Genomic DNA, 72,089 nt, shown 5'->3' with positions numbered 1-72,089 from the left:
TGTTATCTGAAGTTCATTGACTATCTGACTAGGTATTATGCATTATTGTCCTTTTGAGCACATACTCAATAAAAGCTTTTGTTGGCCTGATAGAATTGCATTTGGTGTGATATTTTGAAAAGTAGTCTAGCTGTTAGTTGTTACAGCAACTTATGGTTTTAATACCTAGAATATGTGAAGGATTTGCTCAAATCTGTAAGCGAAAGGTAACCTTTATACCAAAATAGTGGCAAAGTCATGAGAGGGAAGTTCACAAAAGAGATAATATAGATATTGAATATCTTATGAGGAAGTGGCCAACCTTATTAATCTTCAGGAAAATGTAAATAAAAACCATATTGGAGAATACTTAATTGGCAAAAGTTAGAAGATAGAATGACACTAGGTTTGCCAGGGATGAAAAACAAAGAGAACTCTCATGTGATGCAGTATAATGGGGTTCAAATTTTGATAAAAAAAAGTCTCTATAAAAAACTTTTAGTATGTAATACATTTGAACATGTACATACTCTGGATCCTTGTGTTCAAAGATATCCTCATTTGTAATAACATTGAAGCAATGCAACAAGCTTTCAAAAATCAATTAAATAGATAAATTGTGGTATATCATACAATAAGACTACATTTGTTGTTTAGTTGCTAAGTCATGTCTTACTCTTTTTTGACCCCATGGCTGTAGTGGGCCCACTTGGCTCCTCTGTCCATGGGGTTTTCCAGGCAAGAATACTGGAGTGGGTTGCCATTTCTTTCTCCAGGGTCTTCCCGACCCAGGGATTGAACCTGTGTCTCCTGCACTGGAAGGCAAATTCTTTACAACTGAGCAACCAGGGAAGCCCCAGTAAGACTATATACAATAAGCATAATTAGATCCCAAACCATAAAGTTGAATGAAAATAGCAAAGTAAGTGTATATGTATATATTTGATTTCATTAGTTGATATGTTGGTTATGTGTGTATTTACAGTTGATAGAAAATCAAACACATGATTAAATCAGAACTCAGGACAGTGGTTATTTTCTCTTGGTGGCAGGCATAAAGGAGAAACATTGCCAGGATGCGAAATCTGGGCATCTTCTAAGATACAGATATAAGTTCTCTTAAGTTGTTTGGTAGGTTCATGGGTGCTGTTTTATTATTATTTCTTAAACTTTTCATGAACATTATTGTATCTTTAATACTTTTGCAACATTTTATTTAAAAAGTATAAAAGAAAAGCATAGAAAATAATTCAAAAATATATATGTACCAATATGAGCTTCACTGAACTATAGAAATTAATTTTAAATTGCTTCCAACATCTAATTCTCTTTTCAGGGAGATGAGAATGGAGATAGTTAGATGATTGCATGTAGGCTTTCTCCCTCACCTTCCAAAATCCTGCTCATCCTGATGGATTACCTACAGCACCTTCCTTCTTGTGGAAACTGGAATAATCAGCTTATTTCCTTTGAATAGCAGTTCATCATTTTCATTGATTTTCTTTCTGAGACTGAAATATTCTTTATTTTCTTATGTCACTACTCTTTTCTCTTCAAGCTATCCATTTCTTCTCAGGTCTTATAACCTCTGGGGGCTCACATACTCCCTCTGCTTGTCAGACTAAGGGTGAATTTCCTTCTAAAACTGCTGAGGCATTTTTTTCATCACCCTTACTATATGTGTGTATTCTATGCTGTCAATATCTGCCATAATTTGATGTAGTTGGAACTCCCTTTTTTTTTCTTGTTCCCATCTGTCATGGCAAGCAACATACACAAAGGATATATGCAATAAGCAATTTTCTTGCTGGACTGCTGTGGGCAGTGACTGGGACTTTTATTGTATGCATTTATGTTGTTAGTGCCAGAAAGATTTAAGAGAGCATGATTCTGAGAACACCAAGCCCTATAATGCACTTCTATATCTGAAGAAATAATTGGACAGTGACATGGAAATGTTACTGGCAAAAAGACTACCTTGTTTCCCACCAACCAGGTTAAACAATGCTAATGATGCCTGTAATCCACATAATTAGTATATATTACAACTTTCCTATGTGCCACTTCTGTGCTATGCTAATTATCTCAATTTATCGGTGTAGAAGCTTTGATCTGATAATGATAGGCAAAAATCCAAATTCAAGTTGAAGGAAAAAAAAAGAAGATTAAAGGGCTTTTCCCTTAATGATAACAAGAGAAAGATTATGAAAAGAGAGAAATGTGCCCATTTTGGTATTTATTGTTACCTGTAACTTATACAACTCAATTGGGAAAAAAATTATGGATGAAGACAGTGTAAACAACATCTTAATTTATTGTTCTCTCTAAGGATAATGCTTTATACTTGCTTTGATTTTTTCTTCTACTCCATCAAGGCTAGGAAGTTATCTCACATAAAAAATATAAGAATAAACATAATTTGTCACTTAGATCAGTTCACTTAGAACCAAATTCTGACCCAAAGTTTGTTATCATTTTTAAATAAGATAACTTTATTATTAATTTTTATTTAAAAAGTCAGGAAATGCATAAAATGTAGAAGAGAAAACATAAGCATGGTCAGACTATAAATGATATTATAATATATATTTATTTTCTGTGTTATAGATACATTTGGGTTCATAGTCTATCCAAATATGTATAGCCAATTACTTAATATATTTATACTGTTTAAATTAACATTTAAGTATATATACATGTATACCATATGACAGTGTAATTCTTACTATCCAATATAAGAATATTGATATAACAAAACTTTAATGTTTTCTATAGAATTATAATCTATTGTTACGAACAGTGCTGACATGAAAAATTATATGCATGATATCTGTACTCTTACTCGTAATTTTCTGAACATATTCCTAAAAGAAGAATTCCTAGAATCAATGTGTATACTCGTGGAATAGATGTATTTTTCTAACTGTGCCTTTAGAAATTTAGTATCAGTTTAAGTTCACCTTAACTTGATGGCTGTTTTCACATCCTTTACAATACTAGCTCACATTAACATTTTAACCTTGATATTCTGATAGAAACAAACAGTAGTGCTTTTACATTTTCATGAAGTCATTGTAATAATATCCAAGTTTAGCATCTGTCTTAAGTTGGGAAACCGACTCTGAGATGACTTGCAGGCAGAAAGTTTATTGGGGAGTGCCTACAGAAGCAACTGTAAGGGAGTGGGTAGAGCTGGATAGAGGGAGTGGAACTTCAAAGCTGTTGAAGGTGAGGTTATGAGATGATTGGACATGAGTTTGAGCAAGCTCCGGGAAATGGCGAAGGGCGGGAAAGCCTAGGGTGCTGCAGTCCATGGTGTCGCAGAGTCAGACACGAGTAAGTAACTGAACTGAACTATGAGATGATTCCCCAGGTTTAGGTTCTAGGATGGCCTCTCTGAGTTTTCTTGAATTAAAATATGCAGTCACACACTCAAAACATCTATGTATTCCCCTTTAGCCATAAAATATAACTTGTATATTTAGCCAAGTAAATGGTCATGGGTCCTTTTGGGAAAGGAATAGGGGAGTCCCTATCATGTACACCTGCTGAGATTTGCAGGGCTATTCCCTTCCTTGGACTGTCTTCTCCTCAGTCGATAGGTTCTAGCTAGGAGCTGGAAAATAGTCAAGGATTGTTTTTATATTGAGACTGCTGCCTTACTTTCTTGACTGTCTGTCCTTGATTTCTTTTGATTTTATAGAATGAACAGTACCCTGTTGGCTGTCCATCTCTCTTGTCCCTAAGGATGTTGATTTCTTATAATTATCCCCATAGACAGGTCAGATTCCCATGGCTATCATTCAAAATTTGCGGCTCCTTTGTAATATTTGAGTCTACCTTGCTTCTAAGAGGTTAGCGACACTGCCTGACCTATATTTTCTGGATTCTACGGTCCCCCTTTGTCAGTGAGCAAAAATCTTCACATTCAAGTTTATTTTATTCTTTTATGAATTTTGTTCAACCAAATCCCTTAACCTCTCTTAAATGACATATTTCTCTTCTGTAAAATATAAATAAAATGAATTGCTTTTTTCCAATCTCATAATCTTGTTTCCAGGGTAAAATGAAAAAAAAATAAAATGTGTGACTATATCTTATAAAACTGTAGTTCTAAACAAATGTAACATAGTCTTTTTATTTTCTCATTACAAAAGCATGCAATCTTTATGTCATAATACATCTTAAAATATCCTGTCTTAAAGTGTTGGAAAACCATTACATCATCTACCGTAACTGGATTTTTGCAAGAGTTAATAGTTATAAACTTGGATCCATTAAGAAAAAAAAAGATTTTTCCTTTTAGCCACAGGTAAAGAATATAATCCTATTAACACTGTGGGTCCAGATACCTAACCTATGAGGGGGAATCAAGGACCAAGATAGGACCCAAAGTTGCGGATGGAAAAGACAGTTTGAAAGAGCATTTCTGGGACTTGAGCAATGACTACTTTGCCTAAGGTCTCATGTTAAGAGAGGAGCATACTCCATGTCTAGGTCTAGAGTAGAGTATACTTTTGTATTTTTTGAATCAGGTCTAAATGAAAAGCACTTCTCTCTTCCTTTGCCTTAACTATTGCAGATCTTCTCCTCTAGGGTAGGACCTAATTTGGCAATTAAGTTGCTTCCCTTCAACTTCTGATTATTTTTAATTAGTGGTTTCATTATCATGGGAACCGATGGTTAATATCCCATATACCATAAGAAGAGTTTTACTGAAGCAAAGTTACATTTTCCAAAGCAAAATCTTCAATCTCATCATGATAAATCTTTAAAAAGACAGAGTTTAACAATGAGAATGCTTTTTTGGGATTCCTATTATTATTAGTCTTTCCATAAAGCAAGGTATTTTTGTTTTTGCATTTTAAATTATTAAATATTTCAATCTTTAAGCAAAATTTCAGAGAAGTATATAATGGGTAATTAAATATACCAACATATATAAACACATCACTGAGATTTGAAAGATTTTAAATGTTTACCCCATTTCCTACTGTAGTATTTAATTTTTTGGTCTTGTTATATCTTTTATTTTAGTAAATGTTATATTAATTAATTGATAATATGCAATTTATATAGTTCAAAATTTTAATATTTTCTAATATAGGCTTGACTTCTTACTATAAGGAATATTTTGACCATCTCAATTTATTGAGACTTATGAATAAATCTTTATAGTGTCTATGTCTAAGAGTCTTTCTTTATGAAATGTGAACCTCTTTTATCTCCTCAAAACTATAATTATAGCTTGAGTTGAGACTTCACCTTTATGGAGTTAAACATTGCATTTTATTGCAACCTTTTAAAACGTGAAATGTGTATCTGGAAAGCTGACAACAAATCTTTATCACAGTTTTTTAAAAATAAGTGGTTTATCTCATGTTATGTTCTTGATCCTGATGTGTTAATGATTTATTTGAGAGTTATTGAGAATCTGGCAGGAAACATCAAAATAAATGAATGGAAAAGCTGTATTAACCAACCCATTAAGATAATTAAAATAAGAGCATATGGATGAATATTTCTTTTTTCAGTTTGCATACTTATCAACATTAGAAGAGCTATTGGATAAAACTGAATATTAAATCTGGAGGTGTGAACCATCTGACAACTTGAAAATAAAAGCGTGAAATTTGGGCTCAAGCTATTGAAAATTGGAAACAAACAGAAATATGAATTTTTATTAAAATAATAATATGCAGGAAATTATGATTTCAGGAAGCAAAGAACTAAGAGCTATGCTTTAATAATGAGAAGTTATCTGAGTTTCTTTAATATGCTTACTGCATAGTCAGTCAAACGTGCCATTTCTGTAGGTGGCTAGGTTTATTTTCCCCAATGTTGTTTTATATTGAGAATCTACAGTAAAACCAAATTTTTCCTTTCTCAATCTCTTTTAAAAATAACTATTTAAATATAAAATAGTGGCAACATATTATATACTTATGTATACATATAATATAATGAATGACAATTAGAGTATAACAGTTGGTGGGAGAATGAAAATATATTATTGTTAAGTTCTTCATACTATATGTGAAGTGGTGTAATATTGCTTAAAGATAATGATAAGTAATAATGTACCCCAACAATTAAAAACAGAACAGATAGAGGTCTAGTGATTAGGATTCAGTGCTTTCACTGCTGTGACTGGGTTCAGTCCCTGGTCAAGGAACGTTCTGGTGGTGAGGCCAAAATTAAAAAAAAAAAAAAAATTGAGCAAAAGCAGTAAAAAGCAAAGAGTTATATCTAATTAGCTAACAAAGAAGATATGATGGAATCATAAAAATAATCAGAGGGAACAAAGAAATAAATGCAACAAATATACAACAGTAAGATAATAGACATAAACCAAAGCATATTAATCATAACGAAATGTAAAAGTAAGTTAAAGTGAAAGCCAGATTTTGTGAGTAGATAAAAAGTGGGACACCTATATGGTGTCTATAAGAAATACCCTTTAAGTGAAGATTCAAATGGATTAAAAAGTAAAGTGATGGACAAGGATACACAATACTAATAGTCATTAAAGGAACTGGAACACTATACAAGGTACATTTAAAAAAATTTTATTAAAGATATTTGCTGTATAATATTGTCCTGGTTTCTGCCATATATCAACATGAATCAGCCACTGGTATACATATGTCCCCTCTTTGAACCTCCCTCCTACCTCCTTACCCATCCCACAACTCTAGGTTGTCACAGAGCACTGAGTTGAGTTCCCTGTGTTACACAGCAAATTCCCACTATCTGTTTTACATACGATAATGTATATTTCCATGCTATTCTTTCAATTCATCCCACCCTCTTCCTCCCAAACCGTGTCCACATATATGTTCTCTACATCTGCGTCTCCACTGCTGCCCTCCAAATAGGTTCATCAGTACCATCTTTCTAGATTCCATACACATGTGTTTATATATAATATTTGTCTTTCCTTTTCTAACTTGCTTCACTCTGTACAATAGGCTCTAGGTTCATCCACCTCGTTAGCACTGTCTCAAATGCATTCTTTTTTTAAAGCTGAGTAACATTGCCTTGAATATATGTACCACAATTTCTGTGTCCATTCATCTGTCAGTGGACATTTAGGCTGCTTCCATGTCCTAGTGATTGTAAAAAAAAGGGCTGCAACAAACACTGGAGCATTGGGGGTACATGTATGTCTTTCAGTTATGGTTTTATCAGGGTGTATGCCCAGTAGTGGGATTGCTGGGTCTTATGGTAATTCTATTCCTAGTTTTTTAGGGAATTGCCATAGTGTTCTCCATAGTGGTTGTATCAATTTACATTCCCACCAATAGCACAAGAGGATTCCCTTTTCTCCACATCCTTTCCAGCAATTATTGTAGGTAGATTTTTTTTAATGATGTCCATTCTGACCAGTGTGAGGTGTTATCTCATTGTAGTTTTGATTTGCATTTCTCTAATAATGAGCGATATTGATCATATTTTCATGTATTTGTTGGCCATCTGTATGCGTTCTTTGGAGAAATGTCTGTTTAGGTCTTCTGTTAATTCATATGTAGCTGCAGAACCATGAATAAATAGAAATCCAGAAAGAAGCAAGTAAATGGATACAGAACAATACCAGGAAATAATATATCATAATGTAGTCTTAAGGAAGGTGCACTATGCAGTATTCTCCAATTTAAACTATAGAAAACTACAAACCTAACATATTTTAGTCCAGTTATCTTTGGCTTTGAGGACATGGAACAGATGAGGTGGAGCAGCATTCTATAGATGCCTGAGTATTGCTTTCTGCAGTAATAGAAATTTTAGGATATGGGTGGAGTTTTGTGGAGTTAAGTGCAGGATCCACAGTGATGCTGGTGCCCAGGTGTTCTTAAAGAAATTTGTTTTATATTTCTAGTATCTAGGGTATGCTAGTGGTTCCTTCATTGACTCATATTTATTTTTAGAACCCTGTTTCCAACCATTTGGAAGATTTTCCTGTGATCTTTCTCCAACTGACTTTGTTAATTCCACTGTGGCCAAAGAACATACTTGATGTGACTTGAATCCTTTTGAATTTAGCGATTCTTGTTTTATTGTCCATAGTATGTTTTGCCTTGGTAGATATTTCATGTACTCTTGAAAAGAATGTGTATTCTGTTACATTTGACTGAAGTGTTCTATAAATGTCAAATTAGGTCAAGTTACTTGCTAGTGTTCTTCATTCTTACTGATGTATTCAAGATTCTTATTGACTTTGTATGTTTTCTCTATTACTAGGAGAAATTTTCAACTAAAACTGTGAATTTGTCTACTTTCCCTCAAAATTTTTAATGTTTTTGACTCTTGTACTTGAAGTTCTGCTATTTGGCTCAAAATGTTTATAATTATGTCCAATTGCTGAAATAATTTTATTGTCGCTGTTTAATAGCCTTATTTATTCCCAGTATATTCTTTGTTTTAAGCGTTTTTCACCAAATGTGTTTTCATATTCATGGTATTAACACTGTTTCAAATTTATAGATAAAATAGATATCATTGAGTAATTTGACTTGGAAAATAAAATAAAAATAATAAAATAATTGCTATAAAAGATATAAGCTCAAATATACATTAATTTGTAGGTAATAATTTGTGAAAGAAATTATACATAAAATAAGGAGTAATTTCTCTTCAACTAAATTGGACCAAAGACAAAAGTCTTTATCTGTGATGTGCCAGAAATAAAAATCATGCTAAAAATTTTCCTACCCCATACTTGAATAAACAGGAAAAAAAACATCAAAATTAATGAATATTTCATTGGTTTTACGCTTGTTTTTTTAAAGTACAGGTTTAGACTAATGTGAGCAATGAAAAACATTTTCAGTTTTAAGCACTGATTTTAAAACATTATTAAGGAAACATCTATGAAAATGGAGGTAACAAAGTTGATGAAGAAAAAAGTGTGTAAGACAGAACTTTGCCCAAAAGGTCATGAGTTTTATGTGTAATATAGAGCATTAATTGAATTTTTACCAAGAGACATGATGGTTTCAATTATGGTGATGGCAATTGTATCCTACAGACAAGTGGAAAATAATATTCAGTAATTCCTAGATCTTCCTAAAGATGACATTTCTTGATGAAACTTATATAGAATTTGACCTTACAACTACTGTTGGATACTCTACAGGAATTCTAAATGAATACTGGCAAAGCAATTAGATGTATATTGGGTTTTATGAAATATAATAGAAGAATTAAGGTGAACAACAGCAAATTCTCAGAAGAAGCCAATCATGTTTTTTGACAGAAAATCAGCATTTTTAAGTTGCACTATCCATTCTTATTTTACATGAATGTTGCTTATAGTTAATGCTGTGAGTAAAACCTCATAACAGTTAAAAATTGATTTACAGTTCTACTTTTTTAAGTATTAAATGATTGCATGCATATAGATTTTAGAGATTTGTTAAATCTAAACCTAATTGTATATGAATATAAAATATGACATTTTATTCATATAAGAAAATCATAACAAGGAAGCAAAAGTGCATAATTGAGAAGAACATTTAATTGAACATATTAAAATACTTCTATAATAATATAATCCTGTTTTTTTCATTATAGATTGCAGATATAGTTTAAATTGAGTGGACCTTTTAAACAAACTGAGCAATAGCATGCTATTTTTCAGTTTTCTTTATATAATCTTTCAGCATTGAAAAATGGGAGAGAAAACTAAAATTAAGAAATACTAAAAAAAAAAAAAAGAAAAAGAAATACTGTTTGCACATGGCAAAACTTTCTTCAAGGGTGAGTAAGCCAGAATATAATTGATAGTGATTTTATACGATAACATTAAAATACTTTATGGAAATAATTAATAATGTGATTTTTATATATTGCTTGAACATTATATGTAAAATTCTTGATTTTAATCTTGAAATTGTTTTAAATTTTTAATGTTTTGAGTTGCTACTGACTCTGCTGGGTAAATTTTCTTTAAATTGAAATTAACTAAGAGATAAATTAATATTGATAACTGCTTTTATCTAACTAGGTAAAGAATTTGTCAAACTATATGAAAATCTTGATTATATTAGTTACTTTGCTAAAATGCAAACATTTTTGTATAGTACACATATGACTTATATAAGTACAAACAATTCATTTTTTGCTGTTCTTAGGCAATTCATTTGTGTCATCAATTTTTATCTTTGAAATTATTTCCTGAGTTAAAATTTCAGAAAAAAATGCACTTGAATACCAGACATGATATGCTTTAAGCTGCTTAATGGAACTTGGCACTAAATTTCTTAGATCAAAGTAGGTCTTAATGAAGGTAGGTTTTGGAGTAGATAGAAATTAGAAATTATCTACTCTTCCATTTAAAATATAAACTAAGTGAAAGGATTCTGGTTCCTGTATAACGAAAGACCTCAGCATTTTCCAGATAAATCCTATACTCAAGGAATATTGTCCTTTTCTGCTTTGTTAGTTATCCCTCCTCCATTTTTTATACTTATCTTTCTACCACCTTGCACTCATCTCACTTTGTTTTTCCATATCCAGGTAATTACTTAGTTTCATAATTCTGCTAACTTGCATTAAGATGTTCCTTTAAAATTGTACATTTACTTGAATATACATTTACTCTTGTATTTAAGATTTCAAGGTAATAACTTTTAGGGAAACCCAACTAGGATATCCAGCCCACTCTGTGTGATATTTGCATTTTATTTAGGGATATGCATAATACTCCCTTCAGAAGGTGGAGTCTATACTACCACATGAGCAGAGAGTACTCAATTTTTAATAACTTCCTTCGAATTTTGCTTTTTCCTGCAATACTTTCAAAGATTACCAGTATGCTTTAGGAATGAGACAATATTAGTGTTTTTACCAATAAGTGTTAAACTATCTTTGCATTCCTTTGTCACTCTTCCATACTTTAATTTCCGTATTTAAACATAGGTAAGCTTCTGAAGGGCTCAGTTGAAAAGAATCTTCCTGACAATGTAGGAGATGCAAGTGATGCTGGTTCGATTCCTGGGTTAGGATGATCCCCTGAAGGAGGAAATGGCAACCCAATCCAGTATTCCTGCCTGGAGAATCCTATGGACAGAGAAGCTTAGTGGGCTACAGGCTCTAGGATCACAAAGAGTCAGACACGACTGGAGCAACTTTGCACGCACTCACACAAATTTCTAAAACTACATAGAAGGCAAGATATCTAAACCTGGGTTTTCTCATTTATGTTATAAATGAGAATAATAGCACCTACATTGCTGTTTCTGTGGTGAGGATTAAATGGAATTTCAACTCCAGTCATGTAGTAGAGTTCCTGACTTAGAACAAATATTTAATACATTTTAGTTGTTATTATTAGACAGTGACTCTAAGTATAGACAATGATCTATATTGTCTGTTAGATTGGCCATTTGGAGATTGATCACCAATTTATATGTCAAATACCCTTCCGAATAAATAGGTCATTACAGTGAATTGTGCCAAAAAAGCAGTTGGTTGAGTGTGAAACTTAACAAATAATACCATTGATAAATTGTTCGGCTCTTTTTATGAGTTAAAAGTAGACTCTAGCCATTTTAGTTACTTTAGTCTCTACAACCCACATGCAATTGCTTCCTTGGTGACACAGATGGTAGAAATCTGCCTGCAGTGTGAGAGTCCAGGGTTCGATCCTTGGGTTGGGAAGATCCCCTGGAGAAGGGAATGGCTACCTACTCTAGTATTCTTGCCTGGAGAATTCCATGGACAGAGAAACCTGGTGGCCTATAGTCCACAGGATCAGAAAGATTCAGGCATGACTGAGTGACTAACACTTTCACATTTGTTCATCCACATGCATTTATAAAGTGAATAACATAGAAAACAAACATCTGACTTTAAAATACTACAACTCAAATATTGCTCATTGTTTACAAATTTTTAATTTATCACTTTAATGCTTTTTTAAAATTTTATGTCAAACTCATTTTTACTTATTTTTCTGGTGGATGAGTTTTCATTTGTCCCATTTTTGAGCCAAATCTTTCAAGGCTGCATCATGTGAAATTCTTAATTTCAGTCTTGGTTTCTATAAGGCCTTAATTGTTTCTTGGATAACATTTTATTATTCCACTTACACAAGCATATTAGAATTTCAGAAAAATCTACACATATGGTGTTTATGAAAATATTTTATTGGGATCTTGGGATTTCATGAAAATTGTTTTTTAATTTATTTTGAAAATTAACAAATATACACAAAGTAAAGAAAATAAAATAATCAAATTTTGTATTCAATGTACAGCTATAACAGCCAATTGTCATTTTGTTGTTTTTTTTCCAAAGAATACATTTTAAAAATTATATATCACATAAATATAAATATGGCTCAGGTGAGATACTAACAAAATTCTCATTAATGTGTCATTCTCATTTCTATTAAGATTTCTGTAAAAATTAATTGCATAGTATTGTGATGAGCTGACCATTGAAGCAAAATAACACAAACCTAATGTTTATACTATGGCCTTGTCTAACTGTGAATCATATAGTGATACTCATATAAAATAACATGATTCTCATTCTCTTTCAATTTTCCTATTTGATCAGATATCAATAGAAGTGTCTCTTAGATGTGGTTGCTCATATCCATTCAAGTGTAGTCTTATAATAAATAAGTATGGATTAAGGTATGGGTTAAATTTGATATAGTTCTTCCTGGTGGCTTTCCAACAGCTGTTTTGATTTGATTACTGCAAACAAATAGTTAATGTTCATGTATGTTAATCAACTTAGATAACTGGCACTGACCCTTGCTAATATTGGACTTCCCAGGTGGCACTAGTAGTAAAGAACATGCCTGACAATGCAGGACATAAGATATGAGGGTTCAATCCCTGAGTCAGGAATATAACCTAGAGGAGGGCATGACAACCCACTCCAGTATTCTTGCTTGAAGAATCCCATGGACAGAGGTGCCTTGCAGGTTATAACCCACAGGGTTGCAGAGAGTCAGACATGACTGAAGTGACTTAGCACACAAGCACTTGCTAATTTTGGTCTGTCATAACAGTAAATAGCAGTCCAATTTCCTCAGGAAACCATGCCTTTTCCCTTCTAGCTTATGTCTGGAACTGTAAGTTTTTAAACTTGGGTCCACATAATCTCTGGTAGTAATTTTGATGTCTAATGGCAATAAACACATAAATTCATTTGATTTTCTAAGAAAGGAATCCTTATGAAAAGTCAGAGCAATTATCACTCCATAAGCAACTTCAAAGTAAATGAAACTACAGGAAACTAGGGGAAATGAAACTGTTTAAAACCAAATATACGTGAAGATTTCCCCCCGAGATTGGAAATAAGGCAAAAGTATTCTTCTCACTACTCCTTTACTAGAAGTTTTAGCCAGTGCAATGAGGGAAGGAAAAAGCAATTTAAAAGGCATACATATTGTTTGTTCTCAGACACAAAATATCTGTAGAAAACCCCAAGGAAGCTAAAGCCAAATATGTACTTTACAAGAGTACAATAGGATGGCATATTCACAAAAGAAAAAGTATAATGTCATAAGCTATCAAAAAATGGAAATTAAAACCACAGTAAGATACTACTGCACACCTTCTAAAAGGGATAAAATAAAAAATATTGAGCACACTAAGGACTGATTAGAGTATGGAGTATATGCAACTCTTTTGTTTATGAGAAAGCAGTATGCTTCAGTTACACAATGAAAGTGAAAGTCTCTCAGTCATGTCTGACTCTTTGTGACCCCATGGGCTATACAATCCAGGAATTCTCCAGGCCAGAATATTGGAGTGGGTAGCTTTGCCCTTCTCCAGGGGATCTTCCCAATCCAGGGATCAAACCCAGGTCTCCCATATTGCAAGCAGATTCTTTACCAGCTGAGCCACAATGGAAGCCCAAGAATACTGGAGTGGGTAGCCTATCCCTTCTCCAGCAGATCTTCCCAACACAGGAATCAAACCAGGGTCTCTTGCATTGCAGGTGGATTCTTTTCCAACTGAGCTATGACACAGTAGTTTCTTACAACTACTCAGTGATTCAATAATCAATAATCAATTCAATAATCCAATAATCCTTCATCCTGTGTGTTTATCCAAGAGTGAAAACTGATTACACTAATGATCCAATAACCAATAATCAATCCAATAATCCAATAATCCTTAATCTTGTGTGTTTATCCAAGAGACATGAAAACTGATATACATTGATGATGATGGCAGATCTATACAAAATTGCCCAATAGGAAATTAATTCACCTTCAGTTCACTGTCAATAGATGAATGGATAAACTGTGGTACACCTGTACAGTAAAAGGAACAAACTATTGATAGACACATTACCATTTAGATGGATCTCAAGGTCTTTCTTTAGAGTGATAACTACCAGTCTCAAAAGTTTATATACTTCAAGGTTCCATTCTCAGTTCAGTTCAGTCACTCAGCCATGTCTGACTCTTTGCAACCCAATGGACCACAGCACGCCAGGACTCCCTGTCCATCACCAACTCCCGGAGTTTACTCAAACTCATGTCCTGTAAGTTGGTGATGCCATCCAACCATCTCATCCTCTGTTGTCCCCTTTTCCTCCCACCTTCAACCCTTCCCAGCATCAGGGTCTTTTCCGATGAGTCAGTTCTTTGCATCAGGTGGCCAAAGTATTGGAGTTTCAGCTTCAGCATCAGTCCTTCCAATGAATATTCAGGACTGATCTCCTTTAGGATGGACTGGTTGGATCTCCTTGCAGTCCAAGTGACTCTCAAGAATCTTCTCCAACACCACAGTTCAAAAGCATCAATTCTTTGGCACTCACCTTTCTTTATGGTCCAATTCTCACATCCAGGATTACCAGGATGCTGAAATCAAGATGAGGGACTTACATGTCTAGAACTGTGAATTTCCCTGAAATCAAGATTAAACTACATGATCTGATTATCTTAACATATCAAGATTGATTTCCTGTATAAGAACTTCTAGTAGCTAAGTTTTAAGAAGCCATCTGGGTCTGTTATTCAGTATCATAAAGTACATATTTACTTCATCACTATCATCACTGTCTTCACTCAATAGACACGATCACTCAAAAGTCAAATATTCAGTAATTCATAAAATATTCAGTAGATTCATAAAAATCTTGATTTCTTATGGACAAATGATAAAAATCATATTTTATAAAGTTAGACAAATTTTTGTGTGTATATTTGTTTTGATATAGATCTTTACGGTAAATGTTTTGTCTCTCATCTGTAAAAATAAGTTATAAAATGAAATTTTAAGAGTATACAATTTCATAGTTACAAGAGTGACTGGAAATGACTTTATTAATTTATTATTTATATTCATCTTCATATCTGAATCTCATTATTTATTGTTGATGAAAATTGATATTTGAAATAAGTGAAAAGACTCTGTAGCTATTATGAAAATTTCACTTGGAACTAATTTAAATGCATTAGTTTTATAAATGTTCAGAACTTTAAATAAAAGGGCATGTTTGTATTCCTGGAAAGATTTTTCAAAAATAAATTCCTAGTGAAAATTTTATATATATAGGTATAAAAAAAAGGATCTTATTTGTGATTAGGTGTAAGGTATCTTTATTGCCAGTATTCCTGCTAATTTAATTTATATTTTAGAATGTAAAATTACTTTGTTTTCTTTTTTTTTTTTTATTTTATTTTATTTTTTTTTTATTTTATAAATTTATTTATTTTAGTTGGGGGCTAATTACTTTACAATATTGTAATAGTTTTTGCCATACATTGACATGAATCAGCCATGGGTTTACATGTGTTCCCCTTCCTGGACCCCCCACCCACCTCCCTCCCCATCCCATCCTTCTGGATCATCCCATTGCCCCGGCCCTGAGCCCTTGTCACGTGCATCGAACATGGAATGGTGCTCTGTTTCACATATGACAATACACATGTCTCAATGCCATTCTCCCAGAACGTCCCACCCTCACCTTCTCCCTCAGAGTCCATAAAATTGTTCCATGCATCTGTGTCTCTTATTCTGTCTCGCATATAGGGTTATTGTTACCATCTTTCAAATTCCATATATATGCATTAGTATACTGTATTGTTGTTTTTCTTTCTGGCTTACTTCACTCTGTATAATGGGCTCCAGTTTCATCCATCTCAGTAGAACCGATTCAGCGGAATTCTACCAAAAATTTAGAGAAGAGCTAACACCTATCCTACTCAAACTCTTCCAGAAAATTGCAGAAGATGGTAAACTTCCAAACTCATTCTATGAGGCCACCATCACCCTAATTCCAAAACCAGACAAAGATGTCACAAAAAAGGAAAACTACAGGCCAATATCACTGATGAACATAGATGCAAAAATCCTTAATAAAATTCTAGCAAACAGAATCCAACATCATATTAAAAAGATCATACATCATGACCAAGTGGGCTTTATCCCAGGAATGCAAGGTTTTTTTAACATCCGCAAATCAATCAATGTAATACACCACATTAACAAATTGAAAGAAAAAAAACATATGGTTATCTCAATAGATGCAGAAAAAGCCTTTGACAAAATTCAGGATCCATTTATGATTAAAACCCTCCAGAAAGCAGGAATAGAAGGAACATATCTCAACATAATAAAAGCTATATATGACAAACCCACAGCAAACATTATCCTCAATGGTGAAAAATTGAAAGCATTTCCCCTAAAGTCAGGAACAAGGCAAGGATGCCCACTTTCACCACTACTATTCAACATAGTTTTGGAAGTTTTGGCCACAGCAATCAGAGCTGAAAAAGAAATAAAAGGAATACAGATAGGAAAAGAAGAAGTAAAACTCTCACTGTTTGCAGATGACATGATCCTCTACATAGAAAACCCTAAAGACTCTACTAGAAAATTACTAGAGTTGATCAATGAATATAGTAAAGTTGCAGGATATAAAATTAACACACAGAAATCCCTTGCATTCCTATACTCCAATAATGAGAAAACAGAAAGAGAAATTAAGGAAACAATACCATTCACCATTGTTTTCTTTTTTTTAAAGAGTAACATTTATATTTTTCTTTTGCAAAAGTAACATGGAGTATTGTAGGAAATTTGTGAAACAAAAATTAAATATCATAAAATAAAGCTGTTAAAAATTGCTCATTCAGTTACCTACAGAAGACATCAGTTCAAATTTAGGTTTTATTCTTAGAGTTTTTTAGAAACAAAGTAATTTCTTATTTGATAATATGCCTGCGTGCTCAGAAATAGCCATTAGCCAAAGTGGTTTCATCAGTTATTTAGAAGCTCAATTCAAAACTATTTGATTTAGTTTAGTCAGAATGGTTGAGATGGTATTAGTGAAAACTTACAGAAAGCAGGGGACTTGTCTTTTAAAACTTGTTTGTTAGGATTGATTACTCCTTTTAAGAGGACGTATTTTTTGTATCATGTATATTCATGTATGTGTACATAATTAACTTAGATGGTATAATTTTCTGTTGGATGAGATGGTTTTGTTGTTTAGTCATTAAGTTGTGCCTGGCTCTTTGCGACCCCATATACTATAGCCCACCAGGCTCCTCTGTTCATGGGATATCCTAAGCAAGAATACTGGAGTGGGTTGCTATTTCCTTCTCCAGGGAATCTTCCCTACTCAGGGATCAAACCCATGTCTCCTGCATATCCTGCATTTCAGGTGGATTCCTTACTGCTGAGCCACCAGGGAAGCCCACTAGGTGAGAAGTGTTTCTATTAATTAATTGTTCAATGCTAGTAATGACTAGATTCCATGAAAATTCACATGGTGGGACTGTTTCCTTTGTGATAGAACCTAAATGCTTTGTATCTTAGCCAGTCAGCTTTTGTGGTTTGCCAGTAATCTTGGAAGTTAAAAAGGTGGATCCAAAACAAATCATTTGGTTGACTAGTTGTATTAATAAGAGAATGATAGTTCATTTAATGTAATTGCATATATTTGTGAATGTAGAACTATTAACCTCAAAGGGAGTTCAACTTGCTGGAAGGAAAGATTTTTGAATAATGCAATTTGTTGTTGACCTTTTTGCATAACTAGTAAACTTAAAAGCTTTATAAATCTAGTCTCTTAGGAATTTCATTTGACTATTTGGAGTGAGAATTGAGGATTGTAACTTCTGAAGAGAAAGTGTATTTTGGAAAGTTATTTTTATTTTGTTTTCTTATAAATAACCTAAATTTTTTAGTTCACCACTTCCACCACAATAGGCTGTAAGAACTATAAGAAACAGGAAGATTTGGAGAATGGAGGAAGTTCAGTGGCATCTTGGGGTTAAACTTAATGAATATTTATGTAAAATAATGCATCTGGGATAGTGAAGAAAGCACTGGATGCAGCACAAGTCTATCGAAAATGAACAGAGGAGAGAAAATAGTAAATTGCAACATAAGAGACATACAGGAAGGAAAGAAAATCAAATAAGACTATTCAAAGCTGATTTCCTTGGCAAGTTTCTTATTTAAAGGGTGAAAATTAGATATGTTTTCTACAGTCTATATCATACTAAAACCTAGAAGACTGTTAAATTCTAGGTTCTATATACTGTTAAGTATTATTCAAAATCTGCTATGGTAAGTTTTGAAAACAATTAATAGGCTCTAAAAATTAGTGTATCTCAGCATTGGCTTCCCATTAATCACATGGGGAGATTTTGAAATTCCAGTGCCCAAGCCACACCCCAGTCTCTAAGGAACCCTTCCATGTAGAATCAGTCTTTGGTATTTTTTAAAGTTCTCCACATGAATCCAGTATATGATCACATTTGCAATAACGTCACTAAAGCAGTAATTCTCAAAGTGTGGTACTCAGACTTCCTACATTAGAATCACCTCAGATGTTAATAAATAAATTTCTGGACTGAGTCTCAAATCTTAAATGTTTTGAATCAGAATGTGATGATGAGCTGGAATCAGCATTTTTAACAAGCAGACATTTCTATTTATAAGATAAATATATATATGTATACACACACACATATATATGTAGACAAATAAAATGATGATAAAATGAATTGAGTAAATTCAATAAGTTGAATCTTCTTCTTAAAGAAATTGATCTTTTATTCTTGAGGAAAATATACAATTATATTAAACTTAAAAGCTTTTGCACAACAAAGGAAACTATAAGCAAGGTGAAAAGACAGCCTTCAGAATGAGAGACAATAATAGCAAATGAAGCAACTGACAAAGAATTAATCTCAAAAATATATAAACAACTCCTGCAGCTCAATTCCAGAAAAATAAACGACCTAATCGAAAAATGGGCCAAAGAACTAAACAGACATTTCTCTAGAGAAGACATACAGATGGCTAACAAACACATGAAAAGATGCTCAACATCACTCATTATCAGAGAAAGGCAAATCAAAACCGCAGTGAGGTACCATTTCACGCCAGTCAGAATGGCTGCTATCCAAAAGTCTACAAGCAATAAATGCTGGAGAGGCTGTGGAGAAAAGGAAACCCTCTTACACTGTTGGTGGGAATGCAAACCAGTACAGCCACTATGGAGAACAGTGTGGAGATTCCTCAAAACACTGGAAATAGAACTGCCATATGACCCAGCAATCCCACTGCTGGACATACACACCGAGGAAACCAGAATTGAAAGAGACACGTGTACCCCAGTGTTCATCGCAGCACTGTTTATAATAGCCAGGACATGGAAGCAACCTAGATGTCCATCAGCAGACGAATGGATAAGGAAGCTGTGGTACATATACACAATGGAATATTACTCAGCCATTAAAAAGAATACATTTGAATCAGTTCTAATGAAGTGGATGAAATTGGAGCCCATTATACAGAGTGAAGTAAGCCAGAAAGAAAAAACACCAATACAATATACTAACGCATATATGTGGAATTTAGAAAGATGGTAATGATAACCCTATATGCGAGACAGCAAAAGAGACACAGATGTATAGAACAGTCATTTGGACTCTGTGGGAGAAGGCAAGGGTGGGATGATCTGAGAGAATAGCAATGAAACGTATATTATCGTATGTGAAACAGATCACCAGTCCAGGTTCGATGCATGAGAGAAGTGCTCAGGGCTGGTGCACTGGAATGACCCAGAGGGATGGGATGGGGAGGGAGGTGGGAGGAGGGTTCAGGATGGGGAACACATGTAAACCCATGGCTGATTCATATCAATATATGGCAAAAACCACTACAATATTGTAAAGTAATTAGCCTCCAACTAAAATAAATAAATTAAAAAAAAGAAAAAAAAATTATCTTAGTAAGTAAGAAATGTTTAATTAAAACACCTTTTCACAAATGTTACTAATATATATTTACATCATTTTATTTTCACAAACTTCTGTAAGGTGGAGCTATAGAAGTTTGTGAAAATAACTTCCCAGGTGGTGCTAGTGGTAAAGAACCCACCTGCCAATGCAGGAGATATAAGAGACTCAGGTTTGATCTCTGAGTTGGGAGAGATCCCCTGGAGAAGGAAAGGGCAACCCACTCCAGTATTCTTGCCTGGAGAATCCCATGGACAGAGGAGTCTGGCCAGCTATGGTCCATGGGGTCACAAAGAGTCAGACACAACTGAAGCAACTTAGCACATAGCACACTTACGGTAGGTCCAAGCAACAATTAAGTTCAGAGAAATAACTATCATGTACAATACTACAGACCTAGATTGTAGTAATGCAATCAAGATCTGAATTTCTGCCCTTAAATCTGAATCCTGTGATTTATTCCATCCGATGATTCTCGTAAGCTTCCCTCTCTCTGGTCACCATGTCTGAGCATCTTCTTTATTTCTTCCCTATAATCTACATTTACTGGTCTTAGTGAAAATCATTTGCCCTGTCAGAACCCCACGGTCTTCTTTTCAGTCTTCCAACTTGCTATCTGTAATCAATATCATTGTCCATTTTATTGTTTCTGGTAACCACCTGAGTTCATGTTAAAGAGAAACAGAGCTATGAAAGATCTCAAATATCCTGTTTTACCAGCTGTTTATTTCCCAGCTGCTGAATTTACAGAAATTTGATTTCTGTGACTTAAATCATCATTTAAGTTACAATCATGGTTAAAATTTAGGCTTTATCATTATTGAAAATTCAGTGATCATTGTTTTCTTTTCCCCACAATACATGATAAAGTCTTTGAATGAAAAACTATAATCAGTCTTTTGTATTATTTTTTTATAATAGCTAGAATAATGCCTGTTTTATAGGACAATGAAAATAATTATTGGGTGATGCCTAGGTTTTTAAAAAATGTCCATCCCTTAAAGATTTCTTATTCCATTCCTTCTGTTTTTGTAATATTTCTGTTGTGGTTTTTTGTTACTCAGCAGTCACGTCCCATTTTCTTTAATTCTTGATTCTGGTTCTGGCTTCAGTTAATTTCCTAACCTGCCTAGACTTCCTGGTTTACCTATTCAACATTTTTAACCAGCACTACCTTGTTTACTCATTAACTTGCCATCATTCTTTCAACAACCATAACCATAAGAATCATAAGGAAAGTAGCATAATTAGAACTGAATTGAAACAATTCAATTAGAACAAATTGGAATGATTTTAAAAGGCCATTTGAAGAGATTTATGAACATATGATGTTAAAATATAAGGTTTGATTTGATAGGCTTTGTATATGTATGTTTGGGAAATTGATACATATTAGTAAAAGATATTGTGATTTTCAGTTTATTGGGAATTTGTGAAAATCCTATAATATTAAGCCTTTGTATTTAGCAGCAATTTTACTCTATGGAGAAACAGCCTATATATGCTAGAGGAAGCATAAAGTTGGTCATATTGACAAGTGTTTTAGCCAATATTAGTCTGCCTCAATATCTGGAGGATGATAAAGATGCTTCTGGTTTACAGTTCCTTCCTAGAGTGTATTTTTCAAATTTAAGATGAGAGATTAATGTAGGGAGAGTGTGTAACCCATGTCCGCTGGCATTGTCTCCATGAAAATAGAAGGATACAGAGAACATGAGTTAGCATTTAAAGCACTCAATAATCAACACATGCAGTTTTTCATGCATTATCAAAATGATTCGACTTTGAATAGCAGTTCTTCAGGTTTCCAGTCTCTAATTTCCTTCCTTCACTGCTCAGGAGTCTTAGTGATGCTGGGATATTAGCTAGTTTTAGATTTGGAAATAGAAATAAAGTCAAGCACTTAAGGCCATCAGGCTGCTGCCTATGCAGCATTTAAGGCCCAGGCTCACTGGCTTGCTCTGCATTTTTGCTCTGTTCACTATATATCCTTAGGCCCAGTCACTTAAAGTAAATAGGCCACATAGCATCTAAGAAAATGCTTATAGCTCTTATATCCCTCGACACTACCCAACACTGGGAAAATAAAAGTTTGGCCCCAATAATAGAGACTATGATCCCTACAATTAAAATGAAATTGGATTAGCCACTTCTTATGGGCCAGCATCTTCCATATGTCAAGTTATGCATTCATATTTCTATCTAGAATGTTTGGAGGGAGAAAGATGCCACTTTTCCATGGCTTCTGGGTGGCAGTACTGCTGGTTTTGCTGTTTCTCTCTCTCCTAGTACACTAATGTTACTCATATCACTACTAATGTTATTCCCATGCTCCTGTCTGATGTTACAGTAATGAGTTTTCTACTCCTCAGTGGTCATGAGATCACTGACTGTGCACCACCTCCTTCACTGGGCACCACAGTTCTTTTTGCTCCCAAAGAAAAGGAAACTGTTTCCCCTAGCGCTTTCTGCCATTCTACATAGTCTTACTACTGATGACATGCTTTCAAACCACTTTCTCATAACCTTCCTAAATTATTTTCTTTTTAGTGGTTCCTTTTTTGAGAAAATTGCTCCTGATTTTTCACAGCTTAGGATGTAGGGGAAGTTAGTGGAAACTTGTCTTATAACCAGAATTATTTTTGATAACCATCCCAACCTCGATATATGATTACCCTGCTTTGGTTCTTCTTTATCTCAGGGGAGGTTTTCTGTTTTCTTAGTGCACCTTTCTCTACAATTGACTAATCTTTTTGGAATAGTATTTTACTCACCAGTTTAGATGAAGAGAATTGTCCTTGGTTTCCAGGAAATGTAATACCTTTACACTTTATTTCCTAAGGGATCAAGGTGTCCAGATACAAGGAGGATTTCTTAGACTTCCCTTTTTCATCCCCCAAATGTTCATTCGTCTTGTCCTGTACTCCAGCCACTATAGCAGTTACATGGCATCAAAAAACAAAGCAGACACACTCAAAACCACTGTCTGTGCTTTTATTCTAGATGCTTATAGAAGATTTTTCCATAGTTCTCAGGCAGTTATTTAAAGCATGCCCTATTAATCTTAAATACAGGGAGAAAGGAAACCAAGTTGGAGACAGTAAGCTAGAGGCACATGCTGGTAACAAGTAGGTACATGATCCATGGAAGATAACTCTCATGCTTTTGTGTGAGAGATAAATTTTGATTCTGATAAAAGTACATCTTTTTAACTGAAAAAATTTTAATGTTTCACCAAAATTCATGAGAAATAATACTTGAGGCTGTCAGGATAAATTGTAGAGGGCTTAGAAATGGACAAAGGAGACTATAGGACATTCTGATCCTTTGAATGACTTTCTGTTGTCCACTTCATTTTAAACTATTTAAGAGTAGAGGGTAAAAAAAAAAGAGTAGAGGGTAAATTGTGGAAAACTGAGGGCAATGCAAATGATTCTTGACCATAGCAAGGAAAATGAATTTTGTCCAGTACACAATATTAATCTCTGTGAGTCAAATTCTCATTTGAACTAGTTTCGGCAACCTGTTAGTTTTCTTATTAGTTCACTGAAGAAAATCTTTGACTAGTTTCTTTTTATATTTGTACAAGAGTCATGATTTCACTTCTTCATAGTTTGCTAGACTTATAAATTAAGTTTGATTCCTATATGTATAGGCCCTTTAGACTGCTTTGAAACCACTGTGCTTCATAAAAAAAAAGATGATGACTACTTGCACAGTGATGAACAACTGTATGAAAACTAAAGAAAAAACAAATCATTGAAAAAATTGAGTGTAGATAGTTTGTTCTTGAAACATTGAGTGTTAACTCTTTATAAAGCTTCTTATAAACACCACAGGTAAATTGTGTGTATTTTTCAAACCAATTTTTTTTAGTTATGGCTCTCACAGTCTACATAATTGATCACTTTTCAAAAAGGTATTTGGGAACTTTAATAGATACTTTGATTTAATGATATGTTACCAGTTAAAAAATTTTTTATAGTATAATCAACTTACATGATGGTTATTTTTATTGTTATTTTTTAATTACTAAGAAGCATGTTTTCATTGTAGCATAGGCAATAATGAAATTTTTAAAGAAGGGAATAAGTTTCTCAACCAGATATAGACAAAGTAATTATTTTAAATATTTTGGTTTCTGTACTGCTCTCGTAGTATACATATGTTTGTATCTGACATTTTTATTTAAAATTTTACTGTATATATTTCTCTGTATACAGTTAAAACTTTGAAAATATAATTTTTAAGGATAACATGATACTCTAATTTATGAACATGTTAAAATTTAATCATTCCTCCTTTGTAAATATTTTGAGTATTTCCATAAGTATTGTTATGATAAAAGTCTGTGATGAACATCTTACTCTAAGATCACTGATGATTTTTCAGGATATTTCTTGGACATTGTAGAATTGCCATCTCAAAGGATTTTTGCATCTTTTAGGCTCTTCATATGAACTTTCAAATTATTTTGAGAAGGAGTATACCAGTTTACCGTCCTAGCAGAGAATGCCTGTCTTATAAACCTAAGCTGAATTTTTAAAGATAATTAGTGTTTTCTATATACACAGAAACCCACATGCATGCATACACATTAGCAGTTATCTTGGTGATCAACAGGTTACTATTTAGAATAAAATTCTAATTAATATGCTCATAGTGCATTGATTTGTATTTCCTGACATTGTGCTGTTTTTAAAAAACATTTAGGCATGGAAGAAATTGGCAAAGCTAAGCTAGTATAAAACAAAGTTTTCAAAATGCACATAGCTGACCCTAACCTTAATTCTTAGTTATTATCTTCTTAACTCATCTTAGGTAAACATTTCTAAGTTCTGGGTAAGCCTTGTCTTTCCTGTAAATGTCACTTAATACATAAAATATTTTTAGTCTTGGCCAGTTATAAGATGAAATATGCTACATATAATTCTTAAAGTGCTGGCTGTTTCATATCTACATGCCTAAATCATTTTATTATCCGCTTAATAGCAGAACAAATTAGTCATCCTCTCTGATTCTGGTGTACATTATGCTGAGACATGCCCACCCTAATATGCTTTCTGATAAAGTAAATGCTCACCCTGTCAGAGCACAAATCTTATTTGGGCTCCAGAAAAGTCAAGGGAGAGAGAGCTGAGTCTGCAGTAGGATTGCTTACTCGAGGAGAACTGAGATTTATTAACCAACTTCATTAAATATATGGAAGACCCCAGCTCTCAAGGTTAGCAAATTAGAATTCAAACATGAAACCTCTGTATGAAATGAAACAGGTAGGAAAAACAAGAAAGATAGATCTTTGCATTTTACAAAGCAGGAGAGGTAAGCTTATATTAAAGTAACTGTCTAGCTAGCTAGATGGAAAGGTATGCTTTTCAGTTATTTGCTTGGTTCAGTTATTTGCTTGGTTCAGGCATCTGTGACTATAAGATAAATAACAACACTAATTAAATATCAGAGAGATATATGGTTGTCAATAAATATGAAATGAAGTCTCAGCCCAAGTTGCATATTGGTTTATTTATAAATAAATATAATTATTTAGAATTTGTATTTTAAAGTAAAAGTTAACATCCCTGATTTTTGTATGTGAAGCATGTATCTACACAATGCTAAATAAGTTTCAATTTGGAATAAAATTATTCATGCTACATTTCAATGTAATGGAAATGAACAGACATTTATAGAAATTGTTTTTGATATTTTGGAAAGAGTTTCAGTCAAGAAGTTAAATAGTAATGATGTAGGTAGCTGCAATGATCTGTTTTATGTTTTGTTCTATTTAATGATTTATTTTTGCTCTTTTCCAAGTCTACTATCTTATATTGTTTATACCTATGAGTCAAGTTTTTCATAGTTTTGGAGAAAACAGATTGTATTCTGTCATCTAAAAACACTATTATTTTCTGCCCTCTCTTCTGTCATTTAATACTATAATTTGGGTATATAAGAATCATTATGTTGGCAGCTTACAGTATTCGTTTACTTTTGACCTGAAAAAAATGACTGAAATGGAGAGAGAACAAGATAACTGGAATAAGTAGAGAGAATATCAGCATTGTAGGTTTTCATATTGATAGATGGAGTTTCTGAAGCTAAGGGAAGTGAGGCAATATTTCTAAAGGAACTACGATATCAGAAAATCCTTGAATTCTGAATCTGTTTTCTTTCATTATTATTATTTTTTTTAATCAAGAAAGCAGGTGGGGAAACCAGTTCAGTCTCTCAGTCGTGTCTGACTCTTTGTGACCCCATGAACCGCAGCATGCCAGGCCTCCCTGTGCATCACCAATTCCCAGAGTTTACCCAAACTCATGTCCATTGAGTCGGTGATGTCATCTAACCATCTCATCCTCTGTCATCCCCTTCTCTTCCTGCCCTCAATCTTTCCCAACATCAGAATCTTTTCCAGTGAGTCAGTTCTTCACATCAGGTGGCCAGAGTATTGGAGTTTCAGCTTCAGCATCATCCCTTCCAATGAATATTCAGGACTGATCTCCTTTAGGATGGACTGGTTGGATCTTCTAGCAGTCTAAGGGACTCTCAAGAGTCTTCTCCAACACCACAGTTCAAAGGCATCAATTTTTCTGCACTCAGCTTTCTTTATAGTCCAACTCTCACATCCATACATGACTACTGGAAAAACCCATAGCCTTGACTAAACTTTGTTGGCAAAGTAATGTCTCTGCTTTTTAATATGCTGTCTAGGTTGGTCATAACTTTCCTTCCAAGGAGTAAGCATCTTTTAATTTCATGGCTGCAATCACCACCTGAACTGATTTTGGAGCCCAGAAAAATAAAGTCAGCCACTGTTTCCACTGTTACCCTATCTATTTTCCATGAGGTGATGGGACCAGATGCCATGATCTTAGTTTTCTGAATGTTGAGCTTGAAGCCAACTTTTTCACTCTCCTCTTTCACTTTTATCAAGAGGCTCTTTAGTTCTTCTTCACTTTCTGCCATAAGGGTGGTGTCATCTGCATATCTGAGGTTATTGATATTTCTCCCGGCAATCTTGACCCCAGCTTGTGCTTCATCCAGCCCAGCATTTCTCATGATGTACTCTGCATATAAGTGAAATAAGCAGGGTGACAATATACAGCCTTGACGTACTCCTTTTCCTATTTGGAACCAGTCTATCGTTCCATGTGCAGTTCTAACTGTTGCTTCCTGACCTGCATACAGGTTTCTCAAGAGGCAGGTCAGGTGGTCTGGTATTCCCATCTCTTTCAGAATTTTCCATAGTTTATTGTGATCCACACAGTCAAAGGCTTTGACATAGTCAATAAAGCAGAAATATATGTTTTTCTAGAACTCTCTTGCTTTTTTGATGATCCAGTGGATGTTAGCAATTTGATCTCTTTGTGGAATGAACCACCAAAATTTTCCATATTAAGAACCAATTGTTCTTACCATAAAGACACAGTCTGTGGTCAAATGAATTGTTTGACTTTTGACTGCCTGCTCTAAGCTGTGTTTGTTCAGTCAAAAAGCAATCTATGAAGATATCACAGACTCTATTCAGAGTTTGTCCTCAAACAAGAAGGAAAAATAAATAGTAAATCTTGAGAACTATGCTAAGGGAAAAATATGCTTCAAAAAAAGTAATCTCTGATTAAGGAATCTGGCTAAAATAAAGGATATCCCTCAACATCTCTCTAGTGTGTGTAGATCTTTTTCATTTTTTTTTTTCCTACTCAATAGATGGCTATCAGCCTGAGTCCTTCCTCTGCTTCTCTTTCAATAGAGTGATCTCATGAAAACTTTTTTCTTTTTAATCACATAAATATATCTTACCTTCTCAGAAAATCTGAAAAATATGTTCTAGATAAAAAAAAAAAAGACCCATGAGCTTAACTGAGAACTGTCTTAGTGCTGTCTCATATCCTGATGGCTCAGTTTGTAAAGAATTAGCTAATAAAGTAAGAGACTCAGGTTCTATCCCTGGGTTGGGGAGATCCCTTGGAGAAGGGAATGGCTACCCATTCCAGTATTATGCTGGGAAAATTCCGTGGACAGAGGAGCCTAGTGGGCTATAGTACCTGGGGTAGCAAAGAGTCGGACATGACTGAGCAACTAACACTCTCTTTTTTTCACTGTCATTTGTTTTAGTGATATTATGAGGGTCTTCCATAATTTAGGACCAGTCCATTCCTGTTCCCACTTTGAGATTCCCACCAGTTGCAGACTGCCACATGTTCCTTTAACGAAATGGACTTCACTCTTAAATAAAACTGCCCTGAGGAAGTACAAATGATGGTACATTTTTGGATATACCAAAACATTTTGTTTTAGATTAAAATACATTCTTAAAATGATTGCTAGCTATTCAATGTAAGTCTTATGGCTACTGTATTGATAGCAATGCTGCAGCTCCCAAATTCCCTGATCATGGGTCCCTTCATCTTCTTGCAATTTCAATTGGGGAAAAAAAGTGTATATAACATCCTAAATACTAGATTCAGAGTCAATAACACAAAGGCAGAAGATATATAAATAGTGGCAGAAAATGGTTTGCTCATAGGAGGATCTTGCCTCTTGCTGGATTCTACTCTTCTGACTTCGGTTGTGGAACTGGATTAAATCGAACGGAGTTCATACAGAATAATCAGTGTTCATTAGCCCTAAATTCTACGGTTTCCTTAGAAATGGTGTTGCAGAGAAGTTAAAAGTCTCCAAATAGTTTCTAATACTGACCCTGTTACTTAGCATTATTTGTAAGTACCTCTGAGACTTAGATTGTTCATCACTAAAAGGGAGATGATAGTTCATATTTCTTAGGGTTGTTACATTACTAATGTCTGACACATAATCATTTGTTTCATAAATGCTTATAGCTGTTGTTTCATTATTCTTGTTACCAACATGATAGCTAAGATATGTGTCCTTGAGTGACTACATTCTTGCTTACCAGTCATACCTATAAGAAAATGATACAGGCTGAAATAAAAATGGGTAAATAAATGAGCTATAAATGGGCTTTATGCTCAAATAATCCATACCCTCTTTATCGTAAACTTAATCAAATTTAAGAGGCTCCTGAAAATAAGAGGCAAAGTCTAGGTGTACTGGAACAGGTTATATTGTATTACAGAGGCCTCTCCCTTCACCTGTGGGGGAATCAAAATCTGTGACACAAGCCATAGATTCTTAACTCAGTTAAGAATGTCACAATATCTCTTTTTAGGTAGGGTTTGAAATTATAATGTCATTGAATACTAGAGCTAAAAAGGGCATTGGTGATCACCTCACTGATGTCTTAATTTTATAGATGAAAGAACTGAGACCAGGATCATAGTATGATTTGTTCAGAGTCAATCAAATGGTCAGTGGCAGAGATAAAAAATAATTCTGGTGGTCTCATAGCCAGTGTAGATATGAAAGTTTTATATCAGCAGACCTTACAAACTGTTTCAGTAAGAAGCAGCTGGAGGCACAAATGCATTTTATTATATTCTGCAAGAAAAATGAATCTGAAAATAGTTTTATTCCAAGAGGACAATATTCCACTGAAATTAGGTTCAACAACTGTCAACAATAAAATAATTCTATCAGCTATTTAAAGTACAATTATTGCTGTGAAGTACTTGGTAGTCTAAGGATGTTTTTATATCACACCAAAACATCTGGACACTTCAATCAACCAGACATATTTACATTTTATAGACAGAACCCAAGAGATAGAGCAAATTTAGAATTTGTGGGGTTTTTTAGCCACAGGATTAAGTGTGGCGTAAATGTGTGAAACAAGCCTACTTGTAACAGAGAGAGTACTCAGTTAAAAATGGATTTGCTTATCACTACTCTGATCTATTATTTATCTAGTATTTGTTTCAAGTTTTAATTCCTAGAAGGCAAACTTATTTCCATCTTCTGGAGGTCCTATACTGGGAGGGATAAGAGGGGGATGAGATACAGAAATGTAATCTTTATATTTTGTCAGTAAAGATATATTACTTAAATTTGCCAGGAGAGCATAACTTGTTATTTTTCTACTAATATTGTGCTAGGTTTTAGGATGTAATTCTAGACAAGTAGCCTGCTTCTAAAGAAACAGTCATCTTTCAAGAAATGAAACCAGAAATCCTTTACTTTTTGTCTTCCAGTACAATTCTCATACATTCTTTAAAAGGTAAAGGTTACTTCCTCTAATAGTTAACTTTATTAATTTCACCATTCAGTAGCTATTTAATTTATTCAATAAATATTTATTATGTTTGAACTATTTACCAGATGGTGTGTTAATTGTTGGATATATAACAGTGAACAAGTTAGAAGGCCCTTAGCTTCAGAGATCCTGGCAATTAACATGAGATACAGGGAGGTAATGACACGCTGTGTGATAAGAACCGTGACAGAAGAGCATATAGGATACTGGGGAACAAGAAAAGTGGCATCTCACAGAACTTTTGGTGTCTTGGTTAAAGTCAAGTCAAGAGAGAAGGAGGGGAAAGGGAAGAGAAAAAGGAAAGAGCTCGAAGGAGGGAGGAAGGATGGAAGCTGAAAAGACATTTTGAAAGGCCAAAGGCAATGTTGAGGTGCCAAATGGATTTGATGATATTAGGATTAAAATACTGATAGCTTATGGTGAACTATGTCAGATTCTTGATCTCCTAAGATTTAGCTTCAGGACCAGGGACCAGGTTCGATCACTCAAGAGCTTTTGTGTTGCAGAGTTTTATTAAAGTATAAAGAGGGACAGAGAAAGCTTCTGACATAGACATCAGAAGGGGGAGGGAGAGTGCCCCCCCCGCTAGTCTAAGCAATAGAGTTATATACTTTTTAATTGATTATTACTATAAATCAAAAGAATGTCAGTACAGTTCAGTCTCTCAGTCATGTCTGACTCTTTGCAAGCCCACGGACTGCAGCACGCCAGGCTTCTCTGTCCATCACCAACTCCCAGAGCTTACTCAAATTCATGTCCATTGAGTTGGTGAGGTCATGCAACCATTTCACCCTTTGTCATCCCCTCCTCCCGCCTTCAATCTTTCCCAGCATTAGGGACTTTTCCAATGAGTCAGTTCTTTGTATCAGGTGGCCAAAGTATTGGAGTTTCAGCTTCTGCATCAGTCCTTCCAATGAATATTCAGCACTGATTTCTTTTAGGATGGACTGGTTAGATCTCCTTGCAGTCCAACGGACTCTCAACAGTCTTCTCAAACACTGCAGTTCAAAAGCATCAATTCTTCAGCTCTCAGCTTTCTTTATAATCCAACTCTCACATCCATATATGACTATTGGAAAAACCACAGCTTTGACTAGACAGACCTTTGTTGGCAATGTAATGTCTCTGCTTTTTAATATGTTGTCTAGGTTGGTCATAACTTTTCTTCCAAGGAGCAAGTGTCTTTTAACTTCATGGCTGCAATCACCACCTGCAGTAATTTTGGAGCCCAGAAAAATAAAGTCTGCCACTGTTGCCACTGTTTCCCCATCTATTTGTCATGAAGTGATGGGACCAGATGCCATGATCTTAGTTTTCTGAATGTTGAGTTTTAAGCCAACTTTTTCACTCTCCTCTTTCACAGTCATCATGAGGCTCTTCAGTTCTTCTTTATTTTCTGCCATAAGGGTGATGTCATCTGCATATCTAAGGTTATTGTTATTTCTCCTGGCAATCTTGATTCCTCCCTGGAAAACCCCATGGATAGAGGAAACAGGCAGGCTAGAGTTCATTCGGTTGCAAAGAGTCAGACATGACTGAGCGACTTCACTCACTCACTCAATACTAAGGAATGTAGAAAAGAATATGTTGTCCTTTCCTCCTTCTTGAGAATCCCAGACCCTTATCTCCTCTTCCATGAGGATGGGAAGGACAAGAGATCTCTTCAAGAAAATTAAGATACCAAGGGAACATTTCACGCAAAGATGGGCACAATAAAGGACAGAAGTGGTATGGACCTAACAGAAGCAGAAGATATTTCGAAGAGGTGGGAAGAATACACAAAATAACTATACAAAAAAGATCTTCACAACCCATATAATCATGATGGTGTGATCTCTCACCTAGAGCCAGACATCCTAGAATGCGAAGTCAAGGGTGCTTTAGGAAGCATCACTATGAACAAAGCTAGTAGAGGTGAATGGTATTCCAGTTGAGCTATTTCAAATCCTAAAATATGATGCTGTGAAAGTGCTGCAATCAATATGCCAGCAAATTGGGAAAACTCAACAGTGGCCACAGGACTGGAAAAGATCAGTTTTCCTTCCAATCCCAAAGAAAGGCATGCCAAAGGTTGCTCAAACTACCACACAATTTCACTCATGTCACACTTTAGCAAAGTAAGGCTCAAAATTCTCCAAGCCAGGCTGCAACAGTCTGTGAACTGTGAACTTCCAAATGTTCAAACTGGATTTAGAAAAGGCAGACGAACCAGAGATCAAATTGCCAACATCCGTTGGATCATCAAAAATAGTAAGAGAGTTCCAGAAAAACATCTACATCTGCTCTATTGACTATGCCAAAGCCTTTGACTGTTTGGATCAGAACAAACTATGGAAAATTCTGAAAGAGATGGGAATACCAGACCACCTGACCTGCCTCCTGAGAAATCTGTATGCAGGTCAAGAAGCAACATTTAGGACTGAACATGGAACAATAGATTGGTTCCAAATCGAGAAAGGAATATGTCAAGGCTGTATATTGTCACCCTGCTTATTTAACTTATATGCAGGTTACATCATGAGAAACGCTGGACTAGATGAAGCACAAGCTGGAATCAAGGTTGCTGGGAGAAATATCAATAATCTCAGATATGCAGATGACATCACACTTATGGCAGAAAGTGAAGAAGAACTAAAGAGCCTCTTGATGAAAGTGAAAGAGGAGACTGAAAAGGTTGGCTTAAAGTGCAACATCCAGAAAACTAAGATCGTGGCATCTGGTCCCATCACTTCATGGCAAATAGATGGGGAAACCATGGAAACAGTGGCAGACTTTATTTTTTGGGGCTCCAAAATCAGTGCAGATGGTGACTGCAGCCATGAAATTAAAAGACGCTTGCTTCTTGGAAGGAAAGGTATGACCAAACTAGAGAGCGTATTAAAAAGCAGAGGCATTACTTTGCCAACAAAGTTCCATCTAGTCAAAACTGTGGTTTTTTCCAGTAGTCATATATGGATGTGAGAGTTGGATTATAAAGAAAGCTGAGTGTGGAAGAATTGATGCTTTTGAACTGTGGTGTTTGAGAAAACTGTTGAGAGTCCCTTGGACTGCACGGAGATCCAACCAGTCCATCCTAAAGAAAATCAGTGCTAAATATTCATTGGAAGGACTGATGCAGAAGCTGAAACTCCAATACTTTGGCCACCTGATGCAAAGAACTGACTCATTTGAAAGCCCCTGATGCTGGGAAAGATTGAAGGCCGGAGGAGAAGAGGACGCCAGAGGATGAGATGGTTGGATGGCATCACCGACTCACTGGACATGAGTTTGAGTTAACTGTGGGAGTTCATGATGGACAGGGAGGCCTCGCGTTCTGCCGTCCATGAGGTCCAAAGAGTCGGACACGACTGCGTGACTGAACGTAACTGAACTGATCTCCTGTTTGAAAACCCCAGACTCCTTATCTACCTGCCTAGGATTTACTCTCTCGATAGTAAGGAAATATACAGAAGAAATAAAAGCTGAAAAGTGAGTATAGTATGTGTGGCCGAAAAGTTACATCTTTTCCCAATGACACTGGAAAGGAACTGAAAGGTTTTAGGCAGTAGAATGGCCATCTCGTTTCACAATAGACTGGATATTCACACTAACTCATTTCCCTAGTGTCATATTCTTCCTTTCATTTTTGTTTTTTTAAAACATATGTCTCAATTATCTAAGAATAATTTGGGATACCATAGGCTAAGAACTATACCTTATATTAATATTTCTTATATTTAGATGCTATGTAGTACTTTTAATATCATGGTGGAATGTATTTTTATAATATTCATTATTTAAAGTTCACCACACATTATATTCTTTACATGCTTTTAAATAAATTATGAAATTATAAAAATCATCTTTAAAATGTATGAGGGGCAATGGTTATTTTGAACATTATTTCAGCATTACACAAGCAAAATATTCAAAGACCACCGTTTTTCAATTGAAATTCTGAAATAGGTAGAAAAAACAACATCAGAAGTTCAAATAGAAGCTGAAACTCAAGGTGGGATAAACAATGGGCAGAATGAAAGAGCTAAATAAAAATTATTTTCAGAGAAGCAGGCATTGAGAGAGAGGCAATATATGAGTGGCTAGGGAGTTGCCAAGCTCTCATATGCAAATAATTCTAGACTGCCTGGTCTCATAATATAAAAATACCCCTTTACTACTTAGAGTGTACACTGTGGTATAGCATCCAGGTGTCTCTTTGAGGATAGAGGCATTCATTCCTTCACAGGCTATTCTAGGAAATTGGCTTTGTTTGAAAGTAGTTGTCCTCCCTGAGGTCATAACTTTTGTCTTCCCCGGGTTAACTTGCATCTAAGGAGTCAAGCAATGATACAAATTCATAGACTCCCCTTTTCTTAACATACCCATGTCCAGAGGGTCTTTCCAGCTGCCGAACTCCCTCTAGGATTAGTTGACCTAATTGACCTGGAATTAGGAATTAGCATTGACCTGGAAAATCCTTTGCCCAATTCTGCCTATTTAACTCTTTTGAAGATATTATTAAGAGCCCTCCCTGATAAAATTTGTGCAAGGGTATCTGAGTCTGTTTCCTTGGAAGACGTGTATGTGTGTGCTGTCTCAGTCGTGTCCAACTCTATTGATCCACTGTAGCCCACCAGGCTCCTCTGTCCATGGAATTTTCTAGGCAGGAATACTGGAGAGTTGCCATTTCCTACTCCAGGGGATCTTCCCGACCCAGGTATCGAATCCAAGTCTCTTGCGTCTCCTACATTGGCAGGAAGATTCTTTACCACTGAGTCACCTGGGAAGCCCTGTTTTCTGGGACCCCAGCCTAAAACATTTTGTTGGAGACTTACTAGCCTTATCAAAATTTGGTCATAGTGGCAGCTACATCTAATTTTCAATGATCCTAAATTAATATTAAATACTAATTAATAAATAAGCATTTAAAATATAGAAAATCCTTCATTTAAACATGATAACTGCCTGTGACTTCATGTTTGACAGAAAGCATTACCATCTTCATGGGAACCATTTGACTGACTCAGTGGTAAATAATCTGCCTATCAATGCAGGAAACACAAGTCCCACTCAATGTGGGCTACAGTCCACGGGGTTGCAAAACAGTTAGACATGACCTAGTGAGTAAAAAGCAACAACAACAACAACAAAGTGTTACACTATGGAAAAAAAATGATAAAAATAGAATTACTGCTAGCCTTAAAATGCTGGAACAGTTTCAAATGTTTGTTGGTAGTGCGACTTTGAAGACATTTTTGAATCTTAAAAAAAGAGGTACTTGTTGGAATGGGAAATCCAAAGCAAAAGTTTTCTCAAGAATCTCTTCTTCCTTGATATTCCTTAGAAAATTCCAGTCTACATGAATTTGCTTAGTATTTTACTAGAGACTAGAGACTTAAAAATTGACACCAAGTGCTTTAAAAATGCAATAGAAAAAGTAGAGTAAAATCAATAATAGTGTGAGGAATGACTTGAACAGCTTGTATTTTCACAGTGGTCATCAAAAAGTAATTTTATATCCAATAATTTGTATCGATTGTTTGTGAAACTGTAATGCATTATGCCATAAGCCTGGTTGTGCGGTTATAAATATATGTATCATTTTGTTGGTGTTGATTTTCTTTTCTTTTTTTTTTCTTATTGAGTTTCATTTTCTCTAAAACGAATCCTATTTTGTAGTATTTATATGTGGAGGCAAGATTCAGAACCATGACTATAAATTCAAAACAGCTTCAGCCACACAATGGACACTGTCCTCTTTGGGTAGTGAAAAACAAAAAACAAGGGCAAAATAAGTTAAACTGTATATTATTCAAGAGAAAATACTTTTGGAATCATCTACGGTGTGATCATTAGTTAAGGTGACTTCTCCAGGGGCCCATTGGAAAGATTTCATTAAAAGCGTGATTTTGCCACTTACGCCAAAAAGATGCATGTGCTAGGGCATATTCAGCATAAAACCTCTCAATATATCTAGAATTTTATCCTGGATACTGAAGATATTACCTCACCAAACTTGTATTGCCCTTGGCTTCTATATTATGAGCCTATCTGAAGGGAGGACTCCTTTTCTCTTATTCTTTTAGTCAGAACACTTTGGAAGGAAAATGCCACAGTAAAAAGAGTTAGTTAATATACTTATTAAGGTGCCTAAGCAAGACATATCTGATGTGATTAAAAGCACTCTTTTTTTTCCCTTTATAATTCTCACATGGACTTGAATTGGGATAAATGCTGATTTTATGAGGACTGTTTCTTGACTGCCTCAGTGGATATTTATATTACTTTGGAAGAGATGTTGAAAAGGCCTGAATTCTGTGAAGAAGGAAAGAAGAAGGAGCACGAGAGGGAGGGGACGGCTAAGAGAAGCAGCAGAGGAGGAAGAGGAAATAAGTGAGGGAAGGAGCAAAGAAGGGGCAGAGGAGGAAGAAGGAGAAACTGCATCAGATGAAGATGGGAGACTATAAGTCTATTATAATGTTTGATTAATTTACTATAGGGTAAGGGGGAAAAAGTTTTTCCTCTATCCTTCTGTTGAGTCCATTTCTCAATACTGATAGGAGATGAAAGTAGATTCTGTCCAGAGAACAAGAAAAGAACTGAGCTCTGATTTACAGAAGGAGGGATAATTTTGAAGTAATAGAAGTTAACTAAAATCTCTCGAGTTTAATCGGATGTGGCTTTTAATCATAGCTCTAGCATTTTATGTTTATGAGAACTTGAGCAACTTACTTAATATCTTTGAACTTAATTTCCCTCATCTAAAAATAAAGAAAATTAGTACCTGTTTGAAGTATTGAAGGTTGCTGTTGAGTTTTAATTAATACATTTATTCATTTATTCAACAAATATGTGTTAGGAATTGTCCTATGTCCCAGTTACATAGAAATGCACAATATGGAAGTTCTCTGACCTTAAAAAGGAAGTTAATAAGTAACAAACACACAAATAAGATAACTTACAGAATGAAACAATGAAGATATGATGAGTGGTAGATCAGAGATGATATGGTAATTTTTCATTGCTTTAGAGAAGTATGTTTAGATAGATTCATCCTCAAATGAACCTTTTCTACAACATTTCAGTAGGAAAGTGACTAGTGGAAATCAGCCACTGAAAGCCTGGAGAAAAGCATCTGAGGTAGAATGAACAGCAAATGCAAAGGCCCTAGAATTCAAAGCTGGATATAGAGAAAAAATGGCCAGATGTGGTCTGGGGTGAAGCTTTTAGTCATCACATAGTAACTATTGAAATGTCATGTTACTTATTGAAGTTCTAACTGTTTCTATTATAACTGTGCTGGATAATTGAATTAATGTGAGCAGGATATTAGTGTATTTAGTAGTGAGTGGTTTAATGAATAAATTGCTAAACTAGCAATCTATACATCCAGTTTTAATTCACAGACTTACTACTATCTTTGGAAACAACCTGTTTTGTGAGTGAACATTATTGATAAATATAACTTCAGTTTCTTGGTCAGATGAATAAATTGAGAGAGGATGGTAATTAAATGGATCTTCTGACTCACAGAAGTTTACAACTTTGAAGATGGAGCCCTAATAGAACCTATTACTTCTATTAGATAAAGTTATTACCGATCAGTTTTAAGGATTTCAAGGAGTCAGTTAAAATTCATAAGACTTCTTTCTTCCTCCCACCCCTCCAAGCATAGTTTTCCCCGAACTGGATTAAATATATTGATTCATTCCTTCTCCTAAGCATGTGCCATGCTTGTTTTATACTCAAGTTCTCATTTAAAGCAGTAATGCACATTTTACTATATATAATTTTGAGATGCTTCTGATTGAAAGTCAAATCTATTATATAAAATGATTTTAAAAATCCTAAATAAATTGCAAATGGCTTTAACATCACACTTTCTGAAGTTCTAAGATGCTGCACCCTTAAGTGCATTGTTACTGTAAGTCTCCCCGTGAGCTTTATCATTGTGGTAATTCTGAGATCCTGCTTTCAGGAAAGGTCCAAGACCCAGTTTTAACTTTGGAAATACCATTTGTTTCCTTCAGAAGTCTGCAGCAGATCTGTGATGTCTCAGTGAAGAAGCACAGTAGCCTCAGGTCCATTCATGTCATCATTAAATAGGAGACAGAGCAGGGCTGTATCATTCAGTATCCTCATACCACTATTATGTTTATTTAAGCAACAAATCTACTAGTGATCAAACTTCATGTTTAAGTGTAAAGCACAAAGCACAATAAGAACAGAGAAGAACAGCCACTTCTTAAATACACATTGGCACCTTGATTCTAACTTAATTTTTATTTGTACTTAAATTTATACCCTCTCTCTTTTTTTTTTTTTTTCTCTTCTTTGCTTCCACTTAGATTTAGCCATAAATAATTTTCAGGTCTTACAAAATTCATTATTTAGGCCAAGATAAAAATTTAATTTATGCTTTTATTGTCCACTAATTCTTTGGATGATCTTAGTCTATCAGTGTAAAACATTTCTAAGTATCATAAGGCCTCAAACTTCCCTGGAATTTTATTATCTTCTCTGGAAAGATCGTAAACATTATGTATGAAGCCTTTTTTAAAAAAAATACTACTTGTGCCTATTTCAATCAGTCGACTAATAGTAATCAAATATTATTTTAACACAGTATCATCTGAACAGGTTAAATATCAAACAGATAAAGGCTAACTTTAACCAAAGAGAAAAATTTCCTTTAGAGTCATTGATACTCCATCACTTTAAAAAGAACAGGTATTAAGGGTATCATCCTTAACAATTAATATAAGATGGAAGTTATGTTATTTAGAACCAGCTTCATGGGTATGCATGAAGTCTGTGAAATCACTGTGAAGTCACACAGTGTCCTGCACTTAGAGGGTTTAATATTTGGCTATTGCCATCTTGAAATTTGTAATTTTTGAATACGTGGCTTCATGTTTTCATTTTACACTGGACCTTTCAAATTATGTAGCCAACCTGATTATATTTTATGATGTATTTATAATTTTGCTTTAATTTGTCTTCCAAGTAGCCAGTATGTCCCAGCATACATAGCTACCGGTGTGTGGGGTGAAGTTTTTTTGGTTTTGTTTCTTTTTTTTTCTTTCAGTATAGTTGATAAGGTATTCTTTCATATTCCCCATGTTTATATTCAAATATCTAGAGTAGGAATTGAAATGATATTTGGATTGAAAGTCAGTCACAAAATAAAATTTTAATTGATCAGTGCTTCCCTGGTAGTTCAGTTGGTAAAGAATTCACCTGCAATGCAGGAAACCCCGGTTCGATTCCTGGGTCGGGAAAAGCTGCTGGAGAAGGGATAGGCTACCCACTCCAGTATTCTTGGGCTTCCCTGGTGTCTCAGCTGGTAAAGAATCCACCTGTAATGTGGGAGACCTGGGTTCAATCCCTGGGTTGGGAAGATCCCCTGGAGAAGGGAACGGCTACCCACTCCAATATTCTATCCTGGAGAATTCCATGGACTGTATAGTCCATGGGGTCACACAGAGTTGGACATGACTGAGCAACTTTCACTTTCACTTCATGGAAAAGAATTATAAAAATATCCAGGAAATGCAGATAAAGACTAGACAAGAAAATGACCTTAAAATGCAATATGAGGTTTTGATTGGACATGTGGCTGATGTCTATACACTGATGATATTTGAAAGAGAATATAATAATTATTTCTCTTGCTCTCTTTTTTTAAATTTGTGAACTTAGACAATGGCTTCCCTAGTAGGCTTGCAGCCTCCTGCTCTTATCAAGGTAAAGGGTGGTGGCTGGACCTTCAAGCTCCCATTACAACTGTTTATGTTTCTTTATACTGTTCTCTGTATTTCTAAATCAGTTCAACCCACACTTTGGCATTCTGCCACACTCAGCATCCACTGAAAAATCAAAATGAAAGGAATTAAAGAGTTAGATGTGATTAAAATTTAACATCTACTGCTTAACTCTCATTAGTCCTGTCCTGAATTCATTAAGGCATCAGCACATGGGCCAGTATGTGTTTATGTAATGGTTAAGATATTCTCCTGTTTGAAGATTCAAGAATAGATCGAGAAAAGCCCCCAAGGCCCCTTCTAGGCCTACTGTCATATTTGATATTGAATTCATGAATCAGTCCCCTTCAGGGTAAAAATCACCTCCTAGCAGAGAAAGAAGATGAAACTTTTTTTTTAAGATGTATAATATGCCACAACACCAGGTGCAGCACGCATTAGAATATACGGAATTTTTAGATCTGTCAGCAGGGTACTCTGCTCTTCTTTAAGAGTCATAGTAGCATCTAGGAAAGAAGACCACAAAGATAACACAACTTTTAGATATTAGGACCTTAATGAATAAGAATCTTCATTTGCATTGGATAAAAATTAGACAGTGTTAAAAGTATCTTTACCATTAGCTTGTATGCACATTTCAAGGCAGAAGGTTGTTTACATCTCACTTTATTATTAGCACTATAAGTATTTGGGAGATATGTTTCTTGGAACACTCCTTAAAAAATGAAATCCTTTTGACTAATTGAGGACATTATGCACATAGTGTTTATGACAAAAATTAATAGTAAAATCTTAAATAATAAACTGGCATCAATGCATAGGACAATGTGCAAAGAATCTTTGCCATTGGTCATTTGGTAAACTTTCATGTAAAATTATGGGTTGGCCAAGAGAGATCACTTTTATATGAGCTGTTAGGTTTTTCTATGGGTATAAGATCTGTAGAAAGACTTAATTGTTCATGATCCATCTTCAGGGTTCACAGTTTCATTGCTTTACTTATTCATTCATTTGTTCATTTATCTAACAAGTTTTACTTGACTGCTGTTAAGCACTGTCTTTAGTTCTAGAGTCTCAGTGACAAGGGAGAGTGAGGCAGGAGGAGGTGGAGGAGACACTTTCTAACTCTCCTTCCACTCACTATCTAGTGAGGTAAGCAGACAATTAAAAAGAATGACATAAGTAAGCTTTGCTTTGAAACTGTGGTGAATATCATCACAAAGAATTACATGGAGCTAGGAGTTGCATGCTAGTTAGTTAAGAAGAATGAGGAAAGCTTCCCTTGAGTTTCTCAAGATTAGACTTGAGATCTGAGATGAGAGGCAGAGTTAATGATGTGAGCAAGTTCGAGTCAGGACCAGAATAGGAAAGAGCATAATCTTGATGGATAATAATGATGTAATAAAAGACAAAATTAGCAAAGTATTCTTTGAACAACAGGATCCTTGTTCTTCTTGACTCCAAAGATAATTATGGAACTATTTCACTGTTCCTGTAAGTTAAAAAGCAGTTCTCACATTTGTTTCCTTTTATCTAAATATTTTTTTAGCATTTTAAAGGGTCGGTACTCACTGAAACACCACTTATTTTAACACTGGACAGGGATGAACTAATGCTAGCTATTTTGAATTGATGATCATATCATAGATCAGATGACATGTTGCATGATGCTTGTGTTTCATGCAAAGGAAAAAAGAAAAAGAAGTTGACTCCCTGACCTTCCTGTTTGTAGAAATACTGACAGAGCTGACTCATACCTGACATGGTAGACAATGTTTTGAATGCATAATTAGAGACGCATTAACTGAACTCTTCTTAAAAAATGAAATTTCTAAGTGATTGAAGGCATTTGTATATGTAGTATTTATCATATGAATCAATAAATTCTTTCATAGTAAATCCCCACTCTCTAATAGCATCACAGAGACAGAGAGAGCTTGTTGCTCATGCCATTTTGTTTGGAGGCTAACCTAATGAGCTAGTCACTGCTCTGTCCTTATAAAAGTTAACGCATTTTGCATTGCATTTTAAAATAAGTTTTAGCAACAGCAGATTTCCAGTTTTAGTATTTAAATTCAGAATTGAGTGGTTATCATAGTATTTAAGTAACTCCAGTGAAAAATAAATACACAGGAAACTTTTCTTTGTGAAACTTAAGACCACACATCAAGTTTTATGTATTAAAAAAAAAAAAACACTTATAAAACAAACTCTGAGATATTCTGATTATGTAGGGAGATAATGATGGTACAATAATGCATTTCCCAGAATGACAGCGAGTGATATCTGTAAATGGCCTTTGGTAGAAGAAAGAAAACGTACTGCTGCAATCAATACACAGATAGTCCGTAATGTAAAGATTAGGATCAGAATATTTAAAAATTTAATACTTTGCCACTCTGTATAGCACTCTGGAAGTCAATATCTTTGGAAACCTGGTCCATTTCCCTTCTTTGAAAGCATTATATATTTAAGGTTTTTAAATTATTTATCTAGTCCATGTGATTAAAAATGAAAAAAGTTAGTCCATCCATTATCTTCTGCAGCTGCTGTCTGGATATTATTTCCCCCTCCCCACCCTCCTTAAATCCTTGATTTTTTTTTTCCTATCCTGTTAAGAAACTTAATAGATACATTACGAGAGCAAAAGAAAACCTCAATCACTCACTAACATCAGAGAATGTTGCCACTTAAACAGTGTCCAAAGGTGGCTGTGTGGGAACAATATACTCAAATATTTTTACTCAGGTATATTACTTTCATATCTCATAATAAGAAATATGATGTAGTTAAATCGCATGAAAGCCTTTTGTGTCTGTTTTTTTATCCTGGCCAATTGTAGTTGGGGGCTTTATTTATTTATTATTTATTTAAAAAGCATTATTCTCAAAGTCACTTCAAAATTTACATTTGAGAATGAGAACATTTTAAATTCTTTTAGTCCATCCTCTCCAAAATTTGTTGTCAAGAAAGAGAGAAATAGATTTAAGGGACTAGATCTGATAGACAGAGTGCCTGATGAACTAGGGACGGAGGTCCGTGACATTGTACAGGAGACAGGGATCAAGACCATCCCCAAGAAAAAGAATTGCAAAAAAGCAAAATGGCTGTCTGAGGAGGCCTTACAAAGAGCTGTGAAAAGAAGAGAAGCAAAAAGCAAAGGAGAAAAGGAAAGATATTCCCATTTGAATGCAGAGTTCCAAACAATAGCAAGGAGAGATAAGAAAGCCTTCCTCAGTGATCAGTGCAAAGAAATATAGGAAAACAATAGAATAGGAAAGACTAGAGATCCCTTCAAGAAAATTAGAGATACCAAGGGAACATTTCATGCAAAGATGGTCTCGGTAAAGGACAGAAATTTTATGGACCTAACAGAAGCACAAGTATTAAGAAGAGGTGGCAAGAATACACAGAAGAACTATACAAAAAAGATCTTCACGAATCAGATAATCACAATGGTGTGATCACTCAACTAGAGCCAGACATTCTGGAATATGAAGTCAAGTGTGCCTTAGGAAGTATCACTACAAACAAAGCTAGTGGAGGTGATGGAATTCCAGTTGAGCTATTTCAAATCCTGAAAGATGATGCTGTGAAAGTGCTGCACTCAATATGTCAGCAAATTTGAAAAAGTCAGAAGTGGCCACAGGACTGGAAAAGGTCAGTTTTCTTTCCAATCCCAAAGAAAGGCAATGCCAAAGAAAGCTCAAACTACCACACAATTGCACTCATCTAACACACTAGTAAAGTAATACTCAACATTCTCCAAGCCAGGCTTCAGTAATACATGAACTGTGAACTTCCAGATGTTCAAGCTGCTTTTAGAAAAGGCAGAGGAACCAGAGATCAAATTGCCAGCATCCACGGATCATCAAAAAAGCAAGAGAGTTCCAGAAAAACATCTATTTCTGCTTTATTGACTATGCCAAAGCCTTTGACTGTGTGGATCACAATAAACTGTGGAAAATTCTGAAAGAGATGGGAATGCCAGACCACCTGACCTGCCTCTTGAGAAACCTGTATGCAGGTCAGGAAGCAACAGTTAGAACTGGACATGGAACAACAGACTGGTTCCAAATAGGAAAAAGAGTATGTCAAGGCTGTATATTGTCACCCTGCTTATTTAACTTATATGCAGAGTACATCATGAAAAACACTGGACTGGAGAGGCACAAGCTGGAATCAAGATTGCCGGGAGAAATATCAATAACCTCAGATATGCAGATGACACCACCCTTATGGCAGAAAGTGAAGAAGAACTAAAAAGCCTCTTGATGCAAGTGAAAGAGGAGAGTGAAAAAGTTGACTTAAAAATCAACACTTAGAAAACTAAGATCATGGCATCTGGTTCCATCACTTCATGGCAAATAGATGGCAAAACAGTAGAAACAGTGACTGATTTTATTTTTGGTGGCCCCAAAATCACTGCAGATGGTTTTTGCAGCCATGAAATTAAAAGACTCTTACTCCTTGGAAGGAAAGTTATGACCAAACTAGATAGCATATTAAAAAGCAGAGACATTACTTTGTCAACAAGATCCATCTAGCCAAGGCTATGGTTTTTCCAGTAGTCATGTATGGATATGAGAGTTGAACTATGAAGAAAGCTGAGGGAAGAATTGATACTTTTGAACTATGGTGTTGGAGAAGACTCTTGAGAGTCCCTTGGACTGCAAGGATATCCAACCAGTCCATCCTAAAGGAGATCAGCCCTGGGTGTTCATTGGAAGGACTGATGTCGAAGCTGAAACTCCAATACTTTGGCCACCTGATGCAAAGAACTGACTCCTTGGAAAAGACCCCGATGCTGGGAAAGATTGAGGGTAGGAGGAGAATGGGATGACAGAGGATGAGATGTTTGGATGGCATCACTGACTCAGTGGATATGAGTGTGGGTAAACTCTGGGAGTTGTTAATGGACAGGGAGGCCTAGCGTGCTGCAATTCATGTGGTTGCAAAGAGTCGGACACAACTGAGTGACTGAACTGAACTGAACTCCAAAATTTGTTGTCAAGAAAGGGAAGATTCATGTTTAAGTGAAGTGTAGAATTGTTTTAAAAACCATCAAATTGACTCTTATTTCCTACCTGTTTAATTTTATGGTTATCAATTTTCTTTTTTTAAAGATTTTTATTTTCTTATGTATTTTCTTTAGATGTTGCTGATACCAGAATTGTTGGTTTTTCAAATGTGCTATTTATTTTGGATTACAAAATGTATAACTTTTATTATTTCTTTTGATGGTTTCTACTATTAGGAGTGAAATAAATGTTACACTATTTTAACATCCATTTTTCCCACCTTACCTCAATAACCATTTTATCCCCGTTTTCACATAGAAATATTTAAAATATTTGATGAGTGAACTGTAAAATATGATGTGTTGTATATGAAACCTAGAAATATTCAAAGATGAAAAAGGAAAAGCATTTTATATTCCTCTATTTGATACTAAAAGACCTCAGATAGAAATCCCTTAGTTCATTCAAATAAATTCTCCTTTCATTCTATAGAGATCCCATTATGCCACTTGGCTCTCAGGAACATTGACTATTAGAGATTCAATGCATTGTTGACAATGCATAACAGTACTTTTTCCTTTAAAGCCCAAATGATGTCAAGATTAACATGTTTTCTTCTACGTTATCTTAAACAAAATAAGCAACAGATTGGAAAGAAGATTCAACCTATGATTCTTGGTGTTTCCATTGGTTATGAACAGATATTGAGGAATGACAGTGAGTTATGTTTTTTACTTCTTTGGAGCATTGTGCTCAAAAATGTGTATTTTGTGGCCTGACATCAATAGGAAGAATCTTCAGAAGATTTTACTCTTTCTTTTATCCTAGATTTCATGCAGTTAGAAATGAACAATTGATCTCCTTCTGTTGTTCTTGAGATCAGATTTTGGCTGAGATTAGAAGTATAAACGAGATGCTTCCAACATTGCTATTTTATGGTTGGTAAAAGGGTGGAATATGTGGTGAGAAGAGAAATTTATATTCTGCAGTATTTGGTACTTCTCACACCTTTCTGTAATGGATTCTTTTCACTAGTTTGTCTACCATGATAGCCAATTATGTTCAGAGTGGTATTTCTGAATATCAAGAATTAGAAATAAATCACTGAAGGCAAAGAATCCACCTGCCAATGCAGGATATGAAGTAGACGTGGTTTTGATACCTGGGTCGAGAAGATCCCCTGGAGGAGGAAATGGCAACCCATTCCAGTATTCTTGCCTGGAAAATTCCATGGACAGTGGAGCCTGGTGAGCTACAGTCCATAGTGTTGCAAAGAGTTGGACACGACTGAGCAACTGAGTATGCACACGTGCACACAGCTGAACTGGTAGTGGCATGATAGGATGGCGTATATTCTCTCTCTATGGCGAATGTAAGCACAATTGTAGGCTAAATTTTTAAAATAATAATTAGAAGGATTTAGATACAGGCTTCTAATTTATTAGAAATAGAAATATCCTTAGTCAACCTGAATGCTTTATATCTGGTCTTGTTCAATTTTACTTCCTTTTTGCCTGGTTATATTTTTCTCCATCTGTTCTAATATGTGTCACCCTAATCTTGTATAATCTGAATGGTGTTGTAGTTTGCAGTCTCCTTTGTGGATCATAACTACTCTTTGTCAAATACCATTACTCAGGGCAGACTTAGCACCCAGTGTTTGTATCTATCTTAGCTTCAGCAAACCCAGTTATCCCCTGGATCCACCAGCGTCAGCAGACAATAAGATCGCAACGTTAATGTTCAAAGTTTGATGGCTTCTTTTCTTTAAGGCACTGCAGATTATCTATATCTTTCAAAATCTTCCTAAGTCATTAGAAGTAATAAGTCATTTATCAAATTACTTTAGTATGTGTGTGACACTGTACTAAGTGCTTTATCTACATTTTCAAATTTAGTATTCATCTCAGATAGATAACATCATTATTCTCTCTTTGGGATAATGATTTCCCTAAGAAAGCACAAGCACAGAGAATTTAAGTAACTAGCTTAAATTTTATAAAAAATCTGGTAAATTAGATGATAGAATTTGAACCCAATTCTCTATAATCCAGGCATCTGTGCTTTTAATTTCTCAATATGCTATTTTTGGAACTTCTGTGGTGGTCCAGTGGTTAAGACTCTGTGCTTCCAGGAAACACAGGTTCGATTTCTGGCTGGGGAACTAAGGTCCCATATGCAACATAGTGCAGCTTAAAAAAAAAAAAAAAATCACTATTTTCTGGAAATGTTTCACATTTACTTGCAAACAGTCCTCTCGTGTTCCTCTTCCATGTTCTTTTCTGTGTCTTTTTTTGAAGCAACACTTGAAGGCACACAGTGAGCCACCTTGCTTGTCTTGATCAGTTTCCTCCGTGAGAAGCTTGCCTTGCTCACACCATTGGTGCCATGGAGCTCTAATAGTTTTGTATTGCCCTAAGAAACTAGATTTCCTTATTTCCTCTTTGTTTAATCCTGTAGATTTTTAACTTGCCGTCAAATTTTAGTATTTTCTATTTGCCTGCCAGTTTGCTCTGTGTTTCTGTGGTCAGCCTTTTGTTCCTTTAGTCATCACTGGAGGGCTATTTTATTATTGGAAGACTTTTGTTAGAGTACTAAAGTATAATTTTCAAAAAGTTAAAAACATGATCCTCATAACAATATAAGATGAATATGCCAAAGTTTTTATTAATGTTAATGAAAGAACCAGTTTGATATTAAACCTGGTTTGAAGAGGAATATGAAGAATTGGGGTTTTTCTAGTTTGTCGGTTAAAAAATGCAGAAATAAATTTGCTGGTGAATATATGACTGGTTAATGGTTAATGTGTGCTAAATAAGAGAGAGTAATCTTTGCATTACTATCCCTTATGACCAGAAATCATTTGAACTGCTGTTGTTGAAGAATCACTTACAACAAATACTCTTAGACAAGGACTATTTGCGGTGCTTTTAGACATGAATTATATGCGTGGCTATTAGTTTTCTATAGAATTATAAAAACAGTAATGAAAGGTACATTTGCTGTCAAAATGATATATACACTAGAAAACCAGGTAATTTTCAAGAAAGGTTGCTTACTCCCCACACTATATTGAATATATCACCAGTGATGTCGTTGTCTGTTTTGGATAAAACTTTTGGCTCAATTTTCATGGCAAGTTTAATCGGCAGAGTCAAATGTGGCTGAAAACAGATCCTGTATTGTGTAGAAACATGGATGTCATATCAAATTCTTTGTAAATTTAAATCTAGTAAGTACTCTCCTGTTAACACAGGTCAGGCTTTCTTTGTTTTGTTTTGCCATTTCTGGTTCGCTGGACTATAGTCTACAATGGTGCTCTTGTATAATATGTAAACTAAGCATTAACTAAGATAAGAACATTTTTCCACCACTCACAGTGGGGAAAAGAGCAGGGGACCTTCCTCTGACCAAACTTCATAAGCAAATGACTAAGGTGAGAAAAACCTAGGTTGAATTCTGAGTTTTTTATTTTAGAATTCTTTTTTTTTTTTAGGCTTTCCTAAGAAGTGTTGACTGATAATTTTCAAATTTTATATGTGATATTAGTGTAAGTTTCAAATAATTTTATAAAATAACCTTGATTTAAAAACTGAAGTTTGAATGGAACTAAAAGTAAGTTCTTAACATAAAATTTCTATGATTTGCATAATCTGAAGAAAGTTACCATACAACTACATATACTATGGTGATCTTCCCTGTAGCTGAAACAGTAAAGAATCTGCCTGTAATGCAGGAAACCTGGGTTCGATACCTGGGTCAGGAACATCCTTTGGAGAAGAGAATGACGATCCACTCCAGTATTCTTGCCCAGGAAAATCCCATGGAAAGAGGAGCTGGTGGACTACAGTCTGTGGATTCAGAGAGTCAGACACAACTGAGCAACTTACACTACATATACTATACACACATACACCCACACCCATATAAATGCATATAATATAAAAAAAATACCTCAGATATGCCGATGACACCACCTTTATGGCAGAAAGTGAAGAATGAAAGACCCCCTTGTTGAAAGTGAAAAAGGAGAGTGAAAAAGTTGGCTTAAAACTTAACATTCAGAAAACTAAGATCATGCCATCCAGTCCCATTAGTTCATGGCAAATAGATGGGGAAACAATGGAAATGGTGAAAGACTTTATTCTAGGGGGGCTCCAAAGTCACTGCAGATGGTGACTGCAGCCATGAAATTAAAAGACGTTTATGCCTTGGAAGAAAAGCTATGACCAACCTAGTCAGCATGTTAAAAAGCAGAGACATTACTTTACCAAGAAAGGTCTGTCTACTTAAAGCTATAGTTTTGCCAGTAGTCATGTATGGATGTGAGAGTTGGACTATAAAGAAAGCTGAGCACTGAAGAATTGATGCTTTTGAAATGTGGTGTTTGAGAAGACTCTTGAGAGTCCCTTGGACTGCAAGGAGATCCAACCAGTCCATCCTAAAGGAAATCAGTTCATAATATTCATTGGAAGGACTGATGCTGAAGCTGAAACTCCAATACTTTGGCCACCTGATGCGAAGAACCGACTCATTGGAAAAGACCCTGATGTTGGGAAAAATTGAAGGTGGGAGGAGAAGGGAACGACAGAAGATGAGATGGTTGGATGGCAACATGAATGCTATGGATGTGAGTTTGAGTAAGCTCCAGGAGTTGATGATGGACATGGAAGCCTGGCATGCTACAGTCTATGAGGTCACAAAGAGTTGGACACAACTGAGCAACTGAACTGAAATTAACTAAATATAAAAATGTTTTTTAACTAGTTTCACCATGCTTCCCTGATTGGTCAGACGGTAGAGCGTCTTCCTGCAATGCAGGAGACCCGGGTTCGATCACTGGGTCGGGAGGATCCCCTGGAGAAGGAAATGGCAACCCACTCCAGTATTCTTGCCTGGAAAATCACATGGATGGAGGAGCCTGGCAGGCTACAGTCCATGGGGTTGCAAAGAGTTGGACATGACTAAGCTACTTCACTTTCTTTTCTTTTCTTTCCAGAACAAAAAAGGGTCAATTTGGGGGAAAATGAAGCTCAGATGATCTTCAATATCAAACCAATTGAAAAAACTGTAGTTAGAATAAAGGATAACAGGCAGAGATTCTGAAACTAAATGAACAAATCTTTTGATTAAGATGCATGTTGAACCAAAAAAAAGGTCCTATTTTATTTAATTCAAACTGTCTAGCCAAGACTTAACATGTATATTTTCCTAAGTAGAAATATTTGACTTTTAATTCTAATAAATGCCAACAATTATTAGGAGATACCATTCTTTATTTTCAATGAAAACCACCTCGCCTATATTGTTTTTTAAAGAAGTTATGTTTAAATGTTCTGTCAAATGATTGTCTAGCATTGCATTTGCTTTTGCTCTCACCCACCATCCTGCCCTTCCGTTTACAGCTACCATATATGAATATAATACCTTTAAGATTCTATTGAATTTCACTGAAAGTTCTGAGCTACAAGAAAGCAAATTTAACACTGAGAAAAGCAAAAAACAGTTAAACATTATGAACTTGATTAATAGATATTTATATAACCAAAATACTTACCACATGTAGTTTATAAAGATTAAAAGTTTTCCAACTTCTTTATTGATGTGTGCTATCTAATACCATGGGCTTTCTTGTTAGCTCAGTGGTAAAGAATCCACTGCCAATGTAGGAAACACTGACTCTATCCCTGGTTTGGGAAGATCCTCTGGAGAAGGAAATGGTAACCCACTCCAGTACTGTTGCCTGGAAAATCCCATGGACAGAGCATTCTTGTGGGCTAAGTCCCTGGGGTCTCAAAGTGTCGGACACAATTAGTGACTAAAACAACAAACCCAATACCAATGTTAGAAATAATAATCAAGATTTCTGCCTTCGTTACTATTAACAAATTTCTTCCTGGTACCTCCTTGAGAAAACTTACATATACTGTTCTCTTCTATGTATATAAAGTATCATGGATTTTATTCGAGATGCTTATTTAGATGTTTTTCCTTCAGATCACCTTCAGGGACATGGAAGAAGGAACCAGAAAACTTGATCAACTTTAAGTTAGCCACACTGTTTATTTTCTGTTAGTGGCATGCATATTGTGGGGTCATTATTCTTGACACATGACATTTTTTTTTTCTCAAATGTCTGTCTCGAGGGGCCCCTATCATCCTAATAGGTTCTGATGAACACTTTTATCAATAAAGAAAAGGTGTGTATGACAGGATTTTAGTATTTCCAGGTAGCTGAGAAAGATGAGTAAGATAGGAACAGCTTTTCCTTTCCAATCAGTGGTTGAGAGTACAATAGAAAGTGTCTGTTATATCAAAATATAACCCAGCTCTGGACTAGACCTTGGCGGTGTCAGAGGGCAGTCAGAAAGAGGACAGTACAGGAAGGTGAGTTTTGCTATCAAACATTCTAATGTAATAAGCCCTACATTTCTGTAAAACCATTGTCTTAGATTCATAAGGAGGAATAGTCCCCATGATGAAAAATGATATATTTGAGAGAGATTCTGTTTTTAATCAATTTATCATATTTCCTCATTCTTTGCTTGTGGAACATTGATTTTGATTTCTGTGACTTGCATTCTAGAGTTTGTCAAACAGATGGAACAGTGAAGAATTCTAAGCAAATGGTTTAAATATTTTGATGTCTTTAACAGAGTTGTGATAGAAGTTTCTGGACAGAAAACGTAAAAGATATGATTTTCTCACAAATACACCCATCAGGTGTCCCCTCCCCCCTGTTCCCTCTGCACATTTGGCATCTTCCTGATGACTTCAAGATATAGAAGCATTTTATGAAATATTTGAGGTGAAACATTTATTGTAAACTTTGGCAAATGACTATGAACAGACATAATGTATTAATAGTAAACGCTAATAAAACAATATTCAGCTGAAGGTTTGAAACATACCCAGTAGTTTCTTCACCTACAGTTTGAGTATGAAGTATATAGCACACTGGAGGCAATTACATTTTCAGAATGAAAGGAATTATAATTCCTGATCCTTTGGCTCATTCACTCTAAGTCTTGCTCAATTGCAAAATGTAACCTGGGATTTAATAACTAGTGTTACCCTGAGAGGATGCTTAGGGATAAATTTATATTAAAAAATATATATTCACATCCTCTTCATAACTGGCAGATTTTTCTTTCTTGCTCGGGAGAGGACTGACAGCTTACTCACCTTTCTGTATTCCATGGGCACTTGCAGCATAGATCTTTCAGTCATGATCTAAAATAGCTCTTCTCCAGACCAACAGTATTTTTTACAAGCTATTACTGAGTTGTCTGGGTGTCAGGGATTTGATAAATGCATGTGTAGAAAACACAAAAATGGGGGTATAAGACCTCTTTGAAATGATCACATCTTCTTCCTCAAAATCTTTTGGATGTGCAGCAGCAATTCATATTGTTTCTGCCCCATCTTGGTTGGCAGTTCCTTTTCAATCTCACTTATGAAGTCTTCTGGCTCTGCTTCTACTTTACTGATTTAAAAAATAGGCTATTTATTCTTTGAATAGATAATATTTCCATATACTGTGAAAAATAAGGATCAAAGGAATAAATGGGTGAAATAAATAATTGGGTGAGATAAGTCTCCCTTCTTTGTCTGCTAGTAATCTAATTTCTTGGCAATTCACTGCAGAGAAGCTCTTGACATTTGAAAGAATCTGTGTATCAGTTTTTCTACTAACAGCATATTCTACATATTATTCTGATTTTTTCCACTTAAAATATATATTTTAGATACCAGTCCTATACAACTATCTCATCCTTTGTGGTGACCTCATAGCATCAGTAAATATATGTCCTATAGATTCATATGATTATGAATCCTTATGATTATACAGTGGAAGTGAGATATAGATTTAAGGGACTAGTACCTGATGAACTATGGACGGAGTTTTGTGACATTGTACAGGAGACAGGGATCAAAACCATCCCCAAGAAAAAGAAATGAAAAAAAGCAAACTGGCTGTCTGAGGAGGCCTTACAAATAGCTGTGAAAAGAAGAGAAGCAAAAAGCAAAGGAGAAAAGTAAAGATATTCCCATTTGAATGCAGAGTTCCAAGGAATAGCAAGGAGAGATAAGAAAGCTTTCCTCAGTGATCAATGCAAAGAAATGGAGGAAAACAATAGAATATGAAAGACTAGAGATCCCTTCAAGAAAATTAGAGATACCAAGGGAACATTTCATGCAAACTATCATATGTGAAACAAATCACCATTCCAGCTTCAATGCATGATACAGGGTGCTCAGGGCTGGTGCACTGGGATGACCCAGAGGGATGTGATAGGGAGGGAGGTGGGAGGGGGGTTCTGGAAGGGAAACGCATGTACACCCATGGTGGATTCATGTCAATGTATGGCAAAACAAATACAATATTGTAAAGTTAAAAAATAGATAAATAAACTAAAATAAAAAAGAAAAAAAAGTAAAAAAAAAAAAAAGAAAATTAGAGATACAAAGGGAACATTTCATGCAAAGATGGACACAAAGGGAACATTTCATGCAAAGATGGACTCAATAAAGGACAGAAATGTTATGGACCTAACAGAAGCAGAAGCTATTAAGATGAGGCAAGAATACACAGAAAAACTATACAAAAAAGATCCTCATGACCCAGATAATCACAATGGTGTGGTCACTCAACTAGAGCCAGACATCCTGGAATGTGACGTCAAGTGTGCCTGAGGAAGTATCACTACAAACAAAGCTAACGGAGGTTATGGAATTTCAGTTGAGCTGTTTCAAATGCTGAAAGATGATGCTGTGAAAGTGCTGTACTCAATATGTCAGCAAATTTGGAAAAGTCACCAGTGGCCACAGGACTGGAAAAAGTCAGTTTTCTTTCCAGTCCCAAAGAAAGGCAATGCCAAAGAATGCTCGAACTACCACACAGTGGCACTCATCTCACACACTAGTAAAGTAATACTTAACATTCTCCAAGCCAGGCTTCAGCAATACGTGAACTGTGAACTTCCAGATGTTCAAGCTGCTTTTAGAAAAGGCAGAGGAACCAGAGATCAAATTACCAACATCCGCTGGATCATCGAAAAAAGCAGAAGAGTTCCAGAAAAACATCTAGTTCTGCTTTATTGACTATGCCAAAGCCTTTGACTGTGTGGATCACAATAAACTGTGGAAAATTCTGAAAGAGATGGGAATGCCAGACCACCTGACCTGCCTCTTGAGAAACCTGTATGCAGGTCAGGAAGCAACAGTTAGAACTGGACATGGAACAACAGACTGGTTCCAAATAGGAAAAGGAGTACGTCAAGGTTGTATGTTGTCACCCTGCTTATTTAACTTATATGCAGAGTACATCATGAGAAACGCTGGGCTGGAAGAAACACAAGCTGAAATCAAGATTGCCGGGAGAAATATCAATAACCTCAGATATGCAGATGATACCACCCTTATGGCAGAAAGTGAAGAACTAAAGAGCCTCTTGATGAAAGTGAAAGAGGAGAGTAAAAATGTTGGCTTAAAGCTCAATGTTCAGAAAACTAAGATCATGGCCTCCAGTCCCATCACTTCATGGGAAATAGATGGGGAAACAGTGGAAACAGTGTCAGACTTTATTTTGGGGGCGCTCCAAAATCACTGAAGATGGTGACTACAGCCATGAAATTAAAATACGCTTACTCCTTGGAAGGAAAGTTATGACCAATCTAGACAGCGTATTAAAAAGCAGAGACATTACTTTGTCAACAAAGGTCCCACTTTGTCAACTAGTCAAGGCTATGGTTTTTCTAGTAGTCATGTATGGATGTGAGAGTTGGAGTATAAAGAAAGCTGAGCACAGAAGAATTGATGCTTTTGAACTGTGGTGTTGGAGAAGACTCTTGAGAGTCCCTTGGACTGCAAGGAGATCCAACCAGTCCATCCTAAAGGAGATCAGTCCTGGGTGTTCATTGGAAGGACTGATGTTGAAGCTGAAACTCCAATATTTTGGCCCCCTCATGCGAAGAGCTGACTCATTTGAAAAGACCCTGATGTTGGGAAAGATTGAAGGCAGGAGGAGAAGGGGACAACAGAGGATGAGTTGGTTAGATGGCATCACCAACGCAATGGAAGAGTTTGGGTAGGCTCCGGGAGTTGGTGACGGACAGGCAGGCCAGATGTTCTGAGATTCAGGCGGTCGGAAAGAGTCAGACATGACTGAGCGACTGTACTGCTAGATTCATATTTAGCCTGTTTCTTTTTTTTTTTTTTTAACATAAGTGCTGCATTAAATATCTTTCTTCAGAATTCATTATGTCCTTGTATAATTAAGTTCACAGAAGAAATTCTTAGTAGTAGAACTTCTGAACCAAAGAATTTGTACATTTTTAATTTAAATAGATAAATTTCCAAATTTCCCCCATAGAGGCTATAGTAACAGCAACTCCCAGAAACAGTAAATGAGTATTTTCTGGTATTAATCTATAGTTTTTTTGTAACATTGATTAGCTTTTTCTATAGCTACAACTTTCTCCTTCCCCTCACTTACTTCTACCACCATACTATATTTTGGTGGTAAAATTTCCCCTCACTTACATACTACCACCACAATATATTTATTGGCTCTTGAGTCACATTTGTATATTCCAATATACTTATGTTATATTACTTGATTAACTTTAAATTTTAAGTCTATCACTTGTACTGAAAATACAAATAAGTTCACATAAATAAAGTATCCCTTCTCTTCGACTTCTGACTTTTTTCTATTATTCCAACATTGTCAAAATTCAAAATATTTCTGTTCAATAGCCTAAAGCCTTAGCCAAATTTTTGCTTAAGTCACTTTCAATTAAACAACAACAACAAAATAATTTATTGGCTTTTGGCTTCAAATCTAGGTGCTTCTAGATCCAAGCATTACTATTAGTCATCAACTTTCCCCTTGTCTGAGGTTAATGTTCCTTTGTGGTAACTTCATTTTCTGCTTGCTTCTCTGCTTATTGTGGCAGAATTTCCAGGCTGATGGTATAGGAGTTTAGCAGTTGTATGGATTCATATTTCAATCTTGTTGGATCCATTGGATTAGGCTCCTATCCCTGAACCAGGTATTGTATTAGATGCCTTCATTTGCTGCATCTGGGTCATATGTATTACCTTATGTGAGAGGATAGCATCAGCCACACAGAATCCACATGGACTAAGAGTAGGGGAGGAACGGTATTTTTAAGGCAAAATTATAATTGTTGTTGTTGTTCAGTTGCCCAGTCATGTCCAACTCTTTGTGGCCCCATGGACTGACCCCATGCCCACAGGCCTCCCTGTCCCTCACCATCTCCCAAAGTTTGCCCAAGTTCATGTCCATTGCATCAGTGATGCCATCCAGCCATCTCATCCTCTGATGCCCTCTTCTCCTTCTCCTTTCCCAGAATCAGGGACTTTTCCAGTTAGTCAGCTATTTGCATCAGGTGACCAAAATACTGGAGCTTCAGCTTCAGCATCAGTCCTTCCAATGTATATTCAGGGCTCATGTCCCTTAAGATTAACTAGTTTGATCTCCTTGCTACCCAAGGGGCTCTCGGGAGTCTTCTCTAGCACCACAGTTTGAAGGCATCATTTCTTTGGCATTTTGCCTTCTATATGATCCAGCTCTTATAACCATATGTGATGCCTGGGAAGACCGTAGCCTTGACTATACAGACTTTTTTGGGAATAATGTCTCTGCTTTTCAACACACTGTCTAGGTTTGTCATAGCATTCCTGCCAAGAAGCAATCATCTGATTTCATGGCTGCAGTCACCATCCATAATGATTTGAGAGCCCAAGAAGAGGAAATCTGTCACTACTTCCATGTTTTCCCCTTCTGTTTGCCATGAAGTAATGGGCAAGATGCCATGATCTTAGTTTTGTTTTTTTTTTTAATATTTAGTTTTAAGCCAGCTCTTTCACTCTCCTGGTTCACCCTCATCAAGAGGTTCTGTAGTTTCTCTTCACTTTCTTCCATTAGAGTGGTATCAACCTCATATCTGAGATTGTTGATGTTTTCCCCGCCTATCTTGATTCCAGCTTGTAACTCATCCACCTTGGCATTTCTCATGACGTGCTCAGTGTATAGGTTAAATAAACAAGGTGACAGCAGACAGCCCAATCAAAATCCTTTCTTAATCCTGAATCAATCAATTGTTTCATACAGGGTTCTAACTTTTGCTTCTTGACCCTCATTCAGGTTTATTAGGAGATGGGTAAGATGGTCTGGTATTCCCATCTCCTTAAGAGCTTTCCACAGTTTGTTGTGATCCACACAGTCAAAGGCTTTAGCATAGTTGATGAAACAGAGGTAGATGTTTTTTCTGGAATTCCCTTGATTTCTCTATGATCCAGTGAATGTTGACAATTTGATCTCTGGCTCCTCTGCCTTTTCTAAACCCAGGTTGGACATCTGGGAATTCTTGGTTTGCATAATGCTGTAGCCTAGCATGCAAGATTTTAAGCATGACTTTACTATCATGTGAGATGAGTGCAATTGTCTGATGGTCAGCACATTATTTAGTACTACCCTTCTTGGGAATTGGGATGAGGATTGATCTTTTCCAGTCCTGTGGCCACTGCTGGGTCTTCCAGATTTGCTGACATATTGAGTGTAACACTTTGATAGCATCAATTTAGGGTTTTGGATAGCTCTGCTGGAATTCCAGCACATCCACTCGCTTTTCTGTCAGCAGTACTTCCTAAGGCCCACTAGACTTCACACTCCAGAATGTCTGGCTCTGGGTGACTGACCACACCATCATAGTTATCCAGTTCATTAATATGTTTTGTACAGTACTTCCATGTATTCTTTCCATCCACTAGAGGAGGGAATGCCAAACCACCCCAGTATACTTGCCATGAGAACCTCGTGAGCTGTATAAAATACAAAATTATAATTATTGCCTGATAAAGGATAGGATGGTTGGTAGGTATCCGCAAATGCCTAGAACACTGGTTTTCTCAAACTTCAAATTTTTCTTTAGCTCCCTGTTGTCTGTTCATTTTGCTTCAAATCTATATCCTGATACGTAAGTTCCTTTACTTGCTGAACATAATCAAGTCTAATCATGCATCCTTTCCTGATCTCCTCTCCTTTTACATGTAAAACTTGTGTTCCAGGTATACTAACTGCATAGTATTCCCCAAAAGATTGTTTCTCACATTCCTCCATGTCTTATTTTTAATATGAAACAATATTTTGGAGCATTTAAAATATATGAGAAAGACATAATAACAGCTGTATACCCATTACTGAGACTAAACAGTTAATAACATTTTACCATATTTGTTTTCAGATCTCTTTTTTGTTGCAGATGTAAAATATTACAAATCGAGCTGAACGCTGTATATATCAACTGCACTTATGTTTTAGACTCTGTTTACGTATTTAAGGAGATATGAACAATATTAACTGTACTTTATGGAGAACCCCAAATGTCAATATATATTTTAAGGCGGCAGCTCAGTTTTCCCAAAAAGGAATTGTGGTGAATGTGAAAATTTATCACTCATATCTTTGTCACAGAGAACATAATTGACTGATGTCCACACCTGCTACCCTCTTGATTTGCCTCCAAGTTGAGGCTTTTCTTTTGCAATACTGTCTCAGCCAATTACTGAACCCCTATAGTCCCCACTGATGTACTGATGCAGTGGTTTCATGTACCATGTGGGATCCCTTTAATGGACCACTTTAGTTCAAGGACTCCTCACTGGTCTAGGCAGCACTTTCCTAGAACTACAATGTGATCAGAAACCCCTCCTCACCACTCCCTCTTTCCCCCTCTCCTTCCACTACGTGTGGTCTGAAGGCTCCTCTACTTATTCCTCCTTTCTCCACTCTAGTCTCTACTATGCTTTCCCCATTAAATCACCTTTGGGTCTAATCTTGCCTTGAACTTTACTTCTCTGAGGAACTGAACACAGCAATATTTGCATACCAACCTGGATGGCATAAATTTGACTGCCTTACTCTAAAGAAGTAAGACTTGTCTGACAATTCTGTAGACATTCCCTTTATCCCCCTCATTTCATTTCACATCTACTCTTACCATCACTCTCAGTACTGTCTCTAAAGGTGGACTTCTGTTATTCTACTCTCCAGAAAGTAAAACCACCAGTTTTTCACAGAAGTGGCCTCCCTGTATAAGTCAAGAAGAGGACCAGGAGTCTAAGAATGTCTAATTCACAGATTCTCCTGATTTCTTGACACCCTCCCCCATACTGGCTTAAGTATTGAGATTCAGCTTGATTCTTATTGTTCATCTTCATCCCCATTCTACCATGGGCACCTAACTCATAAACATACTTGAAAACAGGTATATGTATGCATAGTCACGTTCACAGGGTCAGTGAGGTTTTAGCTTATTCATTCTACTAAATTTATTGCCACCAATCCACCTGGTTTCTCTCTATGAAAATTTTATTTCATTTTCCTTTCAATCATCTATGCAATGTTTTATTCAACAAACATTTACTGATCATTCACTATGAACTAAGATTTGAGCTTAGTGCTGAGGATACATAAGCAAAGACAAAAGCAATCTGTCTTCCCTATGGAGTTCATAATCTAAATGGGTAGACAGATGGTTATTGAATAAATGTAAAATCACAATGGCTGATGTGTTTTACAAGTTGTGGATGTAGAGATCAATGGTGTTATAAGAGTGTGTAACATGAAATCTGACTTACGAGGTCAGGGAAACAGTGAATGTGTTTTCATTTGAAAGAAAACTAAGAATTAAGAATATATTGCAATAGGAGAAATCACATGCCAAAGTCCTTTAGCAGTTATCTGCTGATTGCAACTCCAGGGAGGTGGGAGGTAAAGAGGAGATGAGAAGTGAGAAGGAGAGATAAGGTTGAAAATGGGACACCTACCATACTATCAGAAAAGATGAAGCATTTATGTGACGACTGGTGTTGAAAATAGCGATGTTGAAGGTATCCAGGCCATCCTTATAGCCTTCAGTGTGGAAGGGTTTCACAGGAAAGATCATTGCGGCTTACAAGTATCCAATTCAGTTCTATATGTCCTTAAACCACATCTGGAATTCTTGCTAATTTTGAATATGGACACTTGTTTTGTAGAGTCAGCTGAATATGTTCTATTCTAAATGTTTTGGAGTCATTGAAATTTTATATATAAGTTGTTTTGCATAATATAAGTCTTGGGACTTAAAAATATGCTTGCCATCTTTGAATAACCGAAAGAGTATGGATAGACTAGTCTGTTGGCTACAGGACTCAGAAGCAGAGTTACTGAGTAGAAGCTTCATGGAGTACTGTTACTGTTGTTTAGTTAGTAAGTCCTGTTCATCTCTTTTGTGACCCCATGGACTGTAACCCACCAGGCTCCTCTGTCCATGGGATTTTCCAGGCAAGAATACCGGAGTGGGTTGCCATTTCCTTCTCATGGAGTATAGTTTAGTCCTAATAGAAAAACAAAATAGAAAAGACAAGAGCAAAAAAACAAACAAAAACATTTTTCCATTGACTTAAAGACTTAAAATGAAATTGACTGATTCAGAATGAATTTCCCATCAATGAAGGGAAATACTATGGTAAACAGTCATTTCCTGGGATATCTTGTTTACGTTTTTTTATGTGGTCATGAAGAGGGAAATGTTAATACAACAGATGATAGTTGAATCAGATAACCTTGAAGGATACCTGCTTTTTGGATTCCATGAATCTAATTTCTGTTGCTACCCTAATTCAGTTCTTGACCACTTAAACATCACCACTTTCTTTTTCTGTGGGAAGCCTAGGCAGTTCTTTCATCTGAGGCTTGAGATCTGAATGAGCTGGATGTTGCTCTTTTACTTTTTTCAAAATGAAAAATATTTTTTTGGTTTGTAAATGCACTCAGAGGCACAGCAATGGGCACTGAAATTATTATTTTTTAAATGAAGTAAAAATAGAGCTGACAGCTAAAGTACTTTCACAGCAGTTATTATTATGTGTTATTATTAGCAGCAGCATGTGGTGACATTTTAGGCTCTAAATTCACAGAAATACTTCCTGGATCATGGATATTCCAGATGCTAAGGGGAAGGAAACAGAAATTCTGGTGTCTGGCTTCACATGAGAGAATTTAAAAGCAAAATAAAATAGGAAGGCTGATAATTTTGTACTAGATAGTAGAGACTGATTTATCTCTATCCCTAGGCATTGAAGGGTTAATGCTGGGACTTTCCTACAAATGTAATTATCTGCCACCAAGAACAAAATATTCTGAGGAATATATTTGACTCTTTAAGCTGTATGAAATCTGTCATATTATTAGTGACTTAACAGCAGACTATATCGTGTTTCATGGATTTAGTCAGCGTGAGCCCTCTAAAACACAGCTGAACAGAGTGAAAATCTAACGTGATGTGGCCTCATTTCCAACCAGAAAAGGCTTCTGTATGCATATAAGCTTTCAGACTTTCCTGAAGAGGTTTCCTGCTTTTCGTAGTAAATTTCTCATAGCAGAAATTGGATGTTGACATTCTATATGTGGAATTAAGACAGCAGAATGTATTCATTAGAAGTGTGGCTTTGGAATCAGTGAGCTGCTTCCATGGCTCTGCTCCTCACTAGATGTGTACTCCTGGGAAGATGATTCATCTCTTTAAACCTTTCTTTCCTCATCTATAATATGTGATAATAGCGGTCCCTACCTCTTGGGATGTATTTAATTTTATTATTTAAGGTCAAATCAAGTCTTTCGGTCTATGTCTGGCAATGTCACACAATTGGCAAGTCATGAAACCAAAACTCATACCATACCAGGCCCTAAATCACAGGGAACAGTGCATAGTCTGAGTCTGATTGTGTACCTCCTGGATTTGAACTCTGGCTCCACCAGTAACTTATTTTGCTACTGAGGCATGTTTATATTCTTAGTATAGAAGCTGACTCAGAGTCTTCAACGTGTTACTTATTTTTATTTTACAAATGTTAACCTAGCAGTGCTATTCAGGATGGATTATGAAGCACTATAAAGAAGTTGAATAAAAGGAAATTAGTTATATCAGATGGGAATTTGTTTGGCTCTTACAGAAATTCTCCTAAACAGTGAGTTAAACAGTTAGGCTGTTTACTTTTTGTCACAAGATGAAGATTTGCATATAGGGGTCAAGGGGTCATGCAGTAGCTCCATGATGTAATTAGGGGCTTAAGATCTATCATATCTGTTCGACCATCCTTAGCCTGTAGTTGTGCCCCTCTGTGGTGACAAGTTTGTTGCTCCACCTTCCTGTTCAGGTGCCAGGCAGGAGGTGGTAGGGCAAAGAAAAAAAGGCACATGCTGTTTCTGACATCCATGTAAATGCTGAAAAGCAACTTATTTTTACCTCTCATTGGTCAAAACTCTTTAGATTATCCTCTATCAGGAGTCTGGGAAACAGAGTTTAGTGAATACAGTGTTACCATTATTAAATGAAATTTTTTGTTGTTAATATGGATAATATAGAAGAGACAAATAGACATTGGGACAATGTAGTCTCAGACAAAGTATAGAAAAATGGATTTGATGCTAAACTGCCTACTTGCACACTCACTGTAAGGTTTAATTCTTAAAATCGTTTAGTAGCCATAAATAGTCCTATTTGCAGTTGTTAGTCAAGGTTAGTATGTCTCAATGCTGGGAATAGATACAGTCTGTATTTGTCTGGTTCCGAGTTCTATGAAGGGCCTCCCAGATGGCGCTAGTGTTAAAGAACATGCCTGCCAATGCAGGAGACATAAGAGATACAGTTTCACTCCTTGGGTTGAGAAGATCCCCTGGAGGAGGGTGTGGAAACCCACTCCAGTGTTTCCTTCCTGACGAATCCCATGGACAGAGGAGCCTGGCGGACTACAGTCCATAGGGTCACAAAGAGTCATATACAACTGAAGCGACTTAGTACGCATACGCAAGTTCTTCGCACCCTGTGATCTTTGCACTGTACCACCACAGTGTTTCCATCGGGATGCTGTCTCTGATCTGGTAGCAGATCATTGGATTCCTGGCTTTAATCCTCATCATTTATATCTTCTCAGAAATGGCAGGTATATGGTTAACTGTGCTTCTGCTGCTGAACTGAAATATAAGTATGTGTACATCGTAAAAGGTGGTTATATCGTGGGGCAGGGTTATCCTGTGAACAGAGCAATTAACTCAGATGTAGGAAAGCTAAGGTCTTATGCTTTGTTCCATCTCTGCTGACAATGGTAGTTAACTTTTCAGGTCCTGAACTATTCTCATTTGTGAAATGGAAAAGGTGATCTGACCCTCATATCTGACCCTGTTCTTGTAAAGATAAAATTAGACAATAGATGTGAAAGTACTTTTTGGAAGTTTAAGTGCTTGCTATACAAATACAGGGAATTATTATTATTGATCTAGTAGCCCAAAGTGGCAGTCTACTTGATCCTCTATCAGAAGCTTAATTGAACAGTTTCAGTGCAACCATCTAAGCTGACAGCATTTGAAGACTGATTCTCCTCTCTGACAAAGCCCAAGATCTAGACAAAAGCATTCTCGTCTCTCTGGTGCTTGCCTGTGAGGGTGTTTTCAGCACCTTCTAGAAAATAAATGTAAACCTCAGTCTTAAAATGAGCTATCAACTCTCACACACCCATTGAAAATTATTTGTATGAAGAGTGTCTGAGACACAATTTTCTCTTTATATTTCTTCTAAATAAAATAAAATATGATTTAATTTACTGTGGCAATAAGAATTTATTTATTAAGTGGTTACTACATCTCAGACATTGTACTTGTGCCTGGGGACACAGCAGGAAACAAGAAAAATATGGTTCCTACCTTCATGGATTTTCTAATCTATCATGGAAGAATAATATTAGACAGTTAATTAAACTTTTCATGTTTCATTAGGCACCTCAGTATGTCACAAATCAGTACAAAATGATGTAAGGAGGTATAAGAAAGAAGCACAATGTAAACTTTCTTTGTGAATTGAATACTTACACACACACACCCACACACACATGCCTTTTCACACTCATGAGAAATGTGCCCTAAGAATTCTTAATTTTATAAATCTATAAAGTCAATTTTAAAATGTGATTTTTACCCCAAATTCAGAAAAGTATGCATAAAAAATTTAACTGACCAATTCAAACCTTACTGATTTTAGAAAAACAGTATTGTAAAAATTCATAAAATTGTAATGATAAAATCTTTATTATGTTGCATCATTATATTTTTATTAACATTAATAAAAACTTTGGAATACCTGAAGATAGAAAGGAATTACATGAATATGATGCATGCCTAAGTATGTAGGTACATATCATGCTGGTAATAAATAGACAAAGGGAATATAAAGTTAGGTAATCACAGAGAAGCAGGGACCTTTGACCTTCCTCTTAAGGTCATCTTCCATTAAGCTGAACGCTTGCTTTGGCTAGTTACTCTATACTTGTACAAAATATTTCAGATTTGAAGGCAAAGCTTCCGAATCAGTGTCATCAAATGAAGATGCCTCTTTTATTTGACAAAAAATATCACTAACAATTCTTAAATGAATTTTTTTATCCAATTAATATTAGTTTGTTATTGTTGTTCAGTCGCTCAGTCGTGCCCAACTCTTTGTGACCCTATGGAGCAGAACATCAGGGTTCCCTGTCCTTCACCATATCCCGGAGCATGCTCAAACTCATGTCCATTGAGTCGGTGATACCATCCAACCATCTTGTCCTCTGTCGTCCCCATCTCCTCCTGCCTTCTATTTTTCCCAGCATCAGGGTCTTTTCCATGAGTCAGTTCTATGCAACAGATGGTCAAAGTATTGGAGCTTCAGCTTCAGCATCAGTACTTCCAAAGAATATTCAGGATTGATTTCTTTAGGATTGACTGGTTTGATCTCCTTGCAGTCTTGAGAGTCTTCTCCAACAGCACATTTCAAAGGCATCAATTCTTTGTCACTCAGCCTTCTCACATCCATACATTTCGACTAGAAAAACCACAGCTGTGACTATGCAGATCTTTGTTGGCAATGTAATGTCTCTGCTTTTTAATAGGCTGTCTAGGTTGGTCATAGCTTTCCTTATAAGAAGGAAGTTTCTTTTAATTTTGTGACTGCAGTCACAGTCTGCAGTGATTTTGGAGCTCCCAAAAATAAAGTATGCCACTGCTTCCATTGTTTCCCCATCTATTTGCCATGAAGTGATGGGACTGGATGCCTGATCTTCGTTTTTTGAATGTTGAGATTTAAGCCAGCTTTTTCATCTTCCTCTTTCACCTTCATCAAGAGGCTCTTCAGTTCCTCTTTGCTTTCTTCCTTAAGAATGGTGTCATCTGCATATCTGAGGTTAGTGATATTTGTCGTGGCATCTTGATTCCAGCTTATGCTTCACCCAGTCCAGCATTTCACATGATGTACTCTGCATTCATCTCAGTTAGTCGCTCAGTTGTGTCCGACTCTTTACAACCACATGGACTGCAGAACTCAAGGCTTCCTGTCCAACACCAACTCCCGGAGCTTACTTAAACTCATGTCCATCGAGTCAGTGATGCCATCCAACCATCTCATCCTTTGTCAACCCTTCTCCTCCCGCCTTCAGTCTTTCACAGCATCAGGGGCTTTTCCAATGAGTCCATTCTTCGCATCAGGTGGCCAAAGTACTGGAGTTTCAGCTTCTGTATCAGTCCTTCGGGGTTAGTTTCCTTTAGGACGGTCTAGTTGGATCTCTTTGAAGTCCAAGGGACTCTCAAGAGTCTTCTCCAACACCACATTTCAAAAGCATCAATTCTTCGGCTCTCAGCTTTCTTTATAGTCCAACTCTCACATCGGAATACATGACTATTGGAAAAACCATACCTTTGACTAGACGGACTTTTGTTGGCAAAGTAATGTCTCTTTTTTAATATGCTGTCTAGGCTAGTCATAACTTTTCTTCCACGGAGCAAGCGTCTTTTAATTTCATGGCTGCAGTCACCATCTGCAGTGATTTTGAAACCCAAGAAAATAAAGTCTGCCACTGTTTCCAATGTTTCCCCATCTATTTGTCATGAAGTGACGGGACCAGGTGCCATGATCTCAGTTTTCTGAATGTTGAGGTTTAAGCCAACTTTTTCACTCTTCTCTTTCATTTTCACAAGATATGTTTTAGTTCTTCCTTGCTTTCTGCTATAAGGGTGGTGTTCTTTGCATATCTAAGCTTATTAATATTTCTCCTGGCAAACTTCTTCCAGCACAGTATTTTTCGTGATGTACTCTGCATATAAGTTAAATAAGCAGGGTGACAATATACAGCCTTGATGTACTACTTTTCCTATTTGGAACCAGTCTGTTGTTCCATGTCCAGTTCTAAGTGTTGCTTTTGACCTGCATACAGATTACTCAGGAGGTAGCTCAGGTGGTTTTGTATTCCCATCTCGTTAAGAATTTTCCAGTTTATTGTGATCCACACAGTCAAAGGCTTTGGCGTAGTCAATAAAGCAGTTCAGTCCAGTCGCTCAGTCATGTCCGAGTCTTTGTGGCCCCATGAACTGCAGCATGCCAGGCCTTCCTGCCCATCAATAACTGCCAGAAGCCACCCAAACCCATATCCACTGAGTTAGTGGTGCCATCTAACCATCTCATCTCTTTCATCCCCTTCTCCTTCTGCCCTCAATATTTCCCAGCATCAGGGTCTTTTCAAATAAGTCGGTTCTTTGCATCAGGTGGCCAAAGTATTGGAGTTTCAGCTTCAGCATCAGTCCTTCCAATGAATATTATGGACTGATTTCCTTTAGGATGGACTGGTTGGATCTCCTTGCAGTCCAAGGGACTCTCAAGAGTCTTCTCCAACACAACAGTTCAAAAGCATCATTTCTTCGGTGCTCAGCTTTCTTTATAGTCCAACTCTCACATCCATACATGACTACTGGGAAAAACATAGCCTTGACTAGATGGAACTTTGTTGGCAAGTAATGTCTCTGCTTTTTAATATGCTGTCTAGGTTGGTCATAACTTTCCTTCCAAAGAGTAATCATCTTTTAATTTCATGGTGCAATCACCACCCGCTGTATTTTGAACCCCCCAAAAATAAAGTCAGCCACTGCTTCCACTGTTTCCCCATCTATTTCCCATGAAGTGATGGCATCATCAATGCCATGATCTTATTTTTCTGAATGTAGAGCTTGAAGCCAACTTTTTCACTCTCCTCTTTCACTTTCATCAAGAGGCTCTTTAGTTCTTCTTCACTTTCTGCTATAGAGGTGGTATCATCTGCATATCTGGGGTTATTGATATTTCTCCTGGCAATCTTGATTCCAGCTTGTGCTTCCTCCAGCCCAGCCTTTCTCATGATGTACTCTGCATATAAGTTATTAATCAGGGTGACAATATACAGCCTTGACGTACTCCTTTTCCTATTTGGAACCAGTTTGTTGTTCCATGTCCAGTTCTAACTGCTGCTTCCTGACCTGCATACAGGTTTCTCAGGAGACAGATCAGATGGTCTGGTATTTCCATCTCTTTCAGAATTTTCCTCAGTTTATTTTGATCCACGCAGTCAAAGGATTTGGCATAGTCAATAAAGCAGAAATAGATGTTTTTCTGGAGCTCTCTTGCTTTTTTGATGATCCAGCAGATGTTGGCCATTTGATCTCTGGTTCCTCTGCCTTTTCTAAAACCAGCTTGAACATCTGGAAGTTCACAGTTCAGGTTTTGCTGAAGCCTGGCTTGGAGAGTTTTGAACATTACTTTGCTAGCGTGTGAGATGAGTGCATTTGTGTAGTAGTTTGAGTATTCTTTGGCATTGCCTTTCTTTGGGATTGGAATGAAAAGTGACCTTTTCCAGTCCTGTGGCCACTGCTGAGTTTTCCAAATTTGCTGACATATTGAGTGCAGCACTTTCACAGCATCATCTCTCAGGATTTGAAATAGCTCAACTGGAATTCCATCACCTCCACTAGCTTTGTTCGTAGTGATGCTTTCTAAGGCCTACTTGACTTCACGTTCCAGGATGTCTAGCTCTAGGTGAGTGTGAGTGATCACACCGTCATGATTATCTGGGTCATGATCATCCTTTTTGTATAGTTCTTCTTTGTTTTCTTGCCACCTCTTCTTAATATCTTCTGCTTCTATTAGGTCCATACCATTTCTGTCCTTTATTGAGCCCATCTTTGCATGAAGTGTTCCCTTGGTATCTCTAATTTTCTTGAAGAGATCTCTAGTCTTTACCAATCTGTTGTTTTCCTCTATTTCTTTGCATTGATCACTGAGGAAGGTTTCTTATCTCTCCTTGCTATTCTTTGGAACTCTGCCTTCAAATGGCTATATCTTTCCTTTTCTCCTTTGCTTTTCACTTCTCTTCTTTTCCCAGCTATTTGTAAGGGCTCCTCAGTCAGACTTTTTGCTTTTTTGCATTTCTTTTTCTTGGGGATGGTCTTGATCCCTGTCTCCTGTACAATGTCATGAATCTCCATCCATAGTTCATCAGGCACTCTGTCTATCAGATCTAGTCCCTTAAATCTATTTCTCATTTCCACTGTATAGTTGTAAGAGATTTGATTTAAGTCATACCTGAATTGTCTAGTGGTTTTCCCCACTCTTCAATTTAAGTCTGAATTTGGCAACAAGGTGTTCATGATCTGAGCCACAGTCAGCTCCCGGTCTTGTTTTTGCTGATTGTATAGAGCTTTTCCATCTTTCGCTGCAAAGAATATAATCAGTCTGATTTTGGTGTTGATCATCTGGTGATTTCCATGTGTAGAGTCTTCTCTTGTGTTGTTGGAAGAGAGTGTTTGCTATGATCAGTGCATTCCCTTGGCAAAATTGATTAGCCTTTTCCCTGCTTCATTTTGTACTCCAAGGTCAAATTTGCCTCTTACTCCAGGTATTTCTTGACTTCCTACTTTTGCATTCCAGTCCCCTATAACGAAAAGGACATCTTTTGAGGGTATTAGTTCTAGAAGGTCTTTTAGGTCTTCATAGAACCGTTCAACTTCAGCTTCTTCAGTGTTACTACTGGTCAGGGCATAGACTTGGATTACCATGATATTGAATGGTTTGTCTTGGAAACGAACAGAGATTATTCTGTCATTTTTGAGATTGCATCCAAGTATTGCATTTTGGACTCTTTTGTTGACTATGATGGCTATTCCATTTCTTCTAAGGGATTCATCCCCACAGTAGCAGATATAATGGTTATCTGAGTTAAGTTCACCCATTCCAGTCCATCTTAGTTCGCTGAGTCCTAGAATGTCAATGTTCACTCTGCCATCTCCTGTTTGACCGCTACAATTTGCCTTGATTCAAGGTCCTAACATTCCAGGTTCCTATGCAATATTGCTCTTTACAGCATGGAACCTTGTTTCTATCACCAGTCCTATCCACAGCTGGGTGTTGTTCCTACTTTGGCTCCATCCCTTCATTCTTTCTGGAGTTATTTCTCCACTGATCTCCAGTAGCATATTGGGCACCTACTGACCTGGGGAGTTCATCTTTCAGTGTCCTATCTTTTTGCCTTTTCATACTGTTCATGGAGTTCTCAAGGCAAGAATACTGAAGTGGTTTGCCATTCCCTTCTCCAGTGGACCACATTCTGTCAGACCTCTCCACCATGACCCGTCCATCTTGGGTGGCCTCATATGGCATGGCTTAGTTTCACTGAGTTAGACGAGGCTGTGGTCCGTGTGATCAGATTGGCTGGTTGTCTGTGATTGTGGTTTCAATTGTCCGCCCTCTAATGCCCTCTCTCAGCACCTACCATCTTACTTGTGTTTCTCTTATCTTGGACGTAGGGTATCTCTTCACAGCTGCTCCAGCAAAGCGCAGCTGCTGCTCCTTACCTTGGATGTGGGGTAGCTCTTCTCGGCTGTGGCCCCTGACTTTGGACGAAGGCTGCTCCTCTCAGCCGCACCTGCGCCGTCACAGCTGCTGCTCTAAATCCATCTTGAACATCCGCTGGTTCTAATCTGCCACTTCTAAATCCGTGTTGAACATCTGGAAGTTCTTGGTTCATGTCCTGTTGAAGCCTAGCTTGGAGGATTTTGATCATGACTTGGATAACATGTGAAATGAGTGCAAATTTGTGGTAGTTTGAACAATTTTGGGCATTACCCTTCTTTGGTATTGGAATGAAAAAATGACCTTCTCCAGTCTTGTGGCTACTGCTCAGTTTAATAGCTATATATGGTGTGTCTTCTAAATGTTAATCCATATATGTATTATGCATCTGTCTTTCTTAGCACAGGCCTAATGGTATAATTTTACCTATTATTCTACCTTGATATTTTAAAATATAGAAGTTTTATTTCAAGAGATCAACTATAGTATATCATATATGAAAACATGGGTATAATTATACAGAAAAGACCTTAGAATGATTCCCAGCCTGCCCTTAGATATCATGAGTGTGGCCTTCATCCACTGACCCCATCCATGCCAAGAGTGGGGGTTTCTGACTTAAGTTTGAGGACTAGTTCTACAAACAGCATTGAGGCCTTCATGTTAATTTGTAATATGGGTCAAGTTTATATGATAATGTGATGAAAACTCTTATATGATTTATGTATATGATGTTCTAGGTGAAAACTTTATTTCATGAAATAAATTTTTAATTGTTTATCAAGATGAACATTTCATGAAATGGTATGGGAAATGGTTCATAAAATTATATCCCATAGGCCAAATCTGGCTCATTGCTTATTTGTGTAAATAAAGTTTTATGGGGACACAGTCATGTTCATTTGTTTATGGCTGCTTTCCTACTATAATGGCAGTTTTAATTGTTATAACAAAGGCTATCTGTCCCACAAAGTTGAAAATATTTACAATAGATCCCTTTACAGAGAAAAGTTTATTTACTCCTGATGTAAGATATGTACCATGTCTTATTTTTCTGGGCCCAGTAAAATAAATGAATTGCATTGTTGAGTTTAATCTCTAATAGATACAGCTTGGGACCTTGGAGTTGAACAGTCCCATGTTTGGATTCAGGCCCTCCTTTTTACAATTTGTAGGATATTTATTCTATTGTTCACCATTTGAAAGCTTTTATTTCCTCCCATATTAAGTGAGTTCATAACAGCTATCTCACAAGGATTTATTTGGTGAGGACTATATAAAAACATGTTCAAACACAGTGCTTGGCATATGCAAGAACATAATTTTTACAATATTTTACAGTGTAAAGAAAATTAATATCATCAGGGTATTAAGAACTTGAGAATGAAAACAGAGCTTAAAATTAAGGTCAGAATTAGGTAAGTGTTTAGGTGGGTCACCAAAACTTCAGATGGCTGGAGAGAATACAGAACTGCTGGGCCATCGACATTATCATCTAGTCTCAGCATCTCTGAAAGTGGTTCACCTTCCTTCAGATTGGAACTGGAGAAATTTTATAATTCATAATTTCTTGATAAAATAGAGGAATATATTTTCTTCTCCTTAAAAGACTGAATGGTAAATAGTGTCTGGAGTAGTGGGGATATGAGGAGTCTTCCCTCTCTTCTTGGGGTACATAATTGACCTGATTATGTTTATTCTGTTAACAACAAGTATAGAAACATTCAAAACTGGCTTAGCTGTGGTCTCAGTATTGATTTCAAAACATGGATATAAGAACAGTAAAGTGCATTTTACCTCTGATACATAGATGCTCTTTCCATCAACTGTTGCCTTTATATGCCCATATTCCATGGTGGATTTGGTCATTTTTATATACAACAATTTATATTTTTCTCATATAAAAGAAAACTTAAGGTTTCTCTGAAATCTTCCTTCGTTTAAGTAATCTGGGAGGGATTTCTTCTCAGTGCCTCAGATCTAGAATAAGCAATAATGGCATCAATTCATTCCTTCTTTGGTGGTTATAGTATATGAAATATTTAAAGGTTATTTATACAGTCCTACTGTCTGACTCTAATGCCATAAAAAGTATTTTGATGATGATAAATTCCGTGATTTGCTCTTTAGACATCACAGTCAATAGCATAGCAATCCTTATGAATCATGTCAAAGTTTTGTTAGCTGATCCTG

This window comes from Giraffa tippelskirchi, chromosome 1, assembly GCF_054371585.1.
Source record: "Giraffa tippelskirchi isolate mGirTip1 chromosome 1, T2T-mGirTip1v1.2.pri, whole genome shotgun sequence".
NCBI classification, from domain to species: Eukaryota; Metazoa; Chordata; class Mammalia; order Artiodactyla; family Giraffidae; genus Giraffa; species Giraffa tippelskirchi.
The sequence above is the reverse complement of the archived record's forward strand: the minus strand, read 5'-3'. Positions refer to the sequence as shown.